At 37.4% G+C, this 72,089-nt stretch overlaps 4 protein-coding genes across 6 annotated transcripts; 3 read left to right on the top strand and 1 right to left on the bottom strand.

The window, feature by feature from the left end:
• Positions 1–17,945: 17,945 nt before the first annotated feature.
• On the top strand, positions 17,946–19,354 carry LOC145057588 (RING-H2 finger protein ATL58-like). Its single transcript, XM_079005454.1, has 3 exons — positions 17,946–18,315; positions 18,502–18,590; positions 18,899–19,354. The coding sequence occupies exons 1-3, from the start codon at positions 18,067–18,069 to the stop codon at positions 19,179–19,181; spliced, it is 621 nt and encodes a 206-aa protein (XP_078861580.1). The 5' UTR covers positions 17,946–18,066; the 3' UTR covers positions 19,182–19,354.
• An 11,952-nt stretch (positions 19,355–31,306) lies between these two features.
• On the top strand, positions 31,307–35,969 carry POK (Vps52 / Sac2 family). Of its 3 annotated transcripts, none has more exons than XM_079005457.1 (21): positions 31,307–31,506; positions 31,933–31,987; positions 32,056–32,150; positions 32,221–32,278; positions 32,386–32,481; positions 32,558–32,659; positions 32,751–32,834; positions 32,915–32,995; positions 33,070–33,213; positions 33,313–33,404; positions 33,525–33,606; positions 33,690–33,872; positions 33,960–34,075; positions 34,182–34,240; positions 34,323–34,423; positions 34,547–34,597; positions 34,733–34,912; positions 34,998–35,132; positions 35,220–35,294; positions 35,391–35,448; positions 35,516–35,639. In XM_079005457.1, the coding sequence occupies exons 2-21, from the start codon at positions 31,961–31,963 to the stop codon at positions 35,530–35,532; spliced, it is 1,836 nt and encodes a 611-aa protein (XP_078861583.1). In that variant the 5' UTR covers positions 31,307–31,506; positions 31,933–31,960; the 3' UTR covers positions 35,533–35,639. The 3 variants fall into 3 exon arrangements, with proteins under 3 accessions (XP_078861583.1, XP_078861582.1, XP_078861581.1); XM_079005456.1 differs by having other exon boundaries at positions 31,319–31,506; positions 35,529–35,969; XM_079005455.1 differs by having other exon boundaries at positions 31,320–31,506; positions 35,526–35,969.
• Positions 35,970–38,854: 2,885 nt separating this feature from the next.
• Positions 38,855–40,700, top strand: LOC145057592 (fructokinase-2-like). Its single transcript, XM_079005459.1, has 5 exons — positions 38,855–39,124; positions 39,255–39,665; positions 39,735–39,869; positions 39,950–40,066; positions 40,323–40,700. The coding sequence occupies exons 1-5, from the start codon at positions 38,957–38,959 to the stop codon at positions 40,446–40,448; spliced, it is 957 nt and encodes a 318-aa protein (XP_078861585.1). The 5' UTR covers positions 38,855–38,956; the 3' UTR covers positions 40,449–40,700.
• A 533-nt stretch (positions 40,701–41,233) lies between these two features.
• Positions 41,234–47,993, bottom strand: LOC145057591 (histone acetyltransferase HAC1-like). The gene is made up of 14 exons (XM_079005458.1): positions 47,851–47,993; positions 46,981–47,283; positions 46,794–46,902; positions 44,779–46,704; positions 44,369–44,665; positions 44,004–44,282; positions 43,800–43,928; positions 43,374–43,717; positions 42,995–43,307; positions 42,776–42,915; positions 42,623–42,701; positions 42,148–42,540; positions 41,847–42,064; positions 41,234–41,742 (listed from the first exon to the last, which is right to left on the bottom strand). The coding sequence occupies exons 2-14, from the start codon at positions 47,157–47,159 to the stop codon at positions 41,628–41,630; spliced, it is 4,521 nt and encodes a 1,506-aa protein (XP_078861584.1). The 5' UTR covers positions 47,160–47,283; positions 47,851–47,993; the 3' UTR covers positions 41,234–41,627.
• Positions 47,994–72,089: the final 24,096 nt, after the last annotated feature.

Genomic DNA, 72,089 nt, shown 5'->3' on the forward strand with positions numbered 1-72,089 from the left:
TTGGGACTTTCGGGACAAGAAATGACTCTTTAAAGCAAAAATGGCAAGATCTATACATATATGCATAAAGTTTGAAGCTTTTTACCTTATGGAGCTTCTAGGGCACTAACCAACTTCAGATCTACAAGCTTGATCTTCTTCTCCAACTCCTTGATGCAACACCTTCTTCTTAAAACACTCAAGAAACACTCAATAAGCTCAAACACTCAAGGAAATGGCTAGGGTTTCGGGAACACGACTCTAAGCAATGGAAACTGGGTTAAGGGAGGGTTTTGTGCTCATAATGTTGCTTATATATCCCCCAAACCCTAGATATTAGGGTTTCCTTCTGTCATGAGTACGCCCAGCGTACACAAGTGTACGCTCAGCGTACTAGGGCGCTTAGTACGCTCAATGTAACCTTATGTATGTTCAACGTACTCCTCCTGTTCTCAAAATTGCAATTTATCACTAAGACTTTTCATGGATTCACCCTTCCATCCCAGGGACTATAAATGGAAAATCTTGGGATGTTACACGATTAGTCCGTGATAGTCTTCATTGATGGTATCTTGGTATATATCCAAGACGCAAGAGCAACATGAGGAGCACTGAGGTGCTTGAGACATTGAGGAGGGAGAGACTTATTGCAAAGTTCCCCAAATGCGAGTTCTGGTTGCGCGAGGTGCAGTTCCTGGGGAACCTTGTCAACCCGAAGGGTATTCTGGTCGATCCGGCTAAGGTCGAGGCTGTGATGCAGTGGGAGGTTCCGATGTCTCCATTTGAGATTCAGAGTTTTTCTTGGCTTGGCTAGTTATTATCGGAGATTCATCCAGGATTTCTTCAAGATTGTTGTTCCTTTGACTCGACTGACCAAGAAGTCAGTGGCATTTTGTTGGGGGCCTGTGCAGCAGGCAGCATTTGAGACTCTTAGACATCGGCTGTGTGAGACGCCGATTCTAACTTTTCCAGAGCGTGTCGATGATTTTGTGGTCTATTATGACGCATCGATCACATGTTTTGGTGCAGTTTTGATGCAATGGGGTCACATGATTGCTTACGCTTCGAGGAAACTAAAGCCTCGTGAGGCGAATTATCCGACACATGATCTGGATCTAGGGGCTGTTGTTTTTCCCTCAAGATTTGGCGGCATTACCTCTATGGAGTTCGTTGTACTATTTACACAGACCACAAGAGCTTGAGGTACTTGATGGATCAGCCGAACCTGGTTATGAGGCAATGTTGTTGGTTGGATGTGGTGAAAGATTATGATTATGAGATCGTGTACCACCCAGGGGAGGCCAATGTGGTGGCCGACGCTCTCAGCCGCAAGGTGGCCGTGGCTCCGATTCGTCATATATGCTTGAGGATTACAATGATTACTCCGTTGTTGGAATGGATCTCGGAGGCGCAAGTTGAGGTTATGAAGGAAGAGCGCCAAAAGTGTGAGCGGATAGTGGGGTAGGTGGAATCCTTCTATTATGATAGCCAGAGATTTTTGACCCTACATCAGAGGGTCTAGGTTCCTTATTGGGGCGGCGTGCGCCAAGTCTTGATGGAGGAGGCTCACAAGTCGAGATTCTCCATTCATCCCAGGGCGACGAAGATGTATAGGGATCTTCTCCCTGATTACTGGTGGCCCTATATGAAGCGGGATATAGCATGGTTCGTGGAGCAGTACTTGACTTGCAGCAAAGTCAAGGACGATCATCAACGAACTCACGGTGTGGAAAAGGGAAGACGTCATGAAGCTTCCTAAAACAACACGTGGAGTGGATTCTATTTGGGTCATCATGGATTGATTGACCAAGAGCGTGCATTTCATCCTGATCCAGGAGAGTATTTCTACAAAGAAGCTAGTCGAGATTTATGTTCGGGAGGTGGTGGCACGTCATGGGGTGCCGATATTAGTAGTTTCAGAGCGGGATGTTCGCTTTACTTCAAGATTTTGGAAGCGGTTTCATGATGATATGGGTACTCGTCTCTATTTAAGTACAACTTTTCAACCGCATATCAATGGGAAAAGTGAGCAAACGATTTAAACTCTTGAGGATATGTTGCGTTCGTGCGTATTAGATTTTGGTGGGAGTTCGGATACGTATCTTCCGTTAGCGAAATTTTCGTATAACAACAGTTATCACGCTAGCATTGATCGACCTCCTTTTGAGATTCTCTACGGTAGGAAATGTAGAACCCCGATCTGTTGGGGCGAGGTAGGTCAGAGAGTCATGGAGAGTACCGAGGTGGTAATCAAGACTACTAAGATGATTCAACAGGTTCGGAGCAGGTTTCAGATAGCTCAGATTTAGCAGAAGAGCTATGCCGATAAGCATCGGTCAGATTTGGAGCTCTAGGTGGGAGATATGGTTCTACTGAAGGTGTCACCTTGGAAAGGTGTCATCCAGTTCGGGAAGCGAGGCAAGTTGGACCCCAAGTATATCGGTACATTCAGTGTTTTGGCTCGAGTGGGTCGGGTTGCGTATCATCTAGATCTTCCAGCCGAGATCAGTCAAATTCATAGCACATTTTCATGTCTCTCAGTTGCGGAAGTGTTTGGTGGATGATTTTGCAGTTGTACCCTTGGAAGATATTCAGGTGGATGAGCGCCTGAATTATGTTGAGAGACCAGTGGCAATATTAGATCGAAAGACGAAAACCATGAGGAACAAGGTGGTGGAGCTTGCGAAGGTGCAGTGGCTACATCGTAAGGGTTCGTAATGGACTTGAGAGCCCGAGGAGGAGATGAGGGAGCATTATCCAGGACTATTCGAGACGATGGACTTTGAGGATGAAGTCTGATACAAGTGGGGGAGAATTGTAACGCCTAGTTTTCGGTTTGAATTTATCTTTGCAATTGTTATATTTTTCCTTGGAGAACTCGGCAAGTTGGAAGCCTCAACTCATCAAGTAGAATTGTCTTGACCGCGGGTTTTATGAGGCAACTCGACAATTGAGGTGCCTCAACTCGGCGAGTTGTCCGCTTAGGAGGAAACCTTAATTTTAGGGTTTTGCACCCTATTTAATCACCTGAAGTCCCAGGTGTTGGCCTCATTTCCAGCCTCCATAGTCCCTAACCCTAATCTCGAAACCTTAAAGCCCTTTTTGAGTGTTGTGAGCTCTCTGTGAGTGTGTTTTGGTGTGTTTGAAGCCCTTGGATGAAAGAGACACTTGGTGCAAGGTGGTGATTCAAGTAGGAGCCTTCAAGATCTTGATTCTTTGCATCATTTCCAACATATTTTGGGTATAAAGTTCTAACCTTGATCTATATTTGATTAGATCTCTTTTGGGGTTAGTTTTGATGCTTTTAGTCATGTTTGGGTGGTTGGTGGGGTTGAAGGATATCCCAAGTGCTATTCTTCTAGATCTATGGTCCTCTTGAGCTCTTTTGGCATAAATGTGCCAACTTTATGGCCTTAAGGGCTCCATGCATTCATTGAGTCCATCTTATAGCTTCTTTTGAGCATTTGAGCTTCTTCTATGTATACTTGAATGTAAACTTGGAAACTTTATGTGGTATTTCAACTCTTAGAACCATAACTACAGTTTAGGGTTATTCCTTTGGTGATTTAGTGCTTATTGATTAATTCTTTACCCTTTTAAGCCTAGGGTTTGGGTTTTGAACCCATCTTGGTGGTTCTTAGGGGTAAAGTTGGAAACTTTACCCTTCTTGAGGCTATTTCAGTTAAGATCTAAGTCATGAATCTCATAGTTTCATTAAGGAAGGCTTAATGGATTAAGAGGTTGGATTTCTAGTGAACTTGATGAGTTTATGGAGGAAATTGGCGAGTTGGATCGATTTCTCCCGACTTTGCAGACTGATAGATAAACACGACGAGCTGAGTCAACTCGGATTGTTGACTTTGACTTCGACTTTAGTCTTTGACCAAGTTTGACCTATAAAGGGGGATTATGGGCATGTTGTTCTTAACTTAAGGAAATCTTTTATGTTTAGGAGTTGAGTTGAGTCGATATTCGGAGCCGGGATCCGTTTAACCACCTTTTTGTATTCGTGGTGAGTTTCCTTACCAGGTTTAGCGAGTCGAAGGCACCAAGGCCGACCCATGTTTATATTATGTTGTTAGTATACTAGTTGTCTTCGTGACTCTTGCATGTGCTTTTATGTCTTTCGGGCGGGGCCTGATGGATTTATGTATGTTATGTATCTCTGTGATTATTGCATGAGTATGTGTTCACATTGATATATGTTATTGTATGTTGGGTGGGGCCCGTTTTACTGAGCGGGGCCTGATGTCGGACAGGGTTTGAAGCCGGGCAGGGCTCACTATATGTTTAGTTTATGTTTGATATGTAGTATTTTGGGGAAACTCACCAAGCTCTATGCTTACGGTTTTTAGTTTATGTTTCAAATACTTCTAGTTCCAAGGGGAAGAGCTTAGGATGACTACATCTCACACACCATTGGGATTCCGCACATGATGTTTTACTCTAATTTTATGACAACTGATACATTGGTTTTTATTTGAGATGATTGGATGTCATTGGAATCACTATTTTATCTATTATTAAAAACAAAATTTTTGGGACCATATTTTTGGATGTTTCAAGTTGGTATCAGAGCCTTGGTTTGATGTATTCATGCACACTCTCGGGTGTGTCTGAACTCAAACTAAGGACTTGGTAGAAAATTTTAAAAGAAACATGTTTATAAAAAGAATTTCTAAAAGAGAAAAGGGTATGGAGCGTGAAATCGGTCGAGCTCAAGTAAGTTATCCTAAAATACCCGTACATGCTTATATATGATATGAATTGTGAATCTCATGCTAGATTAGGGCTAAGGATCTAGGAGGGATGCCTTTGTATGCCTATTGTATGAGCTTATGGATTTGTATGCTAGTACTGACCAGTCAGCGATAGGATGGCCTGATTAGGTTATGCTCAGTTCTATTTACTTGATTCCTGAATGTTGCTTGCTTTGTGCTTTTAGGAGTTGTTGCTAATCTCAGCTAGTTAGTAAGTGAATATGCTTAGTTACATATTATGAAAACTAAATAATTTCAGAAGGTTAGGTTTAGCTCTATTGTGGAGCTTTTGTTTGAGTCCAACCGTTGTTGGGAGAGACCTCTCATTCGAAAAATTATCTAGTATTTGTAATATGTAATTGTATTCGTGAGCTAGTTAGAGAAGGTTAACATAAGTTCCTTCTGCAGTTGATGGCACATAGTGGTGTGGAGTCTGCCCTAAGAAAACTTAGGATGAGATTTAGTGTTGGGAGCCCTAGCTACGAGGGATCTGTTGGTTATAGAGTAACTTGGCTGATTGAAGGCACTTCTTGAGGAAAGTACGGATAGATGCGGAAGGTAGTATGGGCCCGTACTACTGGAAGTAGAGGATCCGTACTCGATTCAAGGAGGGCTATAATGAAACCAGGGAGCTTGTGTAGTTATGATTTCCCCGATATGCGCATTAATGATTATTCTGATAGTTTTATGGTCTATTTTCAGTATGGCGGTATTGCGAGGCAGGCTAGTGGGCAGTTCCGGTGTCGGGGAGGGTTCATGCTCGGGTTCTGGAGCCGGGCATCTTGATGACTAGATGAGGGAGTTTGTAACACATGTTCAAGGTATAATTTGATTTAGTTAATTTCGGGTTTTTTGGTGCATGGGCTTAGCGAGTTGGGAGTGCAACTCGTCGAGTAGGGGCATTTAATCATGGATGCAGATCGGGACCAACTCTGCGAGCCGGAAGGCCCGACTCAACGAGTTGGAGCTGTAAAGAGAAAACCCTAATTTCGGGGTTTGCCCATATATAAGGATCATTATCTGCCCTTGTGGCCTCCCTTAGCACCTTACCTCCCTACAAAAAGCCGTTTGTGGCCGTGAACACTCTTGAGTGAGAGTAAGAGCGTTTATGAGTGATTTTGGTGGGTTGCGAAGGATTTTTAGAGCTTGAAGAAGAAGAAGCACAAAGAGAAGTAGTAGATCCGATATCTACACTGTATTGGCCAACATCTTGAGGTATAAATTCGTTACCTTGAGCTTTAGTTACTTAGATCCCTCTTCTTGGAAGTAAATGGCCATTTTTAGTGCAAAATGGATCCATACTCAGATATGGACTTATCACAAGGATATGGTTCCAGATCTGGACCTCTTTAGGTCCCCAAGAAGTTTACGGCCAAGGGGTTTTCGACTGGATGGGTTTTCGGTCAGGAGTTTTGTAACAACCCATCATTTCAGGTCTTTGAAATTCGAGTCTTGTAACCTCTTTGAAAAGGTAATTAGAATATCATCGAAAAATGAAGTATTCAAAGGCTCTATTTGGAGTACGCTATGTAATAGATATCGTCTTAAGGTTTCCAAGCATATAAAGAACACTAAAATCCGAGTTATAACGAAGAAGTTATGACCATTCTAAGTTTTTCCGACAAAAACCGGCAATACGAAGTTACGTAAAAACTCAAATTGGAGATCGAGCGACTTTTGGCCAGAATGACCTAAACGAGAATCGAAGGTCTCGTCAATGGTATTTCAGCGGTAAAAAGTCTGGCAAAAACCGACGTCAGATAAAGAAGTTATGAATTTTTGAAGAAATTCCTTAATCACGTCATTTTAATAAATAAATAATAAAAATAATTTCATAATTTGCCTAATGGAATCTAAATGAAAGTTGTAGATCTTAGTCTCACCTACGCGTGGATATAAAGAACGTCGAAAACGGAGTTCGTATGAAGGAGATATGAATTTTAGAAGTTTATTTAAAATAAAAATAAAAATAAATAAAAACTCTTGATAATATCCGAAGAGGAGTCAGCGGATAGGACCGGAGTACGCCCTGCGTACCCTCGTACGCCCCGCGTACTCAAATCAAGGGCTCCGAACTGTCCACGTCGCTCCGATGTTTCTTCCGAGGATGCGGTAAGCAGTGACGTCTCGTACGCCCTGCGTGCGAGCGTACGCCCCGCGTACGCGAGGCTTCCAGGCCCTATAAAAGGGGTGCGAGGGTGCCGGCCAAAATTGCTAATTTCTTTCCTTTCTCGCGCCGAAGCTCTGCGTTTCAACCCTCGGAGTCATCCCAAAGGCCCGGTTTTCATATCCAAGGTGGGGAGAAAGTTTTACACTCCCGAGATTCCCGAGAATCCCGAGAAAAATCCGTTTCCCGAGACGAAACTCTGCCCGGTTTTCTGCTCGCTTTCTTCAAACCTTCAAGTGAGTTCATATCCCTGCAAACACCCTTTAAATACGTTTTTAAATGCTTTTTATACTCTTTTAGGGGGGGAATACAAGTAAACACACGACTAAAATCTTGTGAAACATCGATCTTTTGATATACTTTTCATACTGTTGTTTTAACTATCTTATGAAGTTATTATGATGCAAAACACCTCACAACACAGCTTTACCCTCTTGGGATACAATATGTTTATAAATAGAAATATGTTTTATTTATACGTTTACATACAAATACATCATATCAAGGGTAACATTCTTTACTAAATCATTTTATGCATTCAAAGAACTTATGATTTATGCTTTGTCAAACATTGTGAAAAAGGATAAACTTTGCATACAAACTACGACTTTAATACAGACTTAGTTGAGAATCCGTGAGACGTGTACATCTTCAAACATTGCCTTTTTGAGGAAAGGTATCGCTACAAGTCCTGTCTATAACCAGAGTCTCCCGTTCGGAGAACGTATCAAATGTGTATAGATCTATACGGGAAGTCATGATCCCGCGCCCTGACTGTTAGCTACAGTCCGTCTTTTGGGGTGACAGTTGTCATAACGCTACGACGCCTGAAGAACGTCGTTACAAGCATATTATGTTTAGTATGGTTATAAAACTCATCGGATATACAATTATTATGGTATTATGCTTTTATGAACGAATAGCTATTAAAACTATTCTTCATCTAACAAGTGCGATCTTCGTATAGCTTTACTATGTAAAACTATGACACAACTTACAAGCACGTCGGTTGCTTGCGATTTTCGGTCTTGGAGACTGCCAGTTATGTCAGGAAAATAAGGGTTTTTCCTGTATACAAACCAAACAACTAATAGGAAAATAAGGGATTTTCTTGGTGCAACCATTTACAACTTATAACACGAACATTCATATGCATTTCATACTTTCATAAGAAAATAAGGGTTTTTCTTGGAAAACACAACAATTCATATCTCAACCATTAGGGAAAATATGAGATTTTTCTGGATCTAATACATTCATTTTCAACACAACAAATCATAACTCTTTACATTTGAAACACTGCGTTTTCTGGAAAACATACACGAACTTTCGAATGGAGTACATTTTCTCAAAACACTACTCATGAACTCACCAACTTAAATGTTGACACTTTTTCTTTGAAATAACTTGTATTCTCAGGGAACCGCTAAGCAGATTTGGAAATCAACTTTTGGAGATTAACGTGCTGACGTTAATTACTTCTTTTGAAAGATGTTTATGTATTTAACTTTTGAACATGTAACGGATACAATTATGTAAACATTTTGGAAACTTTAATATATATGGTGGTGTGTACTTTCCTTTCTATGAACTGTTATGATACTGAATATGACGTCCTCCGCCCCCGAAAGTTTCCGCCGTTTTGGTTTGGGGGTGTGACAGATTGGTATCAGAGCATTGTTTATAGTGAATTAAGTATATCAAAACCATTCTGGTATACAACTATAAACACAACTGGGCAAAAACACTCTGAGTAAGAGTCATACTTTTAAAAATTAAATTTACTTAGTTTTTGTAAAGTAGGCATGCATTCAGTTCATATTAATAACATGGTCAGTATCACAATTAAAACAATATAGAAGTATTATAAATAAGTTGTGCAGTGCGGGTATGCCTTGGGACATGTAATCAGAACTGGGAAGAATATAGCCTGATCAACTATATTTGTCCAAGAGCCGACTAACGTATGCCAAGGAGTTCTGCAATGGACAACAAATTTAAAACTTACCAAAAGCATATCGTTAAAGAATACTAAGGGAGTATTCGAGTGCCTTCAACCCTTAAACTTAAAGAGTAAATTCCATGGGCTTTAGCTTATAGTCAATTCTTAATCCTATTCTCGTATAGACTCAATGGCTGGATTCCATCACCCCGGTGACCCCTACTACCCCAACCAAGGTAATGGAGAAGGGATAGAGAATGATCCTGAAGAAGGAATGCAAGAAGGACCAGACTCGGATCCCGAGGACAATAACCTACCCTTAACGGCTCCAATTCAAAACCCTAATCCTCGACCGGAATTTCATGGCTCGACGCCCCTTTGGGCAACTAACCTAGATAGGTGGAGCTGCGAACAGGATCAACCCCTTCCATTCAACGGAGACCGAAGCTTCTACAACCTAACCGAGGGAGGCTCAACAGACAGAACCCTTCCTATATTGGGTCGTCGGATTTCTCGCATTGGTGAACAAGGACGGACGACCATCCATCAAACTGAGGAAAATGATCCAAACACTGGAGTCAACACGGTTCGCATTCGACAATTAGGATTAGCTCACGGGAGAATCGTAAATCGAAATGAAGTGTTGCAGAGAGAGCTAATGGCAACTCAAACCGAAGTGATAGAACTTCGGGCACGCCATGCAAGACATGACCTACGTATGCGCGAGATGGGGCGTCAATTGGCAGAGTCTAAGGCCCCTGTAGCCAGCTCGCGTAACAAATAATACCTGTCTGACTTCCAAAATTTTGTCATAGCATAAGACCTCAGATAAAGTCCTTACTTTTCTTAACCTTGTAACCGGAGACCTTTAGATAGGTCAAAATTTTCCTAACTACAAAATGTAACGCACCATGTTTTATAATATATGATGTATTCCCTTTATTTAAACCCTTTGCATACCCCTCAAATTCATGAGTTTATCTACTCTCCTCATGAGTCGAACTCAAAACCCTATTCAGGGGTAAGCCAAACTTAAGATATAGCAAATCACTAATGCACGACTTTCGAATCATTAAAACTTATAGTTTTTCATGTTATTTCATTATCAGAACAATGTCGCCTCGTAGATCAGCACGTAGAAACGCAACCCCACCACCACCTCCTCAATATGACCCCAACATAGTGCACTCTGCTATCGCTGCGGCAGTAACAGCTGCACTGTCTCAAGCAAACTTTGGCAGCGCAGCAAGGGCTGGAAATAATCAACTTACCAACGCAACCCCATTCCTACGATTGGACACCGCCACTTTGCAAGCTACAGTTATAGCCACAGTGGCAGCCGTTACAGCATACAATAACTCTGTCAACTCAAGCAGGGAAGGAAACGATATCAAAAATCCTAATCAAAGAAACAATCGAAACCACCTACCAGTAGATACCTATAAGAATGCCGCAAGGTGCGAACACAAGGACATGAAACGAAAACCCTGGAGCAAGAGGGGAGGCAAATCAACTCAAGGAAATGCCAAAAAGCAGTCAACAAACCCTACCCCTACACCCAAAAGGTCGTACAACGGCAACCAGACTAAGTGCAACCGATGCAACTTTCATCATCATGGATCTTGTCGTGAAATGTATTGCGTTAGGTGCAATAGAAAGGGACACACCGTCCACTACTGCAGAGAACTAGCCCAACCAACTGCTCTAGCCACAAACGTAGGAGTAGATCGCGCTTGTTATGAGTGCGGAGTAACGGGACACTTCCGAAGGGACTGCCTGGAGTCAAGCATCATGAATGCTGGTGGAGAAGGCCAAGTATTCGCAATGGGCCATGAGGAGGCTATTGCAGACCCCACGGTTATTCTGGGTACATTTCTCCTTGATAACTTATTTGCATACATTCCATTGATAGTAGGAACGCAGAAGAGTTCCGTGAGTCGCAAGTTTAAAAACCTACTCGAACAAACACCCTAATCATTAAACAAAACTTTCATAGTAGTAATAATAGAGATAGACTAAAAAGCACTGAAAACACATACGTAGAATCCCCTATCCCACTAACGAAACTCGATTGATTTATAATGACAACCCCCACACAAACCCCAATTGGTTTCTAGTTTCAAAACCCCGAGGTACTCATATGAGGAATCTTTGCAACCTCCCCGTAGTACCCCCCAACGAATCATTTAGAAATAACACGCATGCAACAAGTCAAATCCAGGCCCATAAACTAGTAGGGAATTCAACCATGAGCTTCAAAACGTAGCTGCCCTAATGCATCGAGTGAATATGCTAACATTTAGAAGAACATAAGTAATTAAACCCAAAACCACATGATCCCGATCAGTCGAAGTGATAGGCGGAGTAAAGAAGGTCCGCTGAAGTATGCACATTAGGATCTAGATTCATAAAGGAACAAGAGGAACAAATGGACCAGAAGCACTCACTCCGGAAACAATCAGCCAAGCAACGAAACCCCCATCCTCCATATCGACACCGCTACATTACAAGCTGCAGTAGCAGCTGCTGTGACAACCTTCCTTACACACATCAACTCAGGCAACACAAGCAAGACCGACAAGGAGTCGAGAGTTCCAATGGTAGTACCAAGCCGGGAAACCAACAAGTGGCAACTCCTGCAGAACGCTTTAAGAAGCAATTTCCAAGGTGGGGTAATGAGGAAGGCACTCGTGCCCACATAACACTGCTAAGCACCTCACTCCCGCCATTAAGGCTAGCGCTAGCCAGTCATGCCATCAATGCGAGGAGATAAGGGCATCTGAAGAAGGATTGCCCTATCACAAAGAATTCTGGCATAGACGGTAGGATTCTCAGGACCACAGTTGCAGGAGAACCTACTCCGAACCTACATTAATGTAATTTAGGCGTTTCGTTGTATCAGACTTATAAACCATCAAAAACTAGTGCAACCAGAGCCTTGTCTTTTGTGGGATCCCGTCGGTATAGGGATACTCATGTTGCGTATACTTTCCTTTGTAGTATACCTTATTCGCAGCAATAGTCTTGTAATAGTCTAAAGTACTGTAACTCTGTTGATGGTTGCACGGTAGTATTTTGTCGGTAAACGTCTTATGTTCAAATCTAATGTCTTTAAGTTTTCCTTATGATTCCGACATTATCATACGACTTGATTCAATTTGATTCTCACAAAAACAGTTTCATACGTACATCTCTTTCTTCGAAATCGCCTTTCCAGCGAAACCGTCATATCAGAACACCAATTACTCATGAATGGAGTACCTCATAATTCTTTTCCTTTCCGAAGAAGCCCCCGAAGTGCCACTCATACAGTACGTCAAGTTCAAATCCAAAGATCCATACGATTGGTCTGTCATTGATGGATGTATACGTAGAGATGATATATAATCAAGGTTCTACAGGTTTAGAATTGACGATTCCACTTTAACTTCTTTCTCCTCGATAGGATGTGAGCTTAAAGAAGAATCAATTATTCGACTACCTTTTCAATCTTAAGTATATATAACTCGTATACACGAGATTATAATCGTTAAACCATGTATGAATTTCTAATATGAACTTCAGGACGGAGACTGCCTAAGACTACGAATGATCGGGCTACCATACAAATAAACTTAGAAGCGCAACACATGCCCCTTTCTGTCGATTGGTACTAAAGAGGCAGATAGAACAAAAATACCCATCCTTTTTCCTTAATTCGGGAATAATCATACTTTCTTTTAGATCTTCATGACATCTAATCCACTTCCAAGATTTTTACATCATAACCAGTATGAATTGGTTGCGTTCTCATGCAAGAGGAAAGGTCACTGCCTATACCTCAAGACAACTTAAGACACAAGAAGTTAACTATACAACACATGATCTTGAGTCAGGAGCATCGGTAATTACTTCGAAGATCTGGAGACACTACTTGTAGGGTACAAGATGTACTACTCTCACAGTCCACAAAAACATTCAACATACGTTCGACCAAGAAGGGTTATCATGCCAGTGAAGTCAAACGAAGGAAGCAAAGTCGTATCCCGATAGTGAAAGGTTCGCTGGAATGCCAAGCGAGGAACCGAGTTCAATTAAGAACATGAGGAGCAAATAAAACTTCTATCCGTTGCACGAACTCTAATTTCGGGACGAAATTCCCTCTAACGGGGGGATGATATAACCACCCGTCATTTCAGGTCTTTGAAATTCGAGTCTTGTAACCTCTTTGAAAAGGTAATTAGAATATCATCGAAAAATGAAGTATTCAAAGGCTCTATTTGGAGTACGCTATGTAATAGATATCGTCTTAAGGTTTCCAAGCATATAAAGAACACTAAAATCCGAGTTATAACGAAGAAGTTATGACCATTCTAAGTTTTTCCGACAAAAACCGGCAATACAAAGTTACGTAAAAACTCGAATCGGAGATCGAGCGACTTTTGGCCGGAATGACCTAAACTAGAATCGAAGGTTTCGTCAATGGAATTTCAGCGGTAAAAAGTCTGGCAAAAACCGACGTCAGATAAAGAAGTTATGAATTTTTGAAGAAATTCCTTAATCACGTCATTTTAATAAATAAATAATAAAAATAATTTCATAATTTGCGTAACGGAATCTAAATGAAAGGTGTAGATCTTAGTCTCACCTACGCGTGGATATAAAAAATGTCGAAAACGGAGTTCGTATGAAGGAGATATGAATTTTAGAAGTTTATTTAAAATAAAAATAAAAATAAATAAAAACTCTTGATAATATCCGAAGAGGAGTCAGCGGATAGGACCGGAGTACGCCCTGCGTACCCTCGTATGCCCCGCGTACTCAAATCAAGGGCTCCGAACTGTCCACGTCGCTCCGATGTTTCTTCCAAGGATGCGGTAAGCAGTGACGTCTCGTACGTCCCGCGTACGCGAGGCTTCCAGGCCCTATAAAAGGGGTGCGAGGGTGCTGGCCAAAATTGCTAATTTCTTTCCTTTCTCACGCCGAAGCTCTGCGTTTCAACCCTCGGAGTCATCCCAAAGGCCCGGTTTTCATATCCAAGGTGGGGAGAAAGTTTTACACTCCCGAGATTCCCGAGAATCCCGAGAAAAATCCGTTTCCCGAGACGAAACTCTGCCCGGTTTTCTGCTCGCTTTCTTTAAACCTTCAAGTGAGTTCATACCCCTGCAAACACCCTTTAAATACGTTTTTAAATGCTTTTTATACTCTTTTAGGGGGGGGAATACAAGTAAACACACGGCTAAAATCGTGTGAAACATCGATCTTTTGATATACTTTTCATACTGTTGTTTTAACTATCTTATGAAGTTATTATGATGCAAAACACCTCACAACACAGCTTTACCCTCTTGGGATACAATATGTTTATAAATAGAAATATGTTTTATTTATACGTTTACATACAAATACATCATATCAAGGGTAACATTCTTTACTAAATCATTTTATGCATTCAAAGAACTTATGATTTATGCTTTGTCAAACATTGTGAAAAAGGATAAACTTTGCATACAAACTACTACTTTAATACAGACTTAGTTGAGAATCCGTGAGACGTGTACATCTTCCAACACTGCCTTTTTGAGGAAAGTTATCGCTACAAGTCCTATCTATAACCAGAGTCTCCCGTTCGGAGAACGTGTCAAATGTGTATAGATCTATACGGGAAGTCATGATCCTGCGCCCTGACTGTTAGCTACAGTCCGTCTTTTGGGGTGACAGTTGTCATAACGCTACGACGCCTGAAGAACGTCGTTACAAGCATATTATGTTTAGTATGGTTATAAAACTCATCGGATATACAATTATTATGGTATTATGCTTTTATGAACGAATAGCTATTAAAACTATTCTTCATCTAACAAGTGCGATCTTCGTATAGCTTTACTATGTAAAACTATGACACAACTTACAAGCACGTCGGTTGCTTGCGATTTTCGGTCTTGGAGACTGCCAGTTATGTCAGGAAAATAAGGGTTTTTCCTGTATACAAACCAAACAACTAATAGGAAAATAAGGGATTTTCTTGGTGCAACCATTTACAACTTATAACACGAACATTCATATGCATTTCATACTTTCATAAGAAAATAAGGGTTTTTCTTGGAAAACACAACAATTCATATCTCAACCATTAGGGAAAATATGAGATTTTTCTGGATCTAATACATTCATTTTCAACACAACAAATCATAACTCTTTACATTTGAAACACTGCGTTTTCTGGAAAACATACACGAACTTTCGAATGGAGTACATTTTCTCAAAACACTACTCATGAACTCACCAACTTAAATGTTGACACTTTTTCTTTGAAATAACTTGTATTCTCAGGGAACCGCTAAGCAGATTTGGAAATCAACTTTTGGAGATTAACGTGCTGACGTTAATTACTTCTTTTGAAAGATGTTTATGTATTTAACTTTTGAACATGTAACGGATACAATTATGTAAACATTTTGGAAACTTTAATATATATGGTGGTGTGTACTTTCCTTTCTATGAACTGTTATGATACTGAATATGACGTCCTCCGCCCCCGAACGTTTCCGCCGTTTTGGTTTGGGGGTGTGACAAGTTTGCAGTTGAGAGTTTACGGCCGCAAACATTATGGAACTTGACGAGTCACTCAAGTAACTCGGCGAGTTGACGAGTTATGCAAGGAACTCGACAAGTGGCTGGTTGTACTCGACGAGTTGAGGTCAACATGGACTGTTGACCTTAACCAAGGTTGACTATGAGGGAATTTATGGGGTGGTGTTAAGCTAATCACTTGATGATTATAGGCAGTTGAGAAGGAGCAGCGTGAGACATATTTAAATTCAGCTTACCAGTTCAGCATTCCAGAGGTGAGGCTTCTCACCATACCGATGGGTCTAAGGCACCAAGGCCGGCCCATTTTGTACTAGTTGGTATACTCGTTGTGTAGAGGTGTGTGGCATGATTTTGTTGTAATTTGCGGTAGAGATAGATTTTATGGTTATGGTAGAGATAACTTTATAGCTAACGGTAGAGATAGCCTTTATAGCCTTTATGGCTATGGTAGAGATAGCTTTATAGCTAATGGTAGAGATAGCCTTTATGGCTAATGGTAGAGATAGCTTTATAACTAAGATGTTATGTGATATTTGGTAGAGGTAGTCTTTATAGCCATTATGATATGTGCTATGTGACTTGTGTGTGGGATATGCTCTGGGGAACTCACTAAGCGTTAGCTTACAGTTTGTGGATTTATTTCAGGTACATTGGAGCCCAAGGGCAAGGGCAAATCTTGATGGCGCGGTGTGCACTCTCTCGGGCATTTTGTGGGACACTCTGATGTTTGGAATAAAAGTTGCATTTGAATTATGTTTTGAAAACAATTATAATTGGACTTCTTGATATTGGAAATGTGTTTGATTATATGGAAATTTTCTTTGTAAAAAAAATTGGGTGGTTACAGAGTTCATCTCGTCTGAGATTACGTGCAGTATCCTTGATTAGACTCTTGTGATCTTTGGCTCCGTCAAGGAGGGTATTCTAGAGATTCTTGATGAGAGATTGAGCGCCTTCTGTGCTGTGATTGTGGCATTGATCGGGACACACTCTCTGACCTTCAGGGAGTTTTGGGCATGTGGAGCGCCAGGCTATCATGGGGCCACAAACCACATTACGAGCAGTAGGTGGTTGGAAGATGTTGCCAACGTGTTTCGTACCGGTCGTTGTCCCGAGGGGGACGAGGTCAGACTAGCATCCTGCCTCCTGAAGGACAGGGCTCGCGATTAGTAGGAGGAGGTAGGGCATGTTGTAAGAGGTGATGCTATTGATTCGATTAATGGCAACTATCCCCCTTTCAGATTAATGACACATTCACACCATTATTTATCCCTTCTCCGTGGAATTCGCTGGAGCACCACTTCATCTTCTTTTTAAGCTTAAGCACTAATTTCATCATTTTCAACATAATTTGATATCTCATCATTCTCAGCATTGGCATTATTTGGAACACGGTTACCTTCGCTCACATATTCAACACTGGTATATCCTTATCATAATGAGTAAACATTGTTGGTGATCCACCATTAGTTACAGAACAAACTTCCTTTCAAATGATGAAGATCCCATTAAACAACATCATGATCTTGTTCTTAGAAAGTCATCTTCATGTAAAGATTTGAACAAATTGTTGGTGTTCTGAAACCAACAAAAATAAAGCCTTCCTAGTTGAATCAGCTTCTGGTGATTGTGGACTGCTTCTTCAGCTAGACCAGAGGGTAGATGAGTCAAGCGACAAAGATAAATAGGTTGCTGGCATAGATCATTTCAAGGTCATGAATAACACTGAATTTTTCAGTCTAACACACTCTTTTAAAAAATGTAGACGTATAATATATATTACCGAATCCATTCTCTTATGTATCATAATCATTTACTAAAGGAAGAGCCATTAGTCGGTTTTCACATACCTGTTCTAACCAATCATGTAAAGTGAATCAAGAAAAGGCATGGCGGCATGAGGAGAAAGCTGAAGCGTGTAAAAAAGGGTAAATTGTTGTTGCAAAATTATTCTCTCATTGTTTTGCAAAGGTTCATCGGCGGTTTCGTTGGGGTTCTCCTACGAAAGAAGAAGAAACAATGGTAGCAGATGGCAAGGGAGGCGGCAGATAATTTGGACATTAGCAACCACAAAATATGAAGAAGTGAAGAAGGAAGAATTGAAGAAGGAATGTCGTGTTTCATTTGGAAATAAAATCAAGGGAATTTTTTTAATTCTCTAAATTAAAATGAGGGTATTATTGTCAATATCTTAAGTTTTCTGTGGATGGAGAAAAAGTCTTGATGGCAAAATTAGCTCCTTTTAGTAAATTTAGAATTTAAGAGCAGAGCGTAAAATCCCATTATAGATTTTGTTTAAGATAGATTTTTAGTGATATTGAGTTTTTGAGTTGGAAGATCTTAAAATCTTTAAAGATCACGATTGAGATTTTAACAAGTGTGACTAAAATTAACTATATTTCACCCTAAAAATTAGGGTATTTTTAAGATTTTAAACAAGAATTGACTTTTATTATTATTATTATTATTATTATTATTATTTTTGTAATAGAAGAAAGTAAATGTATATGTTAGGCAAGTGATTTCTACGGTAGCCAAAAGTTATGTTAGGCCTGGTGCAGCACAAGCTCTGTCTGTTGTTCTAAAATGGCAGCATCGATCAAGTGAGAATGCCTTCAAGTTTCTGTAAATCCAACTGATTTGAAATGGCTGGTTCTGCGGACGAATCATCATCACCATCAGGCGACCCAGAAGGCTGCAGTAGTTGTTGGAATTGGAGGAGGGCATTATCAGCTGAAGTAAAGCTGTTCCGAGGATTTGCGTTTGCTTTTACCCTCGTCTTCACGTTACTCCTCTTCTTGTCCTTCTATCTCTTCTATCTTCGCCTCCGCCGTCTTCGCCGCCGTTCACCGCATTGGTCGGAACCCTCATCTGTCAACAATGCGGTATCCACGGTATCAATTTCTTCTTGCTACTGATTGATCTCGATTTATCTAGGTTTCGGAAATCGCATCATATCATCGAGAGTATTTATGATTTCATACAAATCTATCGTTTTACTTACGTTTTCTGATGCAGATTCCTTTTCTAAACCTGCGAATATCTTTGGATTGATCTCGTTTATTTCCAATTACGAGCAGGAGCAAGCTGATTTGGGGCTGAAGAAAGAACTGAGAGAGATGTTACCTATTATTGTGTTCAAGGAGAGCTTTTCTGTAACTGATACCCTGTGAGTCTCGTGCTTCTTTATTTTCATTATATATAGCAGATCTTTAGATGATGCATTACATGATTACAATCTCACTACTAAGATTTGAAGAAATTGGGATTCTTTTATCAGAAAAAACAATCTAACCATGTAATCCGTCTTTTCCTAAAATAGATAACTGGAATTCAGGTAATTTTTGTATCAAATCTAAGACACAACTCGTTTAGATTCAATTCAAAACCATCATTTCTTATCTTCTTGCTATCTATATCTTATCCATTTCACATTTGGCATATTGCTTTAAAAGTTGGTTGACATTAAATTTGCAGATGTTCTGTATGCCTTGGGGACTACCAAGCAGATGATAGGCTGCAACAGATACCAGTTTGCAAGCATGTATTTCATGTGGAATGCATTGATCACTGGCTTTCAACTCACACCACATGTCCTCTCTGTCGTCTCTCTCTTCTTGCTTCTTCTCCACCTGTTGCAGAAACAACTAATGATACTTCATCCACCACAGCAGAAAACAGTAGTGATGCAGATGCATCTCTTCAGATTGATAATTGTGGCCAGTCTTCAGCAGATGTGGAGCTTATTACTACACAATAGTTAACAAGGCACGAAAATCTCTATTTATATTCATATAGAATAGCTGTCTTTGGATAATATGTAGTTAGATTATTGGGCTTACAGTATGTAATAACTCATTCCATATGGATACAAAAATGAAGAGTTCAAGTGGGGAAGTTTATATAAGATAGAAACCCATTCATGGACAGAAAGTGAGAGTTGTGATTGTGAGTTTCTTATAAGCCTTAAGTCAGGGGTTACCTACAACTAACAACATGGCCACACTGTGCAACATTTTCTTTTCTTCAAGATTAGCTTAGCATTTTAACGACATTATTTGCTTATAATGGGTATGTTTGGCAATGAGCTTTTGAGATTTTTAAGTTAAAAAAATTGAATTAAAGAAAAATTTCTTTTGGGAATATGAACTGAGCTTAAAGCTTTTATATTAAAAAAAAAAAAAGGCTTCTAGTTACTACTTCAAGTAGCTTTTGAGATTTTTTATGTACTTTTACACATTTATAAAACTTACAATTACTTTTGCCAAACATTTCTAAATAAATAAAAGTTATAGCTTCCGCTTACTAGCTATCAACTATTTTGCCAAACATGTGCAATGTCTAAACTCAACGGAAATATGCAAAAAGATAAACATATGGGTGTTACAAATACTACATCCACGGAGAAGAATGTTGTAAATCTGACCATATAACCACTAGGCAGACCAAGTATGGTCCCCGCTCTTTCGAGAGCGGGTGGGGGAGTCAAGGGGGAGCTGCCTCTTGCAGGGTCGGGGGTAGTGGTAGCGCTCCAAGAAATTTTTTTCGTGGGCTAGTTTCTATATTAGATTAGCCTTTAGATCTCGTCATGGGTCAGTTTTTGATTGATTCGACAAGCTTGGCCTTATTGACAATATTAGTTTAACTTACTAGTATATATATCACATGAATTCGTGTAACCTCATGTATCGTACCATGCCTTTTACGATAGAAATAATAAAACTCTCATTTTCACTGAGGACGTAGCTGATCATCCTGATTGTGTGAACCATGTAAATTGATTGTATCTTTGTTTTCGTTTTGCATTATCACCTTGTTTGAGAAATCGTTGAATCATTTGTTGAAGTGCTTAAATCATAACAAAGGCAAATATTAACTTTACATTTATACATAACATAAATTTAAGTCTTCTAGTCATAAGTCTTATCCTCTCTAAAAGCACATCCAAAAGTGTGCTCGATTTCTTAATATAAAATATTAATGCGAGAGGGATACAAGGGTCTAATACAACTGCATTATTCCAACTTGTTTAAAAAAACAGAACATAAGAGGAAATATATACTAGAAAACTAGGGTTGATAACCACTTAACTGGACGTTGCCTTCCTTATTGATGAAATAAAAACTTGTAATCACATGTAATGATAATGTTGTTGACATATACAATCACGATGGCAACATGTATGTCACTCGAGTGTTTAGTAAACATTGTGTGATATGTTTGTCCCTAGTAAATCAATAACTTTTAACTACTGTCAGTCGAACCACCGAACCACCGTTCACTGTCGGGCCACCGCCGTTTTATCCGGCACTAACTTCATCGAAGAAGAAAAAAGAGAGCGATCCTTCGTAAATCGATACACTGGTGCTGCCCATTTCGCCACAATTCTTCGCCTTCTTTGTTGGATTCGCCGGATCTATTAGTTGCATGTACCAGATCTGTTCATCTCCTTCATCGGATCAACTCTTCGCCTCCAATCGATCTGTATCACCGCCGTTGTATGGCCTTTGTAAAGACAAAGATGATGTCGCCGCCACCATTTATCCGATGAAACCCTAGTGTCGTCGCCATTTTCTCATCTTCGACCTCTGTTACCAAAACCCTCATTCGTTTATGTGTATGAGAGAAACAGGGAGGGGTGAAGGATATTCCTACAACCATCGGTGTTGAACCTCTTTCAAAACCTTCCGATCTGGAAAAGCATCAGATCTGAAAAGTCGTCGTCACTGATAGAGGTGGTGTCTACGTGGTCTAATGAACTAAAGATCTGCAATTAAGGAATCGAAGTTGTGGTTTTTCTTGATGAAAACTGAAGTGGAGGTGGGACAAAGAGGAGAGGCTGGAGACTCTGGTGAGAGAGTGGTGACTCTTGTAAGAGGTAAGAGGGTAACTGATAATATTTTTCGGCAACTTTATGTTCTTGTAAATTGGAAATATATAAAAAAACGAGAGAGAGAGAGAGAGAGAGAGAGAGAGAGGTAGAGAGGGGGTGTGAGGGATGGGATGGTTTCCAGTGGTTGGTTCCGGCGGTGGTGTTTTCGGTGAAACACTATAGAGAGAGCATTTCATCCCGATCCAGGAGAGTATCTTTGCAGAGAAGTTAGCCGAGATTTATGTTCGGGAAGTGGTGGCACGTCATGGGGTGCCAGTATCAGTGTTTTCATACCGGGATGTTCGCTTTACTTCTAGATTTAGGAAGCGGTTTCATAACGAGATGGGTACTCGTCTCCATTTCAGTACGACATTATCATCCGCAGACCGATGACCAGAGTGAGCGGACTATTCAGACTCTCGAGGATATGCTGTGAGTGTACGTGTTTGATTTTGGTGGGAGTTGGGATACGTATCTTTCGTTAGCAAATTTTTCATATAACAACAATTATCACGCCAACATTGATCGACCTCCTTTTGAGATGCTCTACGGGAGGAAGTGCATGACCCCGATTTGTTGGGGCGAAGACGGTCAGCGAGTCATAGGGAATACCAAGGTGGTGCTCAAGACCACTGAGCTGATTCAGTAGGTTCGGAGCAGGCTTCAGACAGCTCAGAGTCGACAGAAGAGCTATGCCGACAGACGCCGGTCAGACTTGGAGTTCCAGTTGGAAGATATGGTTCTCCTAAAGATGTCACATTGGAAATGTGTCACCGGTTTAGGAAGCGGGGAAAGTTGGGCCCCAGGTATATTGGTCCCTTCAGGGTTTTGGCTCAGGTGGGCCGGGTAGCTTATCGTCTTGATCTTCCAGCCAAGCTCAGTCAGATTCATAACACGTTTTATGTCTCTCAGCTGCGGGAGTGTTTAGTGGATGATTCCACAGTTGTACCTTGGAGGATATTCAGGTGGATGACCGCCTAAATTACATTGAGAGACCAGTGACAATTTTAGATTGGAAGACGAAGACCTTGAGGAACAAGGTTGTGGACTGGTAAAGGTGCAGTGGCTGCACCGCAAGGGGTCTGAGTGGACGTGGGAGCCTAAGGAGGAGATGATGGAGTATTATCCCGAGTTCTTCGAGACAACGGACTTCGAGGACGAAGTTTGATCCAAGTGGGGAAGAATCGTAACGCCCGATGGTTCCAAGGTATTATTTCATTATTTATATAATTGTTTAATTATGCAATTTGTGTGGGCTTAGTGGAATTGGGCCTTATTTGAGTGGGCTTGCTGAGGTCGTACATTGGGCGTAAGCCTGATATACGTTGGGCGTAACGGTCCATTATGGAATGCGGAGGCATTTCACGTACGCTTAGCGTACGAAGAGGTACGCGCATCATACGTGGTCAGGACCAAAAACCCTAACTTTTAGGGTTCCAGCCATATATAATGTCATTAAGTCGCATGGGTTAGCCCCTTATCAGCCTCTCTTGTCCAGAAACCCTAAAATCGACCCCTTTATCATCTTGGTGTGTTCTTGACCTTATGGAGTGCATTTTTGGTAGTTTGGTGCCTTGGAAAGAAGAAGAAAAAGTTGGTGAAGGAGAGGTGTTGGAGTTAAGCTTGAAGATCCGGGTTATCTTCATCATTTGGCACTCATTTGAGGTATAAAGCTCGGAACTTGCCTTGTTAATGCTTAGGTCTTCTTTGTTTGAGTTTTTGGGTCTTTTTGGTTCTATAGATGAGATCTTGTGAGTTATTGTCATTTCTGGAGCTTAGAGTTGCTACTCTTGGTGTTTATTTGGTCATTGAGTCATAAAGTTGCAATCTTAGAGGCTTTGAATAATCCATGCATGAGTTTGGATTCCTTTTATGGAAGTAGTGTTTGATATTTCGAGATTTGGTTCATTTGGGGCATGCAAAGCCACCAAGTTTACGACTTTATGGTTTAAGACACTTCACATGACTTAGATTTGGGATTAGAACCCTAGGTCGTAAGGATTTAAGTGCTTTTTCGGTTTATGGCTTAATGGGTGAGTACACTGAGTGTACAAGCCAGTACGCACATCGTACAAGCCATGCAGCCTGTACACTTAGCGTACGGTTGAGTACGCCCAACGTACTCAATGGATTTGGGCTTTGCGTCTTTTGGGCCTCGGATGGGCTACTTTCTTGGACTTTGTGTCTTGGGCGTTAGTGGACCATCTGGAATCGAATCTTTGGGCTAAGGAAGCATTATTGGGCCTTAGGCTAAGGCCCATGTAAAGAGATTGGGCCCAATTGGAAATTGGGCCATATGTTGGGCTTTAATGGATTGTTTAACTTTTGGGCTATTGGATTATGATTTAGGGTTTCATTCTTGGACCAATTTATGTTAGGAGTAAAATAGTATTTTTACCCCCATGCAATGTAACGACCCAAAAATCAAGGGTATAAATTTCATTTTTAATATAACTAAAACATTGATACCATTTAATTCAAACATTTCAAATCATAGTTAAGTAAATCATTTATCAGAGTTTATCCCAAAATCATTCATTACGGAAGTCATAGGTGTGTGCACTGCGATCAATCCAAGCTCTTCTTTTCCAAATCGATGATACCTAAAACCAAAACTGTAAACCGTAAGCATGAAGCTTAGTGAGTTCCCCAGAGCATACCCCACACACAATCCACATAACACATATCATATCAGCTATAAAAGCTATCTCTACCACATACACCATATCAATCACATAAACCATGCATATAAACATATAAGGATGTCGTGGGCTCGTCCCCAGGGTCTTACTCCAGGATGTCATGGACTCCCCACATGGTCTTACACTTAAGTGCCATGGGCTCTCCCATGGTCTTTAATAGGAAAGTCGTGGGCTCTCCACATGGTCTTACATCCAGGCGCCATGGGCTCTCCCATGGTTTTCCATGCAAGTATCACAAAGACAACTAGCATACCACCTATACATGCATATTAGACATACCAATAGTGAACCTACAATAAACACTACAACATAATAGGAAAGCCATGGGCTCTCCACATGGTCTTACATCCAAGTGCCATGGGCTCTCCCATGGCCTTTCATGAAAGCATACCACAAATACCATTAGCATACTTCCTAGCATATAACCAACTATCATGCCACATAATACAACTTCAGCTAGTGTACCATATATCATAAGATGGGCCGACCTTGGTGCCTTAGACCCATTGGTATGGTGATGAGACTCACCTCGCACAACATAAGCTTCCCGCATGATTTCCTTAGTTGTTGCCCCGCCAACTTCCCGAGCTGTCACTACCAAGCAATATACCCAATTAGCAATTGGGTCTCATACCATAATCCTTAATCCATGCATGGGGTAAAATGACCATTCTACCCCTAGCCCAGTATGATCCAAAACTAAGGCCTAAACCCAAAACAAAAGCCCCACACTATAATGTCCATAAAACCATCAATGGAAAATTGGGCCCAAACCTTTCTAATGGACCTTATACTAAAGCCTAATATTCTCCTTAGTCAATAATCCTGACCCCAATTGGCCCACGAAAGCCCACAACAACCTAATCCAAGAATTGGCCCAAACCGAGGCCCACAAATGTGAAGTCCATTTCTATATTGGCCCACAAGGCCCAATAGGCCCAACTATTACAATATTGGCCCAAGATACATTCAGACCCAACAATCTGCAAATCCAGGCTCAAAACCATTAGGGCCCAAAGGTCTGAAGTCCACTAAGGGCCAAGTCCTCCTAGGAGCGTACGCCGAGCGTATCTCTTTTGTATGCTTAGCGTACTGGGCAAATAGAATGTACACGCAGCGTACTACATAGTACGCCCAGTGTACAAACAACTCATGCCCAAAATCCATTAAGTGCTTAATACTTGATCCCACCAGTCCAAATCACAGATCTGAGCTATACTTAACATCTAAACCTATAAAGTCACTGACTTTGTGACTTTGCATGCCCCAAACAAACCCAAACTCCAAAAATGGCATTCTACTTCCATAAAAATGGTCTTAACTCTTGCATGAACCCATTAAGACCTTCAAGATTGCAACTTTCTGTCTTAGGGGCTCAATTAACACCAAGGGTGGCAACCCCAAGTCTAAGAATCGAATTTGAGCCATAAAGCTTCATCCTTGGGACCAAAAAGGAACTAAAACCCAAAGATGGTAGATCTAAGAGATGAATGATCAAGTTCAAAGCTTTATACCTTCATCAAGTTGAGAATGAGTCCTAAAAGCCAGATCCATAAGCTCCTCTTTGATTCCTATCTTTGCATCAAACTCCATCTTCTTGAAAATGGATCAAATACCCCAAAAGTGGACTCCATAAAAGCTCAAAATGCCCCCATGGATGATATATGACGATTTCTAGGGTTTAGAGGGGTGGAGGCTGAAGGTATTAGGGTTAGGTTATGAGATAAGAAGCTTAAATAGGGTCCAAGACCCTAAAATAGGGTTCTGATCCGACTTGTGTATGCCCAACGTAATTCTGGTACGCCCAGCGTACTCCGAAGAACATTCGCGACCATCCTGTTCAATAAGCCCAACGTACTTCCTTCTTCACTAGTACGTCCCGCGTACTCTTTGTGTACGCCTCATGTACTCGGCTAAGCCTGAAAACCACGAAACTTCTGAAGGCCATAACTTCTTCGTTATAAGCCCGATTCCGACGATCCTTATATCCACGGAAAGGTGACGAGAAGCTCTACACTTCTATCAACTCATACCTTCCTTAAGACCTTCCGAACAAAAGTCCATTTTCCACAAAAGCCCGAACGACCATTTTACCGAAATACCCCTAGACTCCAAAACACGAACCGAACACCTGGATTACTTCTAATACATCACCCGCACCCAAATGGGCCTAAATCTTCCCCTTTTCAAAAGTCCTAATTCTTATGATGAACGATCTTCAGGCTACATCCTCAGACTAAGAATCGATTCGGAACAGGATGCTACATGCAAGGATTTTTGGTTAATGTTGTAGATCCCAAATGTTAATTAGTTGTTTTTGGGAATTGATAGCTCGGGGAGCTGTAAGACCAGCAGTCAGGGATCATTCGTTTCATTCAGCTTTTCGAGGTGAGTTTTCCTCACTAGGTTTAGCGGGTCTAAGGCACCAAGGCCGACCCTTGATGATTATGTTGTTATACTTGTTGTCTGTGTGATACTTATATGTGTTTGTACATGTTTGCTTATTTGGGCGGGGCTTGTATTGTGAGTGTGGTCGGGGCCCGTATCTCTTTGGATGGGGCCCGTATGTGATATGTTTGGTATGTGGTATCTTGGGGAAGTCATTAAGCTTTGTGCTTACAGATTTTAGTTTGTGTTTCAGGTACTTCCGGTTCCAAGGGGAAGTGCTCGAGTTGACTGCACCGCACACACCATGGGGATTCTGCATTTGATATTTACTATGATTTTGATAACACATGATACATTGATTTTGTTGGGTTGTATGGATGATATTTGAAAAATACTATTTTATCTATTATAAAAATGAAATTTTTGGAACCATATTTCTGGATGTTACACATCCTTTTTTTTAGCACCGACGATACTACTCACTCTTCAAAATCACTTTGAAAAAAATATTTTTAATGTAATTTGAACAATTTATATGTATTTGTGAATTATGATTGTGCTTTTGTCATACTTTGAAACTTTATTTACGTTTGAACTAGTTTAAGTGATGTAATATTTAGTTTATTTATTTATTTTTTGATTTTAAATGAATTAACTCAAGTTTAATCAATTTATGTAGTAGGTTGGGTCGGGAACTACATAAACAGGTCAACCCGGTTGATGAGTAGGGGTGAGCATGGGCCGGGTTGGGTTGGTTTTAGGGTAAACCAAACCTAACCCATGTATTTCGGTTTCTGGGTTTTAGAACCCGTCGAGTTGGGTTTTTGGTCGGTTTTGGTTTTTGGGTTCTTGGGTCGGTTTCATCGGTTTTTGGGTTCAACCCATGGATTGATGAGTTTTGGGTTAAACCTGTGGGTTTTGGGTTGTAACCTATTTTCAGCAAATCTTTATAACTTAAAAATGAAACAAATTTAGCAACCTAGATTAAAGAAACTAAAAAAAAGAGTAAATTACTGAAATCGTCCCTGTGGTTTGGTCAAAATTGCACGTTTGGTCCCTAACTTTTTTTTTTGCACTCGGATCGTCCCTATGGTTTGATTTTGTTGTATTTTTCGTCCTTGTGGTTTGATTTTATTGCATTTTTCGTCCCTTACATACATAAAGTTAGGGACCAAACATGCAATTTTTACCAAACCATAGGGACGAAAAACGCAACAAAATCAAACCACAGGGACGATCCGGGTGCAAAAAAAAAGTTAGGGACCAAACATGCAATTTTGACCAAACCACAGGGACGATTTCAGTAAATTACTAAAAAAACCATTTCAACCCCAACACAACATCAAAAGTATATTGCTAAAGTTTACAACAACCAAGTTTAACAAGTTTTTAGAAACAAAAACAAGTAGCAAACAACCAGATAATAATCTCGGTTTCACTAAAACAACACCACAAGCCATATATTTGGTATAATTTAGTACCAAAATCCATTTGACGTATATTACCTTTGACATAGAAAGTCAAATTATAACATATTATTAAAAAACTTGTAATTATATCGAGTTGGGTTGGTTTCAAACCCAATTGTTGGGTCGGTTTCAAACCCAATAGGTTGGGTCGGTTTGAGGTACTAAAACCGAACCCAAAACCTATTTTTCGGTTTTTAAAAATTTAAACCAAAACCTGACGGTTTGGGTTCGGTTTTGGTTTCTCGGTTTTTGGGTTTGGTTTTGCGTTGAGTTGGAAATATTAACCCATTTAAATAAACAAGTTGAGTTGAAAACTTCAACCAAATTAATAAATGGGTTGAATCCAAACCCAACCTATGTCGACCCATTACCAGGTCTAATTTTTACACTATATTTTTTGATAAAATACTATAACTTTAAGACTTTGTTTTAACAATATAAGTTATTTCTTTGTTGTGTCTTTAAATATTCCTACCATGAAAAAAACTTCAAAAAATGTTTTAATGAAAAAAAAAACTCATAATTTCCGCATGTTAAAAGAAATTTCACAAGTTAAACCTACAAAATTACTATTCATCACTTAAGTCCATCAAAATCATGGAAAAAAGGGACAAAAACAAGAGATCTAGCAACATGGCAAGAAATGGTTGAGTCTTGGGTACTCACCAAGGTCCAAGAAATAAGCTTAGATGAAGAAATGATGTTTGCCAAGTAGCCACCTCACCAAGAGCTTTATTCTCCTAAAATCACCAAAAAGCACCAAGAATGAGCTCGCATCTTCAATGGAGGCTAGGGTTAGGGTTTATGAGGTTGGGGGGAAGATGGAGGCTGAAACCCTAGCCTTAATGTTCCTTATATAGGGTCCAAAACCCGAAATTAAGGTTTCCTCTTAAACACCTGCCACGTCGTGGTGCCCCAAGACCACGTCGTGGCAGGTCATTAAAATCCCACGACCCCGCATAGTCCGCCATGCCGTGGTGATGCACCACCACGTCGTGGCCACCCTTTTAAAAATAAATACAAGAAAATTGATTCGTACCTAGATCGGATGTTATAGAAGATTAATTGACATTTGGCTAATTAGTTGTTTATTTTTAATACAATATATAAACAATTATAAATTTATAATGGTTAATAATTAAATAATAAGTTATGAAATCTTTTTTAGTAAATAATCTTATCAATTTAAATATAAAATATTAATTTATAGATATAAACTATAAAAATACATATTAATTAAATAGCTTATTCGGTTAACCAAATCAAAATAATGAAAATTTAACCAAAATCAAATCAAATAAGATGTCGTTATTCGGTTAACCAAATTGAATTAACTAAATAATCGAATAACCAAAACCTTGTTAATGTTTCCTTCATGAAAATATCCAATTACTTGAAAACAATTCTAATGGACATACATGAATCTTCAGAGTACATGTAGAAAAAAATACATTTGACAGCCTCACTATAAGATTGCTGAGGAATAGATTGAAAGAGTACATAAATACACACATTATACATGATATTTGGTAGATAAGAGTCATAGTTTAATAGTTTTTATTCAATTTTAACACCTTAAAAATTATCGTCTTAAGAGTGTTAGAAACTTTCATATTAGAAAAAATATTTTTTTTCAATATTTCTTCTAGATAACTTAGTTTAATAGTTTTTCTTCAATTTTAACACCTTAAAAGTTATCGTCATAGGAGTGTTAGAAAGTTTCATATTAGAAAAATTAGATTTTTTTCAATATTTCTTCTAGATAACTTAATTGTGAAAAAGATCTTGTCTTTTACTTGGCAAATTTGCAATTTAGTATAGTTGAAAATAATATGGCTAATCACAAAAACGGCTAAAAATAGGTAAGACATATCATACTATAACATATTTTCTTAATTTATCACAAAAATGGTTATGTGAGGGCCGAAATGGGTATGCCGAATGCATTAATTACATATTGGAAACTTTCACGTACAACATTGAATGGTAAGCCAACCGCATAAACCCAAATTAAATGTAAAGAATGACCTTCCATGTTTACAAGTTAAACCTGTTGCACAAAAAATAGTTACATAACGTTTGCCCCCTCTCAACTACTTAACTATACATATCATATTACAAATTAAATGCATTAACTAGTCAACTATATATAACAAATTACAAATTAAATGCATTAACCGATGTCTAATTACAAATTAAACGCATTCCCTCCATGTGTATAGCTGATTAACAGACACGAAACAAGTATCGAGAAGAAACAAGTAATAGAAAAGAAGAAAGTTCATTATCTGTCTAACTAAGATAGTCACGTCTGAGTATAAAAGTCTCGATTAACAGCAAAAGGAGGACTTAACGAGGGAGAGGGATGACTCAAAATTTCTTAAAGGAATAAGATGCTTACCTCATTGGTCCTTTTGATTTAGCTTCTCGTCACTTAATTTTATGGTGGGACTTGGGAGCTGATCACATCAATAAGAAAAAAGAAGGAAGTGTTGCCGACAAGGAGAAAAAGATTATTGTTTTAGTCTGATGTCTTCCTACAAGGTTATAACGGGACATAAAAAATACTAGGCTAAGAATGTTACAAATAGTGGGCCGGTCCATATCAAAGAATCTATTTTTTATAAATCAGTAAAATAAGCCCAATTAACACTTAAATGTCAAATAACGGTAAGAAAAAACGAGATATCGATTTTGAAATAACGACTTATCTCGACAATAATCCCAGCTTTGGTATCTGTGAGCCCTATTTCAAACCGCTATTTTCGTTATGTCCGCGAAACGTTCTCACATCGAGATCTCGACGCTATTAACTGTCCACAATAAATTATCTTATTTATAAGGAACATAAACTTAAATATGCTTTCATTATAATTTGTTTGATAATAATGAAAAGGAAAGTAATTTCTAAGTCAAACATTGGGTTAATTTGGATTATCCATGCTATTAATAACATAATTTGGTTGACAAATAGTAGAATTGAATTCCATCAAAATTCATCATCAAAACAAGTTCCTCATTCTATCATTGCAAACTTTTATTAAATCACATCTAACACATCCACTTTTGCTTCTTCCCTGCTGCATTGTCATTCTACTGTAATCTTTATCATATTGCTGCTCACATCCAACACATCTTTGATCTTTAACCTCATCGTTCTCTTCTGCTATATCGTCATTCTGTGTCGACCAAACACTTTTGACTGTAAGAGAAAGAAGGCTGATTCGGGTGTTTTTCCTCAATTTCAGTCTCCATAAAAGAAGGTAATTTGTAATTTCTTTCTTACGATTCAATTCATATTGGATGTGTTGATCAAAATGTGGGTTTTGGTGATTCATCGTGAGTTGTTATGATCGGATTTTGGTTTCGAGGGTTACGAATCAGAATCAACGACTAAACAAAATAAAATAGCAATCAAAAATCAAAATAGAAGAAAATGAATATAAAAAAAAAATTAAAATAAAGGAAATGAACACAACCTTCGAAGCAAAAACGGTCAGTCTCACAAGTCTAAACCACCATCTCTCTCTAAGAACTTACGGCGACGGAGAGGGGCGACCACCACCTCGTCGAGGGAAACACTCTCCGCTGTCGATTTTGACCACCGTCGCTCCCTAAATGACTTAACATTCGGTACTCACCGATCTACATCAGGTAAGAAAAGTGGTATTTAGTGTAAAACAGGTTAAAAGGGATTCTGATTTGTGATTGCTGATAAAATTGTTGTTTTCGACATTGAGATTTGCTATGATTTTTCCTTGAGAGATTTTTCCTTCCTCGATCTGAAGTCCGAATTGCACCGGAAGACATGTAATTGACGATAAAAATCATGACAGCTATCTTCTTGTTATTCCATTCCACATAAGTTCATATTTTTCTTTACGTAGCCATGAGTCTCCATCTCACAGACATCTTCTCGACTCCTTCTAGAAATTCAGAATGAAATTAGGAGATTGATTGATAGACAATCCAGTCATTTGGTGGATCTTGTCACTGGATCTGTATCGTGTATTTGGCAAAGCTCCATAATCTTTATCGAACCTTATACCCATTTTCACACCTGCAAGTCTTCATTTTCAGCTGTAACTTGCTCTATTGACTGAATAAAATGGCGGAAGCAGCAACAAACGAACTGGTAAGAGTTCTACTCAATCTGTTCTAGCTTTTTCCCTGTGTGTGACATGTATATGTTGATGTTCTCAGCTTAAACCTGAAGGTGAAGCCACAGATGCTAGTAAATCTGTTTTTAATTTGGGAGCTGTTGTTGGTGATTTAACCATTGAAGAAGATGCAAGCAGGTGCATTTTCTTACCCTTGAATCTAAATATTGATTTTTCTGCAATTAAATCAATGGTTGGTTTATTTCAGCAATGATATATCATTGGAAGGGCTACAACAGGAGCTTGAAGAGTGCAAAGCCGATGAGGTACCTTTAGTCATATGGATTTCTGTCCAATTTCTTGGTTGATATTTGATAATTATCAAAATTATATTGTTTTCATGTACAATATCATTTTATTTTTTTGAACTTAGGTTGTTGCAAACATATTATCAAAAGGTGTGAAACTGAGGGAGTATACTAAGGGAGTTGAAAACAATTTACGCCAAGTTGAATTGGATTCTATTCAGGCAGGTGGCTGAGTTACATTTATTTTTTTGTTTTCTCAGTTTACTAATGTAATTTCCTATCTTTTTTTTTCAACAGGAGTATATAACAGAGAGTGATAATCTAGTGTCACTACATGATCAAATTCGTGATTGTGATGTCATTCTTTCACAAATGGAAACTCTGCTTGGTGGATTTCAGGTAGTTCATCACATTTTATGCTAAGCTCAAAGAAATTTTCATCAAACTTTTATATTATATTCTTTAAAGTATTTCAAATTTCTTGTTACAGGTTGAGATTGGGTCTATTAGTTCAGACATAAAGATTCTTCAGGAGAAATCATTGGATATGGGGCTGAAGCTGAAAAATCGCAAGGTAATCCCATTATTTATAATCTTCTGGAATACTTTTTTTTTTTTTTTGATTAAATATTTCCTTTTGGGATATTTTTACAGGTGGCAGAATCAAAGTTAGCAAAATTTGTTGAAGACATCATTGTCCCACCAAGGATGATAGAAATAATTGTTGATGGAGAGGTACTTTTTGTGAACAATACTCATTTCTTTTTTGGAGGGAAAGTAGTAAATTTAATATTACAAAATTCTTATAGGTCAATGAGGAATACTTGAGGACTCTTGAGATCTTGAGTAAGAAGCTGAAGTTTGTGGAAGTAGATTCCATGGTTAAAACTTCAAATGCTTTAAAAGATGTTCAACCAGAGTTAGAAAGATTGAGACAAAAAGCAATTTCAAAGGTAAAATACATATTCATCCATTTCCTTTTTTACATTCTTCACATGATCTCACTTTGTTTCCTGTAATTTTTTTTACAAATTTCTTTCCACTTTTTATAGGTATTTGAATTCATGATTCAGAAGCTTTATGCTTTGAGGAAACCTAAAACAAATATCCAGATTCTCCAGCAGAGCATCCTGTTGAAATATAAGTGAGTTCTCTCTTCTAACTTTTCACCATAATAGCAACATGATTATGTATTATTATTATTATTTATAAAATACATTTTTATTTCCTGCAATTTTTCCAAATGTAATATATACCCATGCAGATATGTAATTACATTTCTCAAGGAACATGGAAAGGAGATTTATAATGAAGTTCGTGTAGCATATACAGATACAATGAACAAGGTAGACATAGTAATTAGTAAGGGTATATTTGGTATTTCTCTAAAACATTTTGTGTTTATAAAAAAATGGTGATAATGTGGCAGGTGTTAAGTGCTCATTTTCGTGCTTATATTCAAGCATTGGAGAAATTACAGCTGGATATAGCGGGTCCCACTGATTTGATAGGTGTAGACACCAGAAGCACGAGTCTTTTTTCAAGAGGAAGAGAGCCTTTGAAAAATCGGTCTGCTATTTTTGCTCTTGGAGATAGGATAAATATTCTCAAGGTATTTTATTTTTATTTCAAGTTATTGTTGTTTGTTTTCTTGCCAGCTGGCATTTAAGTTATGTTTGTTTATTACTGATATATATAGGAAATTGATGAGCCTTCATTAATTCCACATATTGCTGAAGCAAGCTCCAAAAAATATCCATATGAAGTCCTCTTCAGAAGCTTGCATAAACTGCTTATGGACACTGCTACTTCAGAGTACTGTATATTTGTTTTTTTACACACACACACACACACTCTCTCTCTCTCTCTCTCACACACACACACACACACGAAAATGCTTATTAACTTTTATGATGTACAGGTATGTCTTCTGTGGGGATTTTTTTGGAGAAGAATCTGTATTTTTAGATATATTTTCAGGTAGATGAATAATCTGCAGTAATTGTATATCAGTTATTTAAATATATTTAAAAAAAAATATATTTTTGGTTTTTTTTTTCAGGGCCATTTACTGTAATGGATGAGCATTTTGGGACAATTCTTCCAAATTGCTTTGATGCAATTGGTATAATGCTTATGATCCGCATCACACACCAACACCAGGTGAATCTTATAATTTTCTTTTTTTGAATAATTTATCTAGAAAATTTTAAATTTCCTTGTTATAAAGAATTATGTTTGTATATTCTTTTATACATTGAGTCATTTTTTCTTATTTTTTTTCAGCTCATAATGTCTAGGAGAAGGATTCCGTGTCTTGATTCTTATTTAGACAAGGTATGTACATTGTAGGGTGTTTTTCTGAACATTTTGTTGTTGGTTTAAATGCATGAAATAGCAATGTACTTTCATTTATTTATCTCTATTACATCATTTTAATTTCGGTTTTTTCTTGTTAAAAAAAAAAAATAGGTTAATATATCATTATGGCCACGTTTCAAGATGATATTTGACATGCACATCAACAGTCTGAGAAATGCAAATGTGAAAACATTATGGGAAGATGATGTGCATCCACATTATGTCATGAGGCGTTATGCTGAATTTACAGCTTCACTTATTCAACTTAATGTTGACTATGGTGATGGCCAGGTCAGCAGTCAAACAACTGATTATTATTATTATTATTATATTATTTTTTTTGAATACTTTGTAATTGATTTATAAATAATTATAGCTTGATCTGAATATGGAAAGACTCAAAATGGCTATTGATGACTTGCTTATTAAGCTTGCAAAAACCTTCACAAAGCCAAAACTGCAGACTGTGTTTCTTATCAACAACTATGACATGACAATTGCAGTTTTGAAGGTATAATTAGATGCAATTTATTTTAATAATCACATGATTATTTATAAAAAAAAAATTATTATCGATGTAATTGATTTTGGTTTCCAGGAAGCGGGTCCCGAAGGTGGGAAAATTCAGCTCCATTTTGAAGAACTTTTGAAAAATAATACAGCTGTTTATGTCGTAAGTTGTTTGACTTTGACTTTAAGGGGGGTGAAGGGCATTTTCGTCTTTATGGTATAAGTATGGATGAAGTATTTTCCTATTTGTCTGTCACAGGAAGAGTTGCTGGTGGAACATTTTGGCAATCTCATCAAGTTTGTGAAAACCCGAGCATGTAAGTGTGTTTTTTGAGTGAAGGGTAAAATGGTCATTTTGATGGTTTTAAAAAATAAAATTAAAAGTGGTTTGCAGCAGCTGAGGAGGGGAGTTCGGATAAAGCAGCAATCACGGTTACAGAAGTGGAGCCGCTGGTGAAAGACTTTGGAAGCAGATGGAAAGCAGCAATCGAGTTGATGCATGGTGATGTCATCACTTCGTTCAGCAATTTTCTTTGTGGGATGGAAATATTAAGAGCAGCTTTAACACAGCTGTTACTGTATTATACAAGACTCTCTGATTGCATGAAGAGGATTGCGGGTGGGTCCGCTCTTAACAAAGATCTTGTTTCCATATCATCCATAATGTATGAAATCAGAAAGTACTCCAGGACATTCTAGAACATCATCGTTCCTTCATTGATTTCTAAACATTTTTAAGGATTCGGTTGCTTTTTTTTTGTCCATCTGTATGTGTATGTGATGCGAGAATTGAGATGAGGTTTTTTTTTGATAAAATAAGATTGTGGAGTTGTGTTTATTTTATTTTATGTTAGTTATAAATAGCTATTTTTGCATATTATATGAACATTACTTTTGAAGAAATATAGTAGGTTGCCTAGTAGAAGAGTGGTTAATGTTGACAAACTAGAAGAGCACATAATTTTGTATTTTTGGTATGAAAAATGGATCATGGAATTTAGGTTTTTTTTTTGGCTTACCCTTAGGAATCATAAAGTCAACACGATACATATTCACTGCTTCGATCCAATTCAGTCCATTTGATAACCAAACCAAAAGCATCCAATCCATTTGGATTCCACTTCAATCTTTGAACCAAACGTGCCTTAAGATAATCTTTTTCAAACCAACTCACTGTTTTATTAAAAAAAAGTATAATCTTTCTTATCTATAAAAAAACACATGCTTTTACTTAAAAATATAGTTATTTGTAACGAATTATTATTATTTTTAGCATAAACATTTTAAACTTTCAAGAACCAATCACCTTCAAAATTCATCATAATAACTTGTAGTGGTATTTTTTTTTACCAATCATAAGGACCGTTGATGTAACTATCTATAAAAAATATATGAAAAATTAAATCCTATTTTTTGTTTCTATAAATCATTCTATCCATTTAAATGATAACATGTGTCACATCTACTATAATAAATGAAGGTTTTTTTGTCACAAGTCCTCTTATCATTCATTTGGACACATGACATTTTCTAGAACTTTTAAATTTTCTATTTTCCACTTGTCATTTTATTGTATTTTTCATTTTATTAAATTAAAATTCCACATTTAATGTAAGGTAATATATATGTAAAGTATTTATTAGAAAAAGTTTATATATGTAATGTATTCAATACATTAAAGTCTCATTATTTTAATAATTCAAATTTTTTTCATTTTTCTTATAAATTTAAAATTTTCAAATTGTTAAAATTTTATATTTATTTTTTTTAATTAAACTCATGTGATACATGGGTCTCACACCTAGTTTAATAATATTTTAATATACTAATGTGACACATGAGTTTAATTAAAAAAAATAAATATAAAATTTTAACAATTTGAAAATTTTAAATTTATAAGAAAAATGAAAAAAATTTGAATTATTAAAATAATGAGACTTTAATGTATTGAATACATTACATATATAAACTTTTTCTAATAAATACTTTACATATATATTACCTTACATTAAATGTGGAATTTTAATTTAATTAAATGAAAAATACAATAAAATGACAAGTGGAAAATAGAAAATTTAAAAGTTCTAGAAAATGTCATGTGTCCAAATGAATGATAAGAGGACATGTGGCAAAAAAAACCTTCATTTATTATAGTAGATTTCATTAGATGAGCATTAAATGTTATATGTATTACTATTTAATTGGGTAGGAGAATTTATAATAACAAAAAATATAAGGATATTTAATTTCTCAATATATATATAGGGTAAAGTGAATATACCTAACAACTTTATATAAGCTTAGGTACCTAACCATATCATACTACGTAATTTTGTATCATATTTGCATTGTAATCACTCAAACTTCTTAAAATTCAACTTCGTCACTTGATTGCTTCCAAAATATTTAGACTTTTACCATTATCTTCCTTCAAATGACGTCTTTCTATCGGAGACCCCTTGGTGGGCTTCATATACTACCGTTACAAATCAAATGATGTAGGAGGAATATAATGGTGAATGTCTGAAAATCTTGGAAGTAAATTAAGTTAATGGTTCAAGTTTAAGAACCTTAGATGATTGCAATGAAAATATAATGCAAAACAATGTAGTATAATGTGGTTAGGTACCTACGCTTATATAAGGTTGTTAGGTATATTCACTTTACCCATATATATATATATATATATATATATATATATATATATATATATATATATATATATATATATATATATATATATATATATATATATATATATGGAAACTTATCAATATTAGTTACTCATTTATTTTAGTACATTTGTTAATGTTTTGATAAATATGGAATATAATTAATAACCAGATAAGTTTTATATAAAAATAATTATTAGACCATTGATGGTGGGAAGATTTGCTCGATCTCAAGTATATTCGAGTGTAATCACTGTATTTTTTTTTCTTTTGATTTCTTTAGTCTTATTTTGTAAACTAAAACATCCATATATGGGTCAATAATAATTAATAAGTTTGTTATACATGATAAGTATCATCAAGGAGTTCGACGTGGCAAACACTGTCTATAATCTATATGATAATTGATAAGGATAAAGTTTGCAAATTTAAGTATAAATTCTATATATCATACTTCAAATATGAAGGAGAATGTTTTCCTATTGATTTCCCAACAAAGTAGGCTACAAAACAGGAAGAACAGATAAGCTAATTTTACAAAAGGATATATAAATGGATATACAAAATATTTACAAGCTAATTTTACAAAAGGATATATAAATGGATATACAAAATATTTACAAGTTACAACTTTATTTATCATATCTTTTTTTTCTTAAATTATCAATTTATACAACAATATTAATTTTTTTTCAATTTATGCAACCGACACAAATTAGCAGTTGCATTTCAATTAATTATCATATCTTTTGGTCTTAAAAATAAAATATTGTTGCGTATCGGTATTCGTATAAAAAACATTTAATAACATAATTATGAAAATGTGAAACACGTTGTTATACAAATACGTATTTAACTTATCTTTTTATATAATTTGGGTTTTATTTGTATTTGCCCTTCAAAAAAATATATATAATTTGGGTTTTAAATAGTTTGTCCATTGGATAAGAAAAAAAGTCAAAAATATGTAGAGGTCAAAGTCCAATCTCTCCCATCCTTCTTTATAGATCTTCTTCCTTCTCTCTCTTCAATCCTTTTTCTATATATATACATACACACCTTCACGCGAATACAATTCCGATCACCCTTCTTCATCAATCATCATTTTCACCATTTTCCAACACAGAATCAATCCATTATCAACCCTGACGACATGGCATCCATTGTGTGTTTCGGAGAGATGTTGATCGATTTCGTCCCAGATACCGCCGGCGTCTCCTTGGCTGAGTCTCAAGGATTCCTCAAAGCACCCGGCGGCGCACCTGCAAACGTCGCCTGTGCCATCACCAAGCTCGGTGGCTCCTCCGCTTTCATCGGCAAGGTAATTACATTTCAGCCATTTCATCGATTTCACGTTCATCTCATCGGATCTGCCGTCTGCGTGATTAAGATTAGATTGGGAATTTTTAACGTTTTATTCTCATGGATTTCTATTTACGTATGGAACACAGGTTGGGAAAGATGAGTTTGGATACATGTTAGCAGACATACTGAAGAAGAACGGAGTAAACGCGGACGGAGTTTTGTTCGATGAGCATGCGAGAACGGCTCTTGCATTCGTGACGCTGAAGAAGAATGGCGAAAGGGAATTTATGTTCTATCGGAACCCTAGCGCTGATATGCTTTTGAAAGAGTCTGAACTGAACATGGATTTGATTAAGAATGCGAAGATCTTCCATTACGGGTCAATCAGCCTCATTACGGAGCCCTGTAGGTCGGCTCACATGGCCGCCATGAAAACCGCCAAGCAAGCTGGGGTCCTCCTCTCTTACGACCCTAACGTCCGCCTTCCTCTTTGGCCTTCACCGGAGGCTGCCAGACATGGTATTATGAGTATCTGGAACGAAGCTGATTTCATCAAGGTATTAATTTCCACATACTTTAAACCTAAATAATTCACTATGACGACGGTGGACGGTGGTTGTACGTAGGTGAGCGACGACGAGGTGGCATTCTTGACACAGAAAGATGCCGATAGCGAAGAAGCAGTGAAGTCATTGTGGCGTGATCACTTCAAGCTTATGGTTGTTACAGATGGGGAGAAAGGATGCCGATATTATACCAAGGTATGTATGTATATATGAATATGATGAATGGATTTAAATTTAATTAATCATTTGAATTCTTATTGGTTGATTGTTTGTAGAATTTGAAGGGAAAAGTTGGTGGATTCTCTGTGAAAGCAGTAGACACAACAGGTGCAGGAGACTCATTTGTGGGCTCCATCTTGTGTTCCATTGCCAAGGACAATTCCATTTTTACGGTAAAACTTTTAAATTCATTTCATTTTTACTTAGACTATTTATATTTAAATTATTAATATAATCAAATGTGTTATTGTCAACGTAATGGTTCGATTTTTTTTATTAATATAATAATTTGTAAACACGTGGAGGATAATTTAAATTACCATTTTTTAAATCAAATTTGATTGATAATAGAAGAAAATTTTATTGGTTTAATCACAGTTTTGAATAAAATACAATAAGTAACATGTGAAAGTGGATTGTATTTGGTAGGAGGAAGGGAAGCTGCAGGAGGCACTGAAACTAGCAAACGCTTGTGGAGCAATATGTACAACTAAGAAAGGAGCCATTCCCGCACTTCCATCAATATCCGATGCACAAGCACTCATGTCTAAGTAATTAGTAAACAACATATCATATGGTTCCAAATTGTATCTCCTTTTTTTTTTTTTTTTTTTTTCTAGTCATTTTATTTTTTGAAAAACTTCTCTTTCGTGTCTGTCTATTAGTAGGGAGTGTTTTGCATTAGATCTTTTCATAATCAATAACAATGTTTTGTTGCGTAATGTATGAGAGATTGATTTTTCAGTTTGTTAGCAATCTTGTGATGGTGAAACTAGTTTGGAAATGGTGTTATAATTTTTGCCCCAACGATTCTATACATTCTCATGTACATGTTTAAAATACATACGCAAACCATATATGGTTCTATCAAATCATTTCATTAATCACAAATTTATCATTGGTAATTATTACAAGGCTATCTTTGAATCATATTTTATCTATACTAATTGAAGATACATCCATCCAAGAGTGCCTTATTTTTATATAAATTTAGAAAATAATATAACAGAGATGATCGGTATAACTTTTACCCCAAGCACATTGAACCCCGTTCTTGTATTTTAAAATGTTGATACCAAAATAAATTCCACCCCTGAATTTTGTACAAGTTTTTTTTTTTTTTTTTTTTTTTTTTTTTTTTTTTTTTTTTTTTTTTATAGACTCGATAATGTAGCGACAAATCAAAAAATTTTGTCCACCAAGAAGACGGGATATGGACTTGATTTTGACATTTCGTCCATGGAAAAACATGAAAGTCTTCTGTCATTACTATAAAAAATAACTCTAAAATCATAATAATCATAAACTTAATCGATTTTTATGTGAATCTGATGATCAAATTAGAAAAAATTAAGCAAATTACTGATGAAGCCTAAAAAATAAATTAGTCACTGTAAAACAAATGGATGGTAACCTATCGAAGTGAGTTTGTATCATAACATATTTGCACGACCTAACAAAAACCCAAGGAAGAAACCAAAAAAAAAAAAAAAAAAGTTTCTTTGATGTTTCATATTCTCCATAAAAAAAAATCCTAAATTAAGTTGCTGAAACCTTGAAGAAATAGTCTTGTCTGTGACTGTACTGTAGGCACTCTTTTCAGCAGCCAAAATTATAGTTGAACTTTGATCCAATCAAGCAAAGCAAAACAACCAAAACTGTACATTGAGACCCTGACTGATCCAAATATGTTGTTATATTTACAGTTTGATGACTCATCCATCCATCCATCCATCAGCCACTGCCGCCAGCAACCTCCGCCGCACGCTGCCTCATCATCTCCATAACCGCCGCCCTCCTCCTACTGTCCGCCTGTTGATTCAGCCTTCTCAAATGTTCCCTCAAGTCTCTGTACATCAACATCAATCATTCATCATGATAAATTCAAGTTAAGCATTCATAGTCTTGTTTTTATGGTATGGTTTTAAAAGCACATGACATGACATAATATACCTGCAACGGGGGACATTGCATGGAGTGTCTTTACAAGCTCTTGCATGAAGCTGAAGAAGATGCCACATTTTCTTGCAAAGAAGACAACCACCAGAAGCACGTACTTTGCAATGCATTCCATGTCTGAAAAGCCCCTTCACCTTCCTACAATTTGGATACTGACATAACTGTGCCCGACATTGAGCCGCATGCACCAAAAGATCAAGCATTTTCCGAAGCTACAACCAACAAATCATTTCTACTTTCATTCTTCTCTTCTTTTATAATTATATTTATATAATAAATATGTATTATAAATTACCTGGACAACTCGAAGTTGTCGGGCTTCTTTATTTTGTGCATCACGTTCAGCAATGGAAGGATGATGTGTCAACTTATGAGGATGATCAATTCCTCTATCTTTTCTATAACACGCGTTACACAAATCATAATCCGGGCAGATCTCACACCTCCAGCCCTGCCCGGTTTCTATATCCAACCGACATGCAACACATGTGATCACAAACGCAGGCGCTGTTGGATTGTGGAGATGATACAATGCCATCATTGAAGAATGTTTAGCACGTCTTAACGTGTCATATTGATAATGGTTTCCTTGGCATAGACTCAGAAACGCTTGTCTCGTATCAAAAAATTCACTCTCAAGAATCTCATCTTTATCCTTCGTATCCGTAGCCACATCGTTAATCTCAACCTATGTATTATAAAATCACCCAAAATTTTTTTGTAAAACGTTACAAGTTTTATTTTAGGGTTTAAAAAAAAAAGAAACTTACGGGATAAAGTGGATGTTTGACCCTTTGGTTAATAGGATGTTTTTCTCTCTCCTCAATATTTTGTTCAATCTCATAACAACTGTAACAAATAAACAAACAAACAAACCCCGTTTGTTATACAGAACAGGTTGTACTGTATTAGATTATTATTACCTGTTGCAAAGCTGGAAATTTTTGCAATTGTTGCAAACCCAACGTGTTCCAGAGACCATAAGGAGACAGCAATGAGTGCATGCATGCTGTAAGTGAACCATTATGAAATCTTCCTTCATTGGGGATATGGTTTCACCAAGCTGTAAAAAAGTTAAGTTAAATCACAAATCATGTTTAAGAAAATAACAGGAATAGCAACATGGAGGATTAAATTATTACCCTATGCATGAGAAGGAGATCTTTTGAAGCGTTTCCAGAAAGATCCATTTGACCCGAAGCTTTCAAAGCTCTTTTTGTTATGGTTCTTTTCATTGCACCTTTTTTATTTAATTTCCTTCCTTCTTCTTCTTGTCTAAGCTGGTAAATAATATCTTCAGCAGCTCCAGGCCAATAATCACCATCAAAATAAGGCAAACGAGCTGCAGTAACTTTAGCTTTACATTCACCAGAAGACACAAAAAAATGATCATATAAATTCGTAAGATCCACCACAATATTCTCCTTTGTAGCCTTTCTCAACATCGACAAATACCTAAAAACAATTCATGTCAATAAAAATATAAGATTAAGTCAAGTCATGATAATACATTTTACTTACCATTCCCTTAGTTTATCGGATTTTGGTGTTTTTTGGATTTCTGGATGACAATATAAGATATAATCTTCACCCTTTAATGGAGGACATGCCCAGATGTAGCAACTTGTGAAACCACGTAATTTGCAGTATTCTAAATAACCGATTAAAATTTCATGATATACAAATGTACGTAAGGCTTCCCCTGTTACTGTTCTTATTTCGGGTCTAAAGTATTTGACTGAATCCAAATAAGACAGATAAACACGTCGATGATTTGGTTGTTCACATTCTGCTCCAAATTCTTGTACATACATCCCAAATAAACACACTTCTACCCCTTCGATTTTTTGAAATAATAAAACCACCTACAACAACAACATTTAGTAATCGAGTAATTGCTCAACTTTAATGCTATCTATAAATAATATGTATAGGTATAGCAAATACCTTAGATTTATATGCAAATTCCGAGGGGTAATTTTCCTCTTGAAAGATCTCAAGAAACCTCGGTTTCACTTCCAGTTTTTTGTCGACAGATGAAACAACTCTCACAACAAGTGATTCTGCTCCAGGAACCTAATAATACAAAATTCATACGATTAATTATTTATTAAAAAAAGAAAAAACATATAATCACAATCAGCTACCTACCTCATCATAACTTTTCCCATGAAACCTAGCCCTATCTAGTCTTTCCTGCTTCAATCTCTTAAACAATCTGTTCTCAATATGATCACTAAGAATAGTTCTTGGCAAATCTTTTGCTCCAAGAAGTGCACTTTGAGGTAGTGGGACCCGCTCCCCATTCTCAACCTCTTCCATATAACAATTTGGACACGTGTATTCCGCTTGTCCCCCATCGTTTCTTCTTCCATTAAATAAAGCACATATTTGATGCTGCCACGCTTCACATTTGTCACATTGAACCCACTGTAACATAGCATCATGTAAATTTTTATACCCATTATTTAAATTTTTTATAATTCAATAAAAAAAATATATATAGTGTAGCATACCGGTTCTTCAGTCTCCTCATCATTCTTCTTTTTTTCTAATCTTGCTTTCAAGATATTAGTTCCATCAACAGTTACAGTGTCCCCACGTGCTTCATTATAACAGGGTATACAAAAATAGTGACGTGTATCACCACTTCCAATTGTGTAAAACATCGCGTTTCTTTTTATGCGGGCCCCACATGGTGAACAATATATAGGAGGTGGTTCAAAATTTAGCTTTTCAACCGCACATAACTGACATGAATTTTCATTCATCGATAGCTCCATTGCTTGATTCTTTTCTACCTTTGCTTTACTCTGTTATACAAAAACAACAAATAACAGATATTAAAAAAATAAATAAATAAATAAGTTGCAGGAATTACTTTATATTTTTTTTACCCATAATTTGATTGATATAGAAAGCTGACCTGGCCAACCCACTGCCTGAGACCGGTTATATGCTCCCGAACCTGCTCTGGTGTAAACAATTCTGTCATCGATACCCCTTTTATTTTTGGCTTCCCGGATTTTGTTCCAGGGGTGATTTCGTCATTTTCTTGTTTGGCCGGGCCCGCATCATTTAACATGACTGAAGGAGCATCAGTAGCGATCTTAAGACTTTCTTGAACAGAAGTTACAGGAACTTCCATTTTCACCACGGTAACCTCTTGAGGTGGGACCCGCTTTACATCCTGTAAAACTTCAGATGTACTGGTAGTGATGGGAGTGGGAGTGGGAGTGGGAGTGGGAGTGGGAGTGGAAGTGGGACCCGATGATGTTATCGGGTTTTCGGCCTGTCCAGCTGGCGACTGACATGGCTGTTGCTCAATCTTCATTCGTTTCATGGACGGATGTAAATCTTCTGAAGTTTGAACAACAGATGCATTCATGTTTTTACTATTTTGCCCCTGTACGCCCTTCCGTACAAAGAGCTTCACAGGGACACAAACGGGACATGTTTGATCCCTACACTTTCTATGATGATGGAGTAACTTTTTTGTCCTATGACAACGAGGATATGGACATTGATTTACATCCATACATGTTGGAATATGATTCAGCAGCTTTTGAGCAGTGATGCAATTCGATTCCGGGCAGCTTCCGGGCGGATGAGGGCATTTTCGGGCATGCATCAAGAACAACAACCACCTTTTTTGATTCTTGAATTGTACTTCACGGTCTAAATTACCAGATCTAGATACAGGTGTAGTATCTGGAGGGTCTATTGGTCTTTTCACCTCATTTGACAAGACACCTTGAGATCTTGACTGCCATTGACCTGCCTCTTGTTGACCTCCAAAGTTAGGCTGTTGTTGCTGCCCGGAAGTTTCGGGCAGTGGTAAACGCGTATCTTGAGAGATAGATGACTGGAACTGTTCATAGACTTGTGGTGGCTGTACAGATTCCATTCCAGGCTCAGACTTTATTCGATTTCCCATATCGGAGATTACTTGATTCTGATTCTGATTCTGATTCTGATTCTGATTCTGCCCGTATTGGAATCGCTGATTCTGTTGTTTTTGTTGTCTTTGAGGTTGAATAACTTGTTGCTGAAAGTGAAGAGGCTGTTGTGAATGCATGGTGTTCCTGAAGTCCATCTCTTCAGATTGATTCATGTTTGCAGGCTGATGATCAGTTGACTGGTTGACCACCAAGGGCGAATTTGTCCTTTGTAACGCCGATAAATTTACTGTGTTCGTGTTCGTGTTCATGTTCATCATTGATGAAGCTGACGTGGCGGGGGCATAAAAATTACCTGATCCATCATTCACCATCTGTCCTTGATGTTGATCATAGTATTGAGGAACTGGAACGGGTTTAGGGGCGTTTCCGTAATCTGTCAAAAACCCTTCGGATGTTCCCAAACTGTTGACCATCTGTTGACTTTTACCCATCATCCCTAGATTGTTACTGTTTAATGACCCGTTTTGAAACCCGTAGGTTTTTTGATTCAATGTAGACCTGATTCCCCCTCCCATATGACTCCCTAAACTATGCAAGATCCGACTGTTTTGACCACCAACTTGTTGCTTTTGCTGCTGTGGTTGACTCACCATTGTTGAGTCAACATTTGAAAGCATAGAAACATTATTTGTGGTGTTATTATTAGTATTATTAAATCCAGGAGTAGGCATCATTTGGCTGTTCATGGAAAAGCTTCCTGGATTTACAGCTGATGATGACACCATGACATCAGCAGATGATGGAATCATATTCCCACTTTGAGGGACACCAGGAGTTGGAATCATTGTTCCCATTCCAGAAGCATTATTTTGTTGCTGAAATCGTTGTGTGGGGCGTCTTATCAGGTTATGTAAACGAGTCTCCAGTGTATCTAAACTCATATATTCCTCCTAAAACAACAACATATATATACATATAAATTATAAAGTCTGTATGTATATCATAAATGATATGTTAAAAGAAGAAGAAAAAAGAAAACCTTTGTTGTAGCAGTTTTGAATAAGCCTTCCTCCAATCGTCTAACAATATCAAGAACATTCTTTGGAGCTATCTCCCGAGTTTGTTGCCTTTGCATTAGGAACTCATAGCTAGAGATAAAAAAAAAGATTAATGTTTTTCATCAGGATTAATTTATAAATAAACAATGTTGAAAAAGAAGAGCTTACATTCTATCTTGTATGAATCTTCGAGCTTTATCAAAACCAGGTTCCATGATTAGTGAAGCATGGGAACCTTCAGAGTTCTGCATCATATTCTGTTGGTGTTGTATTGGAGGCAATGAAGTTCCAGTTTGATTGGAAACTTGCCTTGAGAATTGTCCTGCCATTTGAGTCTGTAAATTCATTTTTATCCTGTCCCCTTTTTGCTAAAATATGTTTCATAACAAAATGCGACAACTCCAGAGTTTGGAGAAGTGAGGCCTGATCATATACCCCTCAATCTGTCTCAAGTTTCAGCTTCAATTTTCCCTAGTAAAACCAGAACATATCACATTGTGTCAGAATTGTAAGAACGACCCTATCAATTTGGCGATAGTAAGTCTAATATCGATGATAAAAATGAGTTCTTTTGGGGGATCTATCAATAAGTTGTAATCAGTCAACATTTTGGATTCACATTTGATTCTGCAAGATATGAAACCCTACCCAACTATTTCCACCCAGGCACCCACATCAAATCCATAACGCTAATAGAAAAACATAATTTGCAATTCAATTGCCAAGAAAACGTAAAAGAATTAATACATTAAAACCGCAATTTCGATTCCCATTTACGAGAAATTTCAAATTTTCAAGCCCCAAAACCCCAAACTCGATGTGTATCGACATCGACTGTCTTTTTCCTTAAAATTGAATAATTCAAAAGCTAAAGAAGCTACGGCAATCATCCATGGCATAACAACATGGATTAAAGCATCGTTCTTTGCAACAATCAATTCCGATTGTTGCAAAACCGCAATTAAATCAAGAACCCTAAATTGATTAAAATTAAGCAATGATTAAACGAAGGCTAACGATAGATCGCAGTGCACATACCTTGATTTGGTCAGGATTTGTGCACCACGTCGATAAGCAAGAAGAGACGTATTTCGACCCGACGCGACTTAAGAAGTGAGAGAGAAAAAGGGTTGAATTTTGTACGGCATAGTAATAAAAATACCTTTGTGTGTGTATATTTACACAAAATATATCAACGGATTTAAATGAAAATTAAGTTTATTTCCTTTCTGTTCTACTAAGATAGTGTTTGATATACAACATTAAACTAGATCACTATTCTATATAATATATATAGTAAGACTATAGTTCAAACAAAGTGAGTTTTCCGAAAGCATTTGGTAAAGCTAAGACAGAACAAAACATGACGTCAAATTTACCATATCGTTTTTAATACACAACGAGACAAAATTTGGGGAACTAATCTCACGCCATAATATGACATCAAAATTGCCACATGCCTGCAATTTGGATATTTTTTGGTCAACGACGATAGGATTACAATTGTTTAGGATGAAACAACTGACATCCATAAGTGAACTTGTACTATTACACCGTATTACAAAGGCTACAGAAAACACATTTTTTTTGTGTCTATTCAATTGATTTGTATTAGAAAGTTTACATTAAACATATCGACCATCATAAAACCATATCATGTTCAAAACTTAATAAATGATTCGGAAACATGAATGGATAGATGTAGTTCATTAAAAGCGGTTAAAGTCTTGTACTTGCCCCCCCCCCCCCCCCCCCCCCCCAAGAGCCATTATCTTAAGATATTGTTGATATTTTAGGTAAAAAATTTATACGAACAAAAAGGTGCATGATATTTGTACTCGATCTGATTCGACCATTTACCTAGAGTATGCACACAAAGGGAAATTTTCGTCTCATGTAACCATTAGTTCTCCTATGTATTTTTCTGTAATGAGTTCATATATGTAAAACAACGTTAGTAATAAGCAAAATGTTGAGGCTCGTGTTGAACATGATTCCCTTAAATAGATTCGTCACCTATTCCCAAGGTACAACATATGAAGCAGTGTGTACTGCTAAAAGGAGTCTCAAGGTGTTAGCCTTCGATTTGATAAGAAGGAGTCTCAAGGTGCTAACCTTCGATTTGATTTTGAGGACGAAATCCTTTTAAGGGGTAGATAATTATAATACACTAAAATTTAAGACTAGGTTCTTAAATTTATAAAGTAATAAATGAAAGATGATGTGTATATATAGTTAAATCACCAAGGAATAATCATATCATTATTTGATAAGAAGTTTAGAAAATTAGAAGTGAAATAATAGCATTTTAAAAGTTAAAGGGGCAAATGTGTCAAGTTGGCAAAGTGATTTTATGACTACCAAAATTATATAATTTATGAATGATGACTTGTTATGTCAACCTTTTAGGCACATGTGAAAATAAGTGAAGTAATGATAAATTTGACAAAATATATGAATTAAGGGCGTTCGAAACCGAATATCCGAAAATTCGGATATCCGAATTTCAGATATCTGAAGATTCGGATAGTGGATTATTGATATCCGAATTTGTATCTGATATCCGAATTTTCGGATACGGATTCGGATATCCAAAATTCTTAGTTTTTTTGTTATTATCAAATATCGATCAACTTAAAACAACAAAATTTTAACATATATTAAGTTGTTAATCTTCTATAATATACAAATCAACTCAACAATTACAAACCACTTGAAATTCAAAACAAACATAAACATTGATCCATCAAGTATTAACCTTTGAAACATTTGTAACCACAATTAGATCCATTGCTTAGATAGATCTATAAAATATAAAAAAATTTATTTGTTTATCTCCAAATAAATAAGACATAACCACATTTAAAAATCTCAATACACTTTAATTTTAGTTTTAATAGTAACTCATCAATTCATCATATGGAAAACTTTTGAAAGTATTCAAATATGTTCCGTTATATTTTTTTCAATATGGAAAAATAAGGTGCATTTACATTTTTCTTAAATATAGAGCTATGTTTCTTTGTTTCAAGCTATTAATATGATTAGGTGTGAGACCGTATAGTATATAGGATAATGAAAAAAAAAAGACTAAATATGGATTTTGCTTCAAACCACACTTATCATTTCTATGTTACTGCAAGGAATGGATTCATAATCTGCTCTATGAATATTAACAATACAAATAAAAGATTTATATAAGTAAACATTAATTAACTATAGTATGAAATAAAAACATGGATGAGCTACATATCTTACAACGGAGGATGTATGCATAATACTATATTCGTCCTATATTTATTGTTTACTTTTGATTTTTGAAGTCTTTATTTTTCAACTTTTACCTTAAATATTTTTGTTTTAGATATATAATACTTGATGCAAAATATATGAATGAATTGTGTTTTAAATGTCTGTTCAATGTTAAAAGTTTCATCAAGTAATACATAACACAAATAAAAATATTTCATGTAAAATTCATAAAGTGAAATAACATAGACGATAAAAATCATAATAATTAGTCATAAATTTACAAACAATAATAAATCTTAACACACATATTTTAAAGATTATTACATAAACATTTAAAATAATAAAAAGATTATTTTTAAAGAAGAATATTCAATTAATTATAAAAAGACATATAAATATATATTTCAAAACCAATGACAAACAGTGTAACGCCCCATTTCTGGTATGTGATTTAAATAAAGTAATTTTCATTTCTTAAAGGGTACTCGACGAGTCAGTAGCCCGACTCGTCGAGTAGAGACGGGATTTGCATGCGGTTTAAGTTGGCGACTCGACGAGTCCATATTCTTGGACTCGGCGAGTCTGCCAATTTGGATGAAACCCTGATTTCAAGGGTTTGCACCCTATTTAAACGTCATTATAACCCCAAACCAGCCTCCTTCACTTCCCAGAAACTTATTCCCGAAACCCTAGCCTCCTAGAAGTGTGTGTGAGTGATCTTTGCCTTGTGAAGGAACTTTTGGGTGCATTTTGGAGCAAGGAGAAGAAGGAGAAGGTAGAAGAACTCAAGGAAGAAGAAGTAGATCCAAAATACACTCCTCTTTGGTCATCCCTTCTAGTAATGAAGTTTCCATCTTGATTATTGTGCTAATATATCTAGTTTGTCCCCAAATTGTTGGTTTTAAGCTCAAAAACCCCAAATCCTTTGCGATAAAGCCTTGTGGTCGAGTCATATCTCAGATCTAGCCTCTCTTGAGCTCCAAAAGCTCAAGGAGACCACCTTTTGGCAGCCATGACTTTGTTTTAGTTAAGAAACCTTCCATAATAGCAAAGTATGAGTGTTATTGCTTCATTGCATCTTTGATACACGTAAAGTAAGCAACTTTACGTGTTCAGATAGTCCCAGAAGCTTAGATATACAAATTGGATACACTAAAGTTGATTAGGATCGATTGTATGGAATCGACATGCTAAGGACTCGGCGAGTCGTTCTTCTGACTCGACGAGTCGGGTCGCGAGTCTTAGATTCCCGGTTCAGTAGTAGCGAGCCTGTGTAGTAAGTAGAGTAAGGACTCAATGAGTTAAGACTTGGATCTGGAAGCAGTCGGACTCGACGAGTTGTTCATACAACTCGGCGAGTCAAAGACTGGGTGTTTTCTTCTGTTGAAGGGGAACTCGACGAGTTGTTCATACAACTCGGCGAATCAGATGAAGATTAGACTCGATGTTAGTATCGAAGAAGAAATCGTCGAGTCTTTGCCAAACTCGACGAGTAGAAGCGAGTAGAGGATTAGAATGGTTGATGGGGACTCGGCGAGTTGGCGGCCCAACTCGGCGAGTCTGGTCAATTGAAAGTTGACTTTGACCTGGAAGTTGACTTGACTAGGGGTAAATAGTCATTTTACCCTGAGATTAGTTATCAGTATTTGATTTAGTGTTTATGGGATTTGTAGTCGGGGAGTTCCGGAGCAGCAGTCAGACAGTTTCAGATCTAGCATCTCAGCAGCCAGCGTTGCGAGGTGAGTTTCCTTCCAGTAGGAACAGGTCTACGGCCACAATGTCGGCCCGTTTAGTCAGCAGTAGTTCCGGACTTCGGTCCGATGCAGTAGTTCAGTGTGCTTGATGTCTTTGTGATTCAAGCATGTCTTTGTGTTATGTGCTCCGGACCTCGGTCCGATGCAGTATGCAACATATGTGTTTATGCTAGTAGTTATGATTATGATATGCTATGTTTAGTCAGTTTCCGGACTTCGGTCCGATGTAGAGGGCAAGACCCTGGTTAGTTCCGGACTTCGGTCCGATGCAGCTTTCGGACATCGGTCCGATGCAGAGGGCAAGGCCCTGGTTAGTTCTGGGCTTCAGTCCCTCTGCAGTTATATTTAGACTTCGGTCCGATGCAGTTTCTGGACTTCGGTCCGATGCAGTTTCCGGATTTCGGTATGATGCAGTGGGCAAGGCCCAATATGTGTTTATATGTTATTGTATGGTATGTGGTAGTTCGGGGGAGCTCACTAAGCTTCGTGCTTACAATTTCAGTTTTGGTTTCAAGTACTTCCGCTAGCAAGGGGAAGAGCTCGGGATGATGACATCGCACGCACCACAGATTCAGTTTTATCCTGGGGATTTTATTCATATATTTTGATACGATTGATACATTTTTTGTTTGACACAGTTACTTTGACTTTTGAGTTATTCATCCTATGGTTCTTAGTGTATATGACATTTAATGATGTGATTTTTAGTAATATTAAAACAAAAATTTTTGGGTCGTATTTTTGGGATATTTCAAACAGTTAATAAGTTTTATAAATATTATCCTTAAACTCTATTATTATGTAATCATGATAATACAAATATTTAATCAGAATGAAACACGTTATTGTTATCTATACTATATAAAATAAATAAAAGAAAGAAGTGATTGAATCCTCGGAAAGAAAAGAAAATGGTTTTGATAAATTGCAAATAATTATAAATCAAGTATTCATAACATCAAAAAATGGCATTAATTATTAATTTTTGTTTTGAATGACATATTAGTTTAAATGGAAAAAAATGATCTTGAATAAGTAATTAGTAAGAGTGTTTATCGGATGTCAATTTAACAACACTCATTTTGAATCTGTAAGGAAAGTGATTTTAAAATTGAGAGATATTTAGTACATTTATTTACATAAATAATAAACAAAATGAAATAACTAAAATCAAAACCCCACAAAATGACATGTAGAAAAATTTTAATTAGAAAAATGATATTTGGCGAAATCAATAACAATAAGACATGTGGCAACAAGATTTTTATTTATTAGTATAGATTACGTATAGACTAAGTAGTTAATAGATTTGTTTAACAGATTTGCATCTTCCAAACATTTATATATTGATATCCATCTTAAAACAAAAATAGACATCATACATTCCACATTAAAAGTAAGCCAATTTATTAAATAAAATCATTTAGTTTCGCTTATGAATAGTAAATAGAATATAAAAATCTAATAAAAATCAAATTTTTGGATATCGGATATCCGAAATATCTAAAATTTTAGAAAATAGGTATCCGTATCCGAATCCGAAAAAACCGGGTATCCAAATTTCGGATATCCGAAAATTCGGATATCCGATTTTTCGAATAATTTTAGATCGGATTTTCGGATTCGGATTTTTAGATTCGTATGTTTTTGAACACCCCTAAGATGAACTAGAGAGACCAAATGTGAAAATGTTAGGGAAATAAGATGCATCCATTTCCCCTCGTTCATAAAACATATGGAGGAGAAGTAAGGATCTCTCTCATGGTGATTTTCTTCCATTTTTGCATCTAAAGTTTCGTCCAAGACAAGATTTGAGCATCCAAGCAAAAGAAATAGGAATCAAAAGCTTGCTAGGTATAATCTCTTTTCTCTTACCTCTAAATTTAAGATATAAGGTTTAGGGAAAACCCTAATGTCAAAATTAGCATCTACTAATGGTTAGGGTTTTGGTTTCTAACATCCTTTGGGTAGTTTTGATGGTTTCAATCTCTATCCAATCACCCCATTGATGTATTTGATGATTTGTGTCACACCCCTGGCCGAGGCGGCGAAATATGTCAGGCTGTGTGACTTAGTTCATGGATCACAATAAAAATGAATATACATCATAAGTTACAACAATAACAACACAATAGTTACATTTCACTTTAAGGTTTGAGTACAGTTCATACAAATAATGATAATAAGTTCATGAATTTTCCTTAACAAGTAAGTTGATATAACAAAAACTAGATAAACTAGGTTGCCCGAAATCCATGAACATTCCTTTTGTTAAAAGTTGGTTCAATTATTTTCTGAGAATACATGTAGTTTGAGGGTTAACAAAAAGGTTGGTGAGAGTTACAGGTTTTCTTCTAATCGCAGTAATCATCGTTTTAAAAAATCAGAAAAGTATTTCCCTAGTAGTTTAAACCATGTTTGTTAAAGAGATAAATCATAAGTAAATCCATACTTGAAATGTTTGACCAATAGAGAAATCATAAGTAATTTCGTACTTAACATGTTTGATAAAGAGATAGATCATAAGTAATTTCGTACTTAACATGTTTGATAAAGAGATAGATCATAAGTAAATCCATACTTAAATTGTTTTATAAAAAGATAAATCATAAGTAAAACCATACTTAAAATGTTTTGATAAAGAGAGAAACAGAATATGTGGTTTCTAGATAAATGATCCAGTTAATAGTGAGTTCTATAACCAAGCTATGTTGTAACATCCACAAAATTCATGAAAAATTTAAACTTTTCAAACATTCCAAAACCATCCATTGTTTACAAATTGTTTTCAAAATAATTCAATATCATAGTTTTCCCAGAAATCACAACATGAAAAACGAGGAGGTGCACGATCAAGCCTTCGCCTTCCCACGATCATTCGAAGTACCTGAAATAAAATACACAACTGTAAGCCCGAAGCTTAGTGAGTTCCCCCAAAATACCGATACATAACAAATAGTACACATAATAACATCATTTATGTGTCCACAGCTTTACAGACTGGATTACCCCCGAACCCACAACATGAGTTTGTCTTGCCTATCATTCCCACAACTTATGTCTGGATTGCTCCTGACCCCACAACATAACTCTGGCTTGCCCCTTAGGCCCACAGCTTATGTTTGGCTTTCCCCCTCAGTCCTTGGACTGGAATACAAAAGATTTGCCCACAATACGAGTTTGGCATGCCCTTCCCGACCCTCAGTTCGCATCTGGAATGCTCATGAGTCCTCAGTATGAGTCTGGCATTCCCTCCGTGGCCCTCAACTCATATTTGGCATACTCCAGGGTTTGTTGGCTACAACATAGAGCAGTACAACCTTAACCCAACCCACACAACAGTAAGTCCCTAATTTGCCTGTGTATCAGTCATATCCATTTGATGGTACAGAATCCCAATCAAACGGATGATGTCAGATCAAATAGAAGAGAAGGAGAAGAAGAATAATATGAATCTCTGTATGAATTGATTAGAATTAAAATTCCATATACAAAAGATTCACACACAAAATGCTCTCTAGTTTCTCTCTTCTCTCTAGCCGTAAACTCTCTTCGTGTTTATCACCCTACTCCTCACACCCCTCACCCCTATATATATATATATATATATATATATATATATATATATATATATATATATATATATACTTGGGCCGCAAACTGGGTTTACGGTCGTAAACACACTTCCTAACCGTAAACTCATAAAATATTATAGAAAATTACAATCAACTAGAAAAACAAAGTATAAACCATATTTTTGACCCAAAAATCTCCCCCTTGGTTTATAGCTTTCTTTTCTTTTCTTAAATAACCCAATAAGATCCCCCTAAAAAGTACCTGACTTTTCTTGTTAATCTTCATTGGGAACTTGGCTTCAGCATTAATCTTCAAATTCTTCACAGCTTCAAGATGAATTTGATGAATCTTCTATGAATGACTTCATCTTGAGCGGTTGAGCTTTTCTTTAGTGTTTGGCTTTGAATGCACGTCGGGTGAGGAGGTTTGACGTACTGATTCTTGAAAGATAGCGCTTTCAGCTTAAAATCTTCAGAGAGAACATCAGAGAGAACTGAACTTCTAGATCACTTCAGCAGGTACAAAGATAGCAGTAGACTGATTGAGGAGGCTTCAATGCAATCCGTCACATAATCTTCAATTGCAGCTTCACCTTGCTTCTGGGGTTGAAGGATTGAATGTTGAAAGAATAATCTTCATTTCTTGATCCTTCAACTGCGAATTCTTCGATTGAGACAACCCGAAATTTCCATTCTGTACAAACCATAGTTAGCCAATAGAAATAGAACAGTTACAGTGAATCTCCAGACTTTTAGGTATAAGTTTGAGTATTTCAGGATTTACACTTAAGGAGATATCAGGAGAGTGGATGCACTAGGGTTTTGTGCAACACTGTTATTCCAAAACTCTAGGATATTAGGGTTCTATGACATCCCCAAAATCTCGGCCAGAAAAGACCGATTTTCATTTATGCTTTTAAAATAATTTCAGAGTAAATCCTTTTGATTTGAAAGAGTTGCGGAATTTGTTCCCAAAAACAAAACATGATAAAACAATGTTTACCAAAGCATTTCATAAAAGAAATGTATTTTCATTATATAATCAAAACTCGGGGTGTCATGTTCCGATACAGACCAGTAAGCATAAACGATAACATTACAAGTCATTCAACAAATATATACATATACAGACTTGTAAACAAAACAACTTGATGGTTCATCCATCTTATGCTCTTGCGCCACTTCCTGTAATACAAATAAAACTGAGTGGGTCAGGCTTGGGAGCATGGTGAGCATATAGGGTTTTCAACCCACAATAAATAATCATATTTAATTTTCACCAACCAACAATAACCCAATTACCCATTCCCGTTATTCTCACTTTATGTCCCTAAGACAACTAACATAAGGGACCTAGTCTAAGAATATTTCATCGGGGGCGACAACACATGCTTCGGGGGTTCCTCAGCAATATAAGTCAAATAAGGCAACCATGAGGGGGATGGAGTACAGCAAATGAACACCCAAGTTCATTAACACCTACATGTGGCGAACCTGCTAATGTTCCACAAGACTGTCTAGAAAAGTCTGTGGTCGTCATCTAAACTCCGCTAGATGACTGAATCAAAACAACAACGAGGCCTCTCATCTGTTTATTACACACCAACTATCTACCCATGTTCTACCCAACATATTAGTAGATAAAAATATACATTTTTATACATAGTTCAAAAACCTGTAAAGCATGCTTTGATCAATACATATCCCACATAACAAATGAGGCACACACACATAACACGTATTTCATAGAAAACAAATCAGATCCATGAGATAGAAGAGAGTGAATATACATTCACACATATAACACAAAATATACACATAACACGTATTTCGTATAAAATAATTACTTGTATTATTATCGTGTTTATGAAAGGTAGTATACACTCACTTGATCAGAAGATGATCGGACAACACTACGACTTGCAGAAGTAGTAATCCTCAGCAGATCTGGAAGATCTTCACAAAAATCGAACATCTCGCGGGCAGAGCTTCGGCTCGGGAACCGCACTTCTCGGGATCTTCGGGATCTCGGGACTTGTTTCGGGGCTCGAGAATAATACCGGGGCTTCGGGGTATTTCTGGCACACAAATCGATGCAAAACGGGAGAGAGAAGAGAGAAAAGAGCAAAAGAACTCGGCTGCCCTCGCATCCTATTTATAGGAGGCTGGAGCCTCGGAGTACGCGGGGCGTACTGCTCCGAAATCGTCACTGCTTACGTATCCGAAGTGCTCGAGTGCGAGTGTCGACATTCCTCGGTGTACGTGGGGCGTACACGAGTACGTGGGGCGTACTTCGGATGAGTCCGATGACTCCTCTTCGGATAATGCCAGATTTTCCAATTAAATTTAAATACAAATTATTTAATAAACTTCGAAAATTCATATCTTCTTCATACGAACTCTGTTTTCGACGTTCTTTATATCCACGTGAAGGTGAGACTACGTTCTACAACTTTCTTTTAGACTCCGTCGACTAATTTTAACTTTATTTTTATTATTTATTTTTAATAGGTCGGGACAGAAAAACTTCGCTATAAATTCATAACTTCTTCGTTTGACGTCCGTTCTCGCCTAACTTTTTATCGCTTCGATACCAACAACGAGACCTTCGATCCTCGTTTAGATTGCTTCAGGTAAAAACCCCTCGATCTCAAATCGAGTATAACAGGCTGCATACCGCTATGCCGAAACTTCGATAAATCATAACTTCCTCCTACGAAGTCAGATTTGGGCGTTCTATATATATTCGGAAACCTCGTTTCAACTACTACAACATTATCCAAAGATATCAAGTTTATTTTACACTTAAATTTTGATGCTTATTTTTATTCTTAATTAATCAAACCACATAATTAAGCAATTAAGCACAAAACACATAATACTCAAATAATAAAATCTTATTATTTCAAAACGGGTTACAAAGGTTAACCTAGACTATTACATTGCTAAAAATGGCAAGCCCGGAAACACAGGCGTTACAATTCTCTCCACCTTAGAATGATTCCGTCCCCGGAATCACACATCAACAAACAAATGCGGATAGCGACTCAACATGTCACTCTCCGTCTCCCAGGTGAGATTCGGCCCATTCGTGTGTTTCCATCGGACAAGCACTAACCCAACCATTTTGCGTCTCAACTTCTTAGTCTTTCGGTCAACAATTGCCTCTGGTTCTTCAATCAACCTTTTGTTCTCATCAATTCTCAATTCAGAAATTGGAATTATATCGAGAACTTCTCCCGTGAACTTCCTTAAATAACACACATGAAAAGTGTTGTGAATTCCATTCAGTTCTTCGGGTAATTCGAGCTTGTAAGCTTGGTTCCCAACCCTCTGAAGAACTTTAAACGGTCTAATAAACCTTGGACTCAACTTTCCCCTTTTACCAAATCTTATAAGTCCTTTCCACGACGAGACTTTAAGCAAAACCGAATCTCCAACCTCAAAAGTCATCGGTCTTCGCTTTTTGTCAGCATAGCTCTTTTGACGATCCTGAGCTGCTAACATTCTTTCCCTAATTATTTTCAACTTTTCAGCAGTTTGAAGAACCATCTCCGGTCCCATAAACTGCTTTTCCCCAGCCTCAAGCCAACAAGACGGCGTACGACACTTCTGTCCATACAAAGCTTGATAAGGTTCCATCTTAATGCTCGAGTGAAAACTATTATTATAGGAAAATTTTACCAAAGGTAAATGTTCATCCCAATTACTTAGGAATTCCAAGGTACATGCTCTCAGCATATCTTCAAGTGTTTGTATCGTTCTTTCACTCTGACCATCAGTCTGCGGATGGTAAGCTGTGCTTAAACATAACTTGGTACCCATTTCCTCTTGTAGACTTTTCCAAAACATTGAGGTGAAACGACTATCACGATCCGATACAATCGTTAACGGAACACCGTGAAGCCTCACAATTTCCTTCACGTAAGAATTTGCGAGCTTTTCCATAGACCATTTCTCCTTGGCTGCTATGAACTGCGCACTCTTAGTGAATCGATCAACAACCACCCAAATCATGTCGTGACCATTCTTTGTTCTGGGCTGTTTAGTGACAAAATCCATAACAATGTCCTCCCACTTACCCATAGGCACAGGCAATGGTTCTAAACTCCCGTACGGTTTTTGATGTTGTGTATTGACTCTCGCACAAGTCACACACTCGGCCACATACTTTGCAACATCAAGCTTCATCGTTGGCCACCAGTAGTAGGGTTTCAGGTCCCTATACATTTTAGTGCTACTAGGATGAATTGAGTACATGGTTTTGTGAGCTTCTTCCATCAGAAGATCCCTAATTCCTCCTAACTTAGGTACCCAAATACGATCTTGGAATACCTTCAGTCCATGACCGTTTGTACCAAACACCAACGTTTTGCCCAAACGTTCCTCCTTTCGGTCGTTCTTTTCAGAAGCTTCCTCTTGAGCTTTCTTTATACTTTCCACAATGGTCGAGACAACTTCAATTCTCAATGCTCTTGGCCTTTTCCTTTCAAGATTGACTTTCCGACTGAGAGCATCAACAACAACATTAGCTTTACCGGGGTGGTAAAGTATCTCGCAGTCGTAGTCTTTAAGTAATTCTAGCCAACGTCGTTGCCTCATATTCAATTCCTTCTGATTAAAGAGATATTGGAGACTCTTATGATCAGTAAAAAGTTTGCACTTCGTGCCATAGAGGTAATGCCTCCATATTTTCAGAGCGAAAACTACCGCTACCAACTCCAAATCATGATTCGGGTAATTCTTTTCATGCTCTTTCAGCTGTCGAGACGCATATGCTATCACCTTTTCTCTTTGGGTCAAAACACAACCCAATCCAACCCCATACGTATCGCTATAAACAGCAAAGTCTTCAACTCCATCGGGTAGAGAAAGTATCGGTGCCTCGCATAGCTTCTTCTTTAGCTTCTCAAATGCTTCTTTATGCTTATCACTCCAAGCATAAGTAGCTCCTTTGTGGGTCAAAGCTGTTAATGGAGTAGCAATCAAAGAAAAGCCTTGGATAAACCTGTGGTAATACCCGGCTAATCCTAAAAAGCTTCGAATCTCCATGGGACTTTTCGGTTGTTCCCAGTTCATCACAGCTTCGATCTTCGCTGGATCAACCATTATCCCTTCTTGGTTGACCACGTGACCCAAGAATTGGACTTCACGAATCCAAAAATCATATTTGGAGAACTTTGCATACAGCTTCTCCTGCTTCAAAACTTCCAACACTTCTCGCAAGTGTCTGCCATGCTCCTCATGGCTTTTCGAGTAGATCAGAATGTCGTCTATGAACACTATCACGGATTTATCAAGGAATGGATTACAAACCCTATTCATTAAATCCATGAATGTTGCCGGAGCATTGGTTAGTCCAAACGACATAACCAAGATCTCGTAGTGTCCATATCTAGTTCTGAATGCAGTCTTCTCGATATCTTGCTCTCTTACTTTTAGCTGATGATATCTTGACCTTGGATCGATCTTCGAGAAATAGCTCGAACCTTGCAATTGATCAAATAGGTCATCAATCCTCGACAACGGATATCTATTCTTTATTGTTGCCTTGTTCAGCTCTCTGTAATCGATGCACATTCTCATACTTCCATCTTTCTTCTTCACGAATAACACCGGAGCTCCCCAGGGCGATGAACTAGGTCTAATGAAACCTTTGTCCAATAAATCCTGAAGTTGCATCATTAGCTCATTCATCTCCGTCGGTGCTAATCGGTAAGGTGATTTTGCTATTGGCGTGGTTCCTGGTAACAAGTCAATTCTGAACTCCACTTGTCTATCAGGTGGTAATCCAGGAAGATCTTCGGGAAATACTTCCGGATAATCACACATCACTTGAATACTCTGCATCACCTTCTTTTCCTTCTTAGCATCAATCACAAATGCTAAATATGATGTACATCCCTTGGTCAAACACTTTCTGGATTTCATTAGGGAAATGATTCCAGAATTCACTCTGCGTTTGTCCCCATACACCATAAACGAATCTTTCCCAGGCGGGTTTACTTTAACTATCTTCTTCTTGCATAAAATTTCGGCATCATTGGCGCTAAGCCAATCCATTCCCAAAACGATGTCGAAACCATTTAGTTCGATAGGCAATAATTCCTCATGAAACTTATTCCCATTAAGGTCAATTAAGATGTTTTTCATACGATGGCTAACAGGTACAAACTTGCCACTAGCAACTTCGACTAATAAAGCATTATCTAGTCTATCAACAGGCAAGGCTAGTTTTCTACCAAACTCATGCGAAATAAAGGAGTATTTGGCTCCAGAATCAAACAAAATTTGAGCAGGTAATTCGTTTACGAGAAAGGTACCTAAAGCGACATCAGCTTCATCTTTTGCGGCCTCAAGTGTCATCTGGAAGGCTCTTGCCTTCGGCTTTGGTGGAATGTTGGGTCTAGCTGCCTCCTTCTTCTTCGGACAGTCTTTCAAAATATGCCCCTCTTCATTACAACCAAAACACATCCTTTTGTTGTTCGGACACTCATTGGCAAAATGCCCAATTTTTCCGCACTTGTAGCAGGTTATATCCTCGCTACATTTCCCAAAGTGCTTTTTCTTACACTTATCACACCACTTTGCTTCGTCTCCTTTTCCTCCACCAAACTTTTTCGAATCAGATTTCGAAAATTTGCTTTTCTTACCGGAACCAGATGTTCCCTCAAACTTTCTCTTCTCACCAACCTCAACCTTGTTGGTGGTTCTCCCCTTAATCATGTTTTCAACAGACTTGGCAGCCCAGATAGTTGCCTCTAGAGTATGTGTCTGACGTACTGGCACCTCGTACTCCCATGGGAGTCCCTTCGCATACCGGTCCACCTTTGTCAGCTCGTCTGGGACGATACGCAAGGCAAACTCTATCTTATCAGTGAAGTTATTGGTGTATTCATCAACTGACATGCTGCCTTTTGTCAATGCCAAAAACTTGTTCTCCAATTCCAATAGATTTTAAGCCGAGCAGAACTTGTGTTTGAACTGCACCAAGAATTCTGCCTATGTCAATTGCAGTGGCTCATTATGGCTTAACGTCTTCCCTAGAGTGTTCCACCAACGAACGGCTCCACCTCGGAATTGACACACTGCATAGATAGTCTGCAACTTGCCTCTGTAGCCACAAGTCATGAAGGCTAACTCCATTTCGGAGATCCAATCCATAACTCCAATCGGATCCTCCTTTCCATTGAAGGTCGATGGTTTGCAAGTTAGAAAGTCCTTGTACTTGCATCCCATTCCATCATTCCTTCCATCATGGTTATCTTGCCTAACTATCGGTGGGTTGGCTTGACCAACAGACCCACTGAAGTTTCCACCTTCCGAGTGCCCTTCATTTAATTCGGGCTCTTCCACACGAATTGACAGTTCTTCACGATTCTGTTGAAGCAACCGTCTAGTTTCATCCATCTGACGATCCAACATCGTCTGAATCATCATTTGCACACCAGCCATGGTTATTGGCTCAGGTGCTGCTGCTACGACAGGTATTTGTTCAATCACTGGTGGTTGGTTCCTGTTTTCGTCAGCATTTCCAACTCCACTTCTTGTTCTCGCCATTTTGATCTACACACCGAATAAGGTGAAATTAGATCCTCGATCATGATAGATATTCAAATCATCCTTATCACTCCGAAACGTTTACATGCTAGTTCTAATATCGTAGACGTACGCTTAGAATCCTATACACATAAAGTTTCTAGATCCGGTCGGCAACAGATCATAGATCCAAACAAATAATATCATATATGGCAACATATAACATTTAGCACATAAAGCATTTTAGGTAACTTTCCTAAAATAAACTAGTGCTCGTGTCTAAAACATAACAGACACATATCTCAAAATTTCACTTAGCATTCTAAGTTTAAGTCTAGAAATCCTACAAATTCCTAGTTCGCTTAAACTAATGCTCTGATACCAACTGTGACATCCCCAAAATCTCGGCCAGAAAAGACCGATTTTCATTTATGCTTTTAAAATAATTTCAGAGTAAATCCTTTTGATTTGAAAGAGATGCGGAATTTGTTCCCAAAAACAAAACATGATAAAACAATGTTTACCAAAGCATTTCATAAAAGAAATGTATTTTCATTATATAATCAAAACTCGGGGTGTCATGTTCCGATACAGACCAGTAAGCATAAACGATAACATTACAAGTCATTCAACAAATATATACATATACAGACTTGTAAACAAAACAACTTGATGGTTCATCCATCTTATGCCCTTGCGCCACTTCCTGTAATACAAATAAAACTGAGTGGGTCAGGCTTGGGAGCATGGTGAGCATATAGGGTTTTCAACCCACAATAAATAATCATATTTAATTTTCACCAACCAACAATAACCCAATTACCCATTCCCGTTATTCTCACTTTATGTCCCTAAGACAACTAACATAAGGGACCTAGTCTAAGAATATTTCATCGGGGCGACAACACATGCTTCGGGGGTTCCTCAGCAATATAAGTCAAATAAGGCAACCATGAGGGGGATGGAGTACAGAGAATGAACACCCAAGTTCATTAACACCTACAGGTGGCGAACCTGCTAATGTTCCACAAGACTATCTAGAAAAGTCCGTGGTCGTCATCTAAACTCCGCTAGATGACTGAATCAAAACAACAACGAGGCCTCTCATCTGTTTATTACACACCAACTATCTACCCATGTTCTACCCAACATATTAGTAGATAAAAATATACATTTTTATACATAGTTCAAAAACCTGTATTGCATGCTTTGATCAATACATATCCCACATAACAGATGAGGCACACACACATAACACGTATTTCATAGAAAACAAATCAGATCCATGAGATAGAAGAGAGTGAATATACATTCACACATATAACACAAAATATACACATAACACGTATTTCGTATAAAATACTTCATATTTATGCGTTAGAAGAAAGTGACCACACACTCACACCTATAAACAACAATATACTTAATACACTCAAACCATACTTGTATTATTATCGTGTTTATGAAAGGTAGTATACACTCACTTGATCAGAAGATGATTGGACAACACTACGACTTGCAGAAGTAGTAATCCTCAGCAGATCTGGAAGATCTTCACAAAAATCGAACATCTCGCGGGCAGAGCTTCGGTTCGGGAACCGCACTTCTCGGGATCTTCGGGATCTCGGGACTTGCTTCGGGGCTCGAGAATAATACCGGGGCTTCGGGGTATTTCTGGCACACAAATCGATGCAAAACGGGAGAGAGAAGAGAGAAAAGAGCAAAAGAACTCGGCTGCCCTCGCATCCTATTTATAGGAGGCTGGAGCCTCGGAGTACGCGGGGCGTACTGCTCCGAAATCGTCACTGCTTACGTATCCGAAGTGCTCGAGTGCGAGTGTCGACATTCCTCGGTGTACGTGGGGCGTACACGAGTACGTGGGGCGTACTTCGGATGAGTCCGATGACTCCTCTTCGGATAATGCAAGATTTTCCAATTAAATTTAAATACAAATTATTTAATAAACTTCGAAAATTCATATATTCTTCATACGAACTCTGTTTTCGACGTTCTTTATATCCACGTGAAGGTGAGACTACGTTCTACAACTTTCTTTTAGACTCCGTCGGCTAATTTTAAATTTATTTTTATTATTTATTTTTAATAGGTCGGGACAAAAAAACTTCGCTATAAATTCATAACTTCTTCGTTTGGCGTCCGTTCTCGCCTAACTTTTTATCGCTTCGATACCAACAACGAGACCTTCGATCCTCGTTTAGATTGCTTCAGGTAAAAAACCCCTCGATCTCAAATCGAGTATAACAGGCTGCATACCGCTAAGCCAAAACTTCGATAAATCATAACTTCCTCCTACGAAGTCAGATTTGGGCATTCTATATATATGCGGAAACCTCGTTTCAACTACTACAACATTATCCAAAGATATCAAGTTTATTTTACACTTAAATTTTGATGCTTTTTTTTATTCTTAATTCATCAAACCACATAATTAAACAATTAAGCACAAAACACATAATACTCAAATAATAAAATCTTATTATTTCAAAACGGGTTACAAAGGTTAACCTAGACTATTACATTGCTAAAAATGGCAAGCCCGGAAACACAGGCGTTACAGGTTCAATTCCAGAATAAAATTATTTTCTACCAAAAATCCCAGGAGTATATATAGGATTTTGAGCCATATTATTTCATTAGTTCCATTTTCAACTAGAGAAAAGCCGAATTATCTCTCAAGGATCTTCGGGCTTTCGTCCCAATTCGTTAGTACTTCCATCCTAGTGTGTTATAAGGCTAGTTATGTACTTAAAACACTAGAAATCATAACAAAACCCCTAGATTTAAGAGTTCACGGCCCAAGAACATCTTGGACCGTGAACCCTTCTTTAAGGGGCAAATGATGCCCTAGACCTTTCCTTGAAGTGTGAAACTAGTTGGACTTGTACCTTAATGTGTTTATAGCCTAGAAATCATAAGGAAACACAAGGACAAAGGAGTTTACTGCCAAGACAAGTTCTTGGGCCGTAAACCCCTATTAATGGGGCAAGTTGCACCCTAACTCCTTCCTTAAGCCTAGAACCCAGCTTAGATCATATCCTTGAAGTGTTATGGACCTTAAGCATCCAAGAAACCATGTTCCCATAGAGTTTACGCCCGTAAGCTCATAAGGATTGGTCCTTAGGCCGTAAACTCTATAAAGGGGTGATATTGTGCCCCTAATGCTTCCACATGGCTAGAACTTATCATAGAACCAAATCACCAATGATCTAGGAACCTCAAAACATCAAATGGTACTCCTTACCATGAGTTTACGGCTGTAAACTCATGGGGGAGTGGTCCCAGGGCCGTGAACATTAAGCAAGGCCATTTTAAGGCCTTAAACCCACCCAAACACTTGTTTAAGCCTAGAAGCACTTCACCACTTAAGTTGTAATAGCTTTGAGCTTCATTTAGTGCCCCAATAGAGAGTTTACGGCCAAGAGTTTACTCCCCTGGGCCGTAAACTCCAACACACATGGTCTTTAGACCATAAACTCCCGTATGAGATCTTGCACTCTTTTGTTGCAACCCGATAGCCTCCTAGCACTTGAACAAAGTGTTTTCCGCACATTAGGATATTTATACATGTTTAATTAGTGTTTTAAATCACTAATTTTTTATATACATATGTCTTCATATGTAATTAGGATCATTGTGTGTGTCTAAAGTCTTCACTTGACACCAAGCACTTGCCTGATACTTCCTTCCGATCTGTTCACAACAGGTGAGTTCATACCCCTTAATCAATGTTTTAACTGTTTTTAAATGTTTTATGGGGGGATACAAGTTGAATTATGCTAATTATTATATCAATCACATGTGATTAATAAGCAGCATTCAAATGATTGGCTACTCATTAGCCGTTTTACCAAACAATTTCCTTCAAATGTTTTTCATAAACACTTTATGTGTTTAAAACTCCTTATTACACTGTACATTTTACTCTGTATATTACATTTCAAACTTATTTACAATTGTGTTTCAAACAAATGTTTCTTTATACTAAATTGTTTTTATCAAACCCATGCCTTCAAACCGTTTTATAGATTGACATCGAGTCGATCTTTTCTTAGATAATAATTATGTTCAAAGGTTTTACGAAACTTATTTTATGCTTTTATATTATCAATTGCATGCCTATATATGTATAGATATATAAGAATTGTTTAAAGGACTTAGGAAGGTTATCCACCCTATTTCCTTTTCGCGCTTGAGATGTGGTTTGGTGGGACATCGGGTATCCGTCCGAAGGTTGTTTAAATATTAGTTATATATCATATGTACATATATAGTCATAAAGGTCCTTCCAGTTCATCCAATGCCCTTGGGTAGCTAGGGTATACATCCATGTTCATACGTACCAGTTAAATTACTAGTAAGCTACCCTATGGGTAGTTTAGGAAGATACTAGAACTATTACTAGAACGCGATATCATACAATGAGTCAGTTCATTCATGAGTCAATACTTGCTAGATAGAGAGAACATACATTACAGCTAGAACATTACAGTACATTACTATTCATGCTAGATAGAGAGAGAACACACATTACAGCTAGCACACATAGAACATTTCAGTACATTACTATTCATGCTAGATAGAGAGAGAACACACATTACAACTAGCACACGTAGAACATTTCAGTACATTACATATATATGAATACGTTGACATAATTGTGATCCACTGTATCGGAGCATGCCTTCAATGTCATGACTCGAGTTGTATCCAGAGTCTCTTGGAGGGAGAGCGTGAGTTTGCGTATAGATCTATACTGGATTGACTATCCTACACCTTGCCGCTAGCTACAGCCAGACCTGCAGGTCTGCGGGTGCCAAACGTCATACCTTTTTACGACCTACATTTGTCGTTGTTACCTAGTCGATAGTATGGTACCATTAATCACATGATGCCTTAATATAAATCCGGTTTAAGGTAGTTAGTACAGCAGTAGTTCCTATAGCACTACACTACAGTACTACATTAATTTGCCCTTTACATATATTTAGTGATCTTTTCACTTAAACATTAAATGTACAAACTATATTTTGTTAATGATAGTTACACTTGGGAAAATTACACACTTTTACAAGAAACGAACATTTAGAATAGTCGGGTCTTGGTAGAAGGCTACATTCAGAGCAGTTAGGTCTTGGTAGAAGGCTACATTTAGAACAGTTAAGTCTTGGTAGAAGACTACATTTAGAACAGTTAGGTCTTGGTAGAAGACACTCTTATATAATAGTAGGAATCATAGGGATTTCTAGGGTTTTTCAAACGTTTACAGTTGTTTTACAAGACATTTTTATACTTACAGTTCATATACATTTTCAATACTTACAATTCATATACATACAAATACTTACATACAAATTAAGACACTAAAATACTTATGATCTCACCAGATTTAAAGCTGATACTCGCTTTCAAAATACTTGTATCCTCAGGTCATCAATAGACAAGTACCGATGCAAGGTTTAGAGAAGATGGAGCTCGTTCAAGACTCATCTTTCATTTTGATTATATTTTAGTGTTTATCATAATTTGTCATGTTGCTTGTTTACTAATTTTCATTTTTATGATACTGTACATGACGTCCTCCACCCCAGAACATTTCCACCGTTCTTGGTTTTGGGGTGTGACATCGATGCTCACGGACGAGGCTTTGGCTCAGAAATCTTCAACACAAACTCCATGAGTCTTATCTATACCTGAAATCACTTTTCAAGACAAAAAAAAACTAAAAGAAAACTTAGCACAAAAATTAAAACAGAAACAAAATTATTTTTGGATTTTTGATTTTTCTAAACAAGAAATAAAACAGAAATAACATTATTTTTGGATTTTTAATTTTTTTGATTTTTCTTTGATTTTTGAATTTTTCTGATTTTTTTTATTTTCATTATTTTTAATTTTTAATTCTCCCCTAATATTTAAATTAGAAGAAACTATGACAAATTTAACAAAAATAAAAATGATATTTAACTTTAAGAATGATTTGGGATCAAAGTTTTTAGACAGCCTTAATCCACTTGTCGGTACCTTTCATATTCACATCTTTGTTTGGTCGATCATCGATATTGTGGTCCACTTAAACACGAAAAATTGTGACAAATTTAGGACATGCTATTTGTTACAAGACAAGGTGAACTTAAGTTCCTAGATATTATATCTGATCCTAACTTCCTAGATACTATATCTTAAGGACCATTCAGCTGACGATGACCAGAGATATTGTTGTCCACCTAAATTGAGCAGCGAGATCTATAGACAATCTGTATGTGTTCAATTTTAAGTGTACTAGAACGTGTTTCCCGCTTTCTGATATACCCCAGCCATCAAGAACTTCCAGAGTACTCCTTACACCGGGTGAGCAGACAACCATTCAGAGAGAGGATAGATTCAGAATTCTATTACTTATTACTTCAGAGGGGTTGAGAAGAAGAAGGTTGCATATGATGTGTACCAGGTTGGATTAGAAGTCACGCAAAGGAGACAACATATGGCTAACAGATAAGAGGTATTTCACATATATAACATGCAAAGAAATAGAGTTGCATATGTTGTGTACCAGGTCGGAATGGAAGTCACGCAAAGGAGACAACATATGACTAACAAATAGAAAGAAAGAAAACGATTTTCTACAGACCTAATTTATCAGAATTTACCAGTCACCCCATCCAACCGGAATTAAGGATAGAATCCGCACATCGAGGAAAACTTAAACCACGGTTCCAAGTACGGGTTCATTTAATGTGACGAGTGGATTCCCATATATATCTCCCTGCTCAACCTATCCGAGCGTCGTATTGTCAGGCTGAACGGATCTAACTAGGTCAAGATTTGTCAAGTTTATAAATTTCCTAAGTTCAACTCTGCCTAGTCATGTCCATTTAAAATTTTTCGTGCCTACCAACGCATCAAACCAAAGCATAGAACCTTCAACTTTGGGTACGTTAAGCAGACTCAGATTGCCTGTTATCACTTGATAATATCACTTCCCATAACATCTCCGTCAACCACAATTCATAACCAACATTTTTTTTTATTTTCTAATTTTCTAATGTTTTTGGATATTTTTTTTAGTTTTCTAATTTTTGTTTTGTTTTTATTTCTCCCCCTAAATTTGTGCTTTGGAGATAAACGAAAGTAAATGCGCAAATTTAAACTATCCTAAAACAAAAATTAGTCTTTAAAGCGAATCAGCTTAAGAAAAACTCAGGAGTATAAATAAGAAAACTCAAACCGTAAGTCACCGATTGAATTTGCATCAAGAAGGTCTGAGAACAGCACGCGTAATCTCAGAACAGATCCGAAAATTCTTCATGTCATTAAGCACAAACCCTGTGAGTGATCACTTGTTTTCTTCCCTTCCCGTAGAGGACACATTCTCCCAAACAATGTTCTGAGTGTTGTACAGTTGAGAGATGTCTCCTATCAAGTGCCAGGAACAGCCACTACCAACAAACCGAAGTCTGATGATATGCCTCCATAGCTGCTCCGACACAGAGCGGGATTAGTTGGTATTTGGAACCCAATCCATTTTGAAACTGGGCCGACCTTTGTCATCCTTGCACGATACTTTCTCCCATGACATATCCTGTTTATCACAAACAGAAGATATAGAAATATTAGAATCGTTAGAAGATTTGGGAGATTGAGTGTGGTAAATCGCTGCAACTGAGCTTCTAGGGTTTCTCCAGGGACATAATCGAACATGTTGAAATTTTGTCTTAACATCTCCTGACGACTCTCTTTCATGTTTTTCAATTCCCTCGTAAAGCACAACTAGAAGTCAAACTTAAATTTAAAAATGACCTTTGACTATAAATCTCAAAAGTCAACCTTAAAAGTCAAATTAAAAAAATCAAACTTAAAAGTCAAACCGAAAAGCTAAATTTGAAAATTTAAAAGTTAAACGAAAAAGTCAAAGTTTAAAGTCAAAGGTCAAACTTTAAAAGTCAAAATAAAAATTTTAAGTAAAAAGTCAAAAATAAAAATTAAAAATTTAAAAACTAAAATTTTGGTTGAAAATGGAGCTTAAAAATAAAAGAAATTGATTTTTGGGCAAAAAGTGTTAAATTTGCGAAAATAAGGAACCGAAGGGATTGTATATGAGATAAAATTCGAAGGTTTGAAACAAGGTTCAGCTTAGCCCAATTGGTAAGCCGCGAAGGAGGAAAGATTGAAGACCCTGGTTCTATCTCCGGCAACTACAAAGCGTCTCCCCTTATTTTTTCTTTTTATTAAAGAACGATGCGAAGACTTCTCTTGCGAGGAATCAATGCGAGGCTCCTGATCGAGAAGGCGTGCGAAGCTGCTGATGCGATGCGAGGCTTGCTGCTGCCTAGAAGTGTATAAAGTTTAAACAATCGAACTGTTTAACAAAATCCCTTGTAGCTCAACTGGTTAAGGCGCGTGGTTTCAAGTGTTGGAGGTCTTGAGTTCGAACCTCGGCACCTCTAAATCCCTTTCTTTTTATAATAAAGAGCTGTTGATGCGAGGACGAGGCAGCAAACTCCGAAACCCTAGCCGCCGGCCACAAACTCCGACCAAAACACCGATTTTTCGACTTTGAAGCTCCAAAACTCGATCAAAAACCTTTTTTTTATGAAATTCACGAAGAATAAACCCCCCTTATTTTTGCGAGATCTATCCAAAAACGCAAGAATATTTCGAAAATAAGATCAAATAATGCCCCAAATATGACAAAATTGACTGATACAACTTGGCTCTGATACTAATTGTAAGTCCCTAATCTGCTTGTGTATCAATCAGATCCGTTTGATGGTGAAGAATCCCAATCAAACGGATGATGTCAGATCACAATAAGAAGAGAAGGAGAAGAAGAAGAAGATGAATCTATGATGTATTCAATTAAATGATTGAAGCTCCATACACATAGTTCACACACACTCTTCTCTCTAGTTTCTCTCACACCTTAGAATGCACACACTTAAGCTCCTTGGTATTCATCACCCTTTTTGCTCCAAAACTCGATCAAAAACTCGGTTTTACGAAAAACGTGAAGAACAAACCCCCTTATTTTTGCGAGATCTATCTAAAAACGCAAATATCTCTTCAAAATAAGATCAAATAAGCTCCAGATCTGAAAAAAAATGATTGATACAACCAAGCTCTGATACCAATTGTAAGT

Source organism: Lactuca serriola, chromosome 6, assembly GCF_051521515.1.
Source record: "Lactuca serriola cultivar US96UC23 chromosome 6, Lser_US96UC23_V15, whole genome shotgun sequence".
In the NCBI taxonomy this organism is placed as follows: Eukaryota; Viridiplantae; Streptophyta; class Magnoliopsida; order Asterales; family Asteraceae; genus Lactuca; species Lactuca serriola.

Bases quoted from the DNA above. Each gene is read 5' to 3' on its own strand.
- LOC145057588 (XM_079005454.1), top strand. From the start codon at position 18,067: ATGGCTGGTTCTGCGGACGAATCATCATCACCATCAGGCGACCCAGAA. The intron at 18,316-18,501 runs GTATCAATTTCT...AATTACGAGCAG, and splicing joins TCAACAATGCGGTATCCACG to GAGCAAGCTGATTTGGGGCT. The intron at 18,591-18,898 runs GTGAGTCTCGTG...TTAAATTTGCAG, and splicing joins TTTTCTGTAACTGATACCCT to ATGTTCTGTATGCCTTGGGG.
- POK (XM_079005455.1), top strand. From the start codon at position 31,961: ATGGCGGAAGCAGCAACAAACGAACTG. The intron at 34,424-34,546 runs GTGAATCTTATA...ATTTTTTTTCAG, and splicing joins GCATCACACACCAACACCAG to CTCATAATGTCTAGGAGAAG. The intron at 34,913-34,997 runs GTCAGCAGTCAA...AAATAATTATAG, and splicing joins TTGACTATGGTGATGGCCAG to CTTGATCTGAATATGGAAAG.
- LOC145057592 (XM_079005459.1), top strand. From the start codon at position 38,957: ATGGCATCCATTGTGTGTTTCGGAGAGATGTTGATCGATTTCGTCCCA. The intron at 39,125-39,254 runs GTAATTACATTT...TATGGAACACAG, and splicing joins CCTCCGCTTTCATCGGCAAG to GTTGGGAAAGATGAGTTTGG. The intron at 39,870-39,949 runs GTATGTATGTAT...GATTGTTTGTAG, and splicing joins GATGCCGATATTATACCAAG to AATTTGAAGGGAAAAGTTGG.
- LOC145057591 (XM_079005458.1), bottom strand. From the start codon at position 47,159: ATGAATTTACAGACTCAAATGGCAGGACAATTCTCAAGGCAAGTTTCC. The intron at 42,702-42,775 runs GTAATAATAATC...TATTTGTTACAG, and splicing joins AATTTCCAGCTTTGCAACAG to TTGTTATGAGATTGAACAAA. The intron at 42,065-42,147 runs GTAATTTATAAT...TGTTGGTTGTAG, and splicing joins GACAACTTCGAGTTGTCCAG to CTTCGGAAAATGCTTGATCT.